Consider the following 62042-nt stretch of genomic DNA (forward strand, 5'->3'; position numbering starts at 1 on the left):
ACCATTGGAACAAACTATTAAGGGAAGTGATGGATTCTCCGTCTCTTGATGTCTTCATCTCAAGACTGATGCCTTTCTGGAAGGCATGCTTTAGGCAAACACCAGTTATGCTTTAGTGAAGACACAGATTATTGGGCTCTGGTGAAATGTAGTGGCCCAGGCTCTATATGTCAGACTAGATCTAATAGTCCTTTTCTGGCCTTAAACTTTGTGAATCTAAACTCCTGCTGGGAATGCATGTAATTCTGCAGCCACAGGAAATGCTGAAAGCAGCCTGTGTGTGACTGAGTGTGGTGGCCTGGCCGAGGAACTGGCTTTGTCAGTGACAGCAGGTACCTTACCAAGGGGCAGGTAGGAGTCCTACTGCGTGTGCCTGGCCCGGGCAGGCGGTGTCAGGAGCGCCTTGGCCGGGGAGTCTGGCATTGCCCACAGCGCAGCTCCCAGGTTTCCAGGCGAGCGCACATCTGCAGGAGAGTTCCCAAGCGCCGCCCCCGCCTCGCCGTGCGCCGGCTACGACCCCTTCCTCGGCCCGATCCAGCGCCGCCCCCGAAACCAAGCCCGCCCCTGGCAGGGAGGGGGGCTCTCGCCCCAGCAGCCCCCTCCTCATGAATATGCAAATGACAGTATAATGGCCAGCCAATGGCGTGCGGGCTGGTCACATGGTGCCGCCGGAGGCTGAGGGGAGAGAAGTTGGGTCTCAGTGAAGCCAGGCAGCTCAGGCGGCGGCCACGGGCTGCGAGCGCTCGGGCTGCAGGCGGCGGGGGAGGCTGAGCCGCTCCCCCCGCGGAGCGCCCGGCCGGCCGGGGCGCTGCCGGGACCATGCCGATCCTCCTCTTCCTCATAGACACCTCGGCCTCCATGAACCAGCGGGCGCACCTGGGCACCAGCTACCTGGACATCGCCAAGGGCGCCGTGGAGCTCTTCATGAAGGTGAGTGCGGGCCGGGCGGGTCGCCTGCCCCGCGCCCGCCCGCTGGCTAACGCCGCCTCTCTGCTCTCTCCACAGCTGCGGGCCCGGGACCCGGCCAGCCGCGGGGACAGGTACATGCTGGTCACCTTCGACGAGCCGCCCTACTGCATCAAGGTAACGCCCGCCCCCGCGCGCCCGGCCCGGGGGGCGCAGCCGCCGGCGGCAGCAGCCCGTGAAGATGGCGGACATTTTGCTTTTGTATGGAGGAGCGAGGCTGGCGGAGGGCGCTGCTGAGATGGAGGAGGGGGAGGAGCGTGATTCGCCGCCCCGGCGTGGGGCGGGGTCGGCCCGCTGCTGCGCCGCGCGGCTCCGCCCCCGCCTCGCCGCCGCCCAGCGCCTCTCCTCGGCCCGACCCCTCAGCAGCCCTGCTGGACCCCGGGGCGGTGGGGGTCCCGCCCCTGCGGACCGGTCCCAGGGGGTCCCTATCCCTCTCTCGCCGGGGAGACCGGGGTGGTGGGGGTCTCGTCCGTCCCTCCCCCCTCATGCGCCAAGGCCCTATAGACCAGGACAGTGTGGTTCTTGTCTGTGCCTCCCCTTACTGGGACCCTATAGACGGGGACACCTGGACCCCGCCTCTGCACCAGGATCCCGCGGAACAGGACAGTGTAGGTCCTTTTCCACCCCCGATAGACCAGGACAGTGTGTGCCCTGCCTCCCCATCCCCTTGGTGCCACTACTCCTCCCTAAGCACTAGGACCCCATAGACCAGGCTAGGGTGGGTCATGTTCCCCTTACCCCAAGCACTGGGATCCAGGGCAGTGCGAGTTCTTGCCACACCTTGGCTGCTGCTACACAAGGATTGGAGGAAGGGGCTTCTGAAGCTTTTTCTCCTCTCCCCCATGATCCCTGTCCCCTTCCTCTGCTGCCCTGCTTTCCCCTCCTTTAGCTGAGTTTGCTTCTGCCTCCAATTCAGCTGCTGTTGCTAGCGAAGCCTAGACTAGAGTGTGCATCTCTACCCCATTGCAGTGCTTTGTGCACAAGGATTAGGGCAAAAGACTTCCCCCGCTCTCTGCAGCAGCCTGGAAGCAGTCCTTTTCCCTGTACACATGCGGCTTGTATTGCAGCACAAAGACTGGGGCAACTGACTATCTCTTCCCCACACTTGCTGCTGCCTTTCTATGCCTCACCTTGGTGTGTCTCCCTCATTAGTGACTGAAGCAACAGACTGAGCCTGTCTCTTCCTCTTCCTCCTCCCACACCTACTGCTTAAAGGTGCAGCTCAGGAATCGAAGCGAGACAATGTGGTGCTGCATTGCCATGTGTTGTGACTTACAGCTGTTTAATGTGGGTGTAAAACATTACCATTCTGCTTTGATAGTACTACTCTGCACAGGTGTATGTGATTACACACGGCAGTGCTGAATTTGGCCCAGTGTGTCTTTCTCTTCCCCCATTTTTGTTATTTCTCAGGATTGAGGCAAGTAGTCTGTCTTTCCATGGCTGCTGCATCCCAAGAACGTGTCAAAAATATAGGCCACCTTAGCGATATTTCTGTTTGCTTCTCAGACCATGACTTTCAAGCAGCTGAGATGTCCAAATGAATGTAATTTTAAATGTCTCATTAAAACACACCACAAAACTCTTCACTGTTAGAGAGGTTTTGAATACTTGTAAAATGTATCCATTGAATGGCTCTGGGCATAGGTATTCCATTACCGTTCTTTTCTGTTTTAACATGTCAGTAATTACCAATAGTTATCATCTGATTGGCATTAGCCCAGCACAAAGTATGCAGATGTCCACATAACAAACGCCACCGTTGTTGGCAGTCCCAGCAAAGAAGCTAAGAATGGATGGTCTCTGCAGGTGATGGCCAAAGCATGTTGGTGGGACATGGGTATGCTTGTGCTGATGCTGTGCGCGTTGTACAGCTTCTGTGGGAAGAGAAATTTATTATCTGGGGCCATGCATCTTCCACCTTTAACCAGCACTAAATTCACACACTTGAAATGCAGTCTGCTCTCTGAAATGCTGATAACACTTGCATAAGTCAGTATTTATTTTGTGTTTAGTACTCCACACCTTTCCTTCCCCGTCTCATTTTGTTGTCTCTGCGTTCATGAAGATCCATCTTGAGCTCTGGGTTAAAATCCCCTAATTTCTGGCAAAGAAATGTTAGCTGGCATTCTAGTCTGACAACACTGGAAGGTTTTCTGCAGCGCAGTGTGAAATATATTTCCCTCCTCTTCTCCACTCAGGACTAAATACAGCAAGCCTAGTCTTTGTCATGGCAGTCTTAGCTGTGAGAACACACTTCCCTGTTTTTGTTGTGTTGCACACAACATGATGTAATGAAAACATTTATGGTTTTCCATTGTCAATGCATCTACTTGTAACTCTGCAATAAGAATATAAGAACATAAGAACATAAGAAAGGCCGTACTGGGTCAGACCAAAGGTCCATCTAGCCCAGTATCTGTCTACCGACAGTGGCCAATGCCAGGTGCCCCAGAGGGAGTGAACCTAACACGCAGTGATCAAGTGATCTCTCTCCTGCCATCCATCTCCATCCTCTGACGAACAGAGGCTAGGGACACCATTCTTACCCATCCTGGCTAATAGCCATTTATGGACTTAGCGACCATGAATTTATCCAGTCCCCTTTTAAACAGTGTTATAGTCCTAGCCTTCACAACCTCCTCAGGTAAGGAGTTCCACAAGTTGACTGTGCGCTGCGTGAAGAAGAACTTCCTTTTATTTGTTTTAAACCTGCTGCCTATTAATTTCTTTTGGTGACCCCTAGTTCTTGTATTATGGGAATAAGTAAATAACTTTTCCTTATCCACTTTCTCAACATCACTCATGATTTTATATACCTCTATCATGTCCCCCCTTAGTCTTCTCTTTTCCAAACTGAAGAGTCCTAGCCTCTTTAATCTTTCCTCATATGGGACCCTCTCTAAACCCTTAATCATTTTAGTTGCTCTTTTCTGAACCTTTTCTAGTGCTAGAATATCTTTTTTGAGGTGAGGAGACCACATCTGTACACAGTATTCGAGATGTGGGCGAACCATGGATTTATATAAGGGCAATAATATATTCTCAGTCTTATTCTCTATCCCCTTTTTAATGATTCCTAACATCCTGTTTGCTTTTTTGACCGCCTCTGCACACTGCGTGGACATCTTTAGAGAACTATCCACGATGACGCCAAGATCTTTTTCCTGACTCGTTGTAGCTAAATTAGCCCCCATCATGTTGTATGTATAGTTGGGGTTATTTTTTCCAATGTGCATTACTTTACATTTATCCACATTAAATTTCATTTGCCATTTTGTTGCCCAATCACTTAGTTTTGTGAGATCTTTTTGAAGTTCTTCACAATCTGCTTTGGTCTTAACTATCTTGAGTAGTTTAGTATCATCTGCAAACTTTGCCACCTCACTGTTTACCCCTTTCTCCAGATCATTTATGAATAAATTGAATAGGATAGGTCCTAGGACTGACCCTTGGGGAACACCACTAGTTACCCCTCTCCATTCTGAGAATTTACCATTAATTCCTACCCTTTGTTCCCTGTCCTTTAACCAGTTCTCAATCCATGAAAGGACCTTCCCTTTTATCCCATGACAGCTTAATACTATATAGGCTATTATCACATGCCATGCAAGTCTCACTAAAGAAAATTCCTATATTTGGCGTATTGTACCAATGAGTAGTGCTATACTACATACTACTAATGTTGGTACATAGCAATTGAAATACATGGGAACTGATGTGTTTTGTCCATAGTGTTGTGTGGCGCACAGTGCATGGTTTAAAACAAAAATAACATAAATTGGGTACTTCATGTGAACAATAGTTACTTTCTGAAGCTTGGTAAGATATTTCTTTTCTTCTATCAAGAATAAGCAGGCTTAGCCTGCAAATATTTCTCATAATTCAGTAGTTTGCATATCATCAAAAGCATGTGGAACATGATCGTATCTTGTATTGTAAATATCATAGTATTTAAATGGGAAAGATCTAAGGACTTAGATCAAGTGTGTTTTCCTCTATCGCTAGTTCCAAAGTAGCCAAGCAGATTTGTATGTGTTACAAAACAAAAACTTTGCAAAGGAAATACTAATATCAAACTACAACAATAATGGTGGATATGCCAAGATCTTTTTTCTGGGTTGGGGAAGGAGAAAGTAAATTTAAGAATGAAAAAGTAAGCTTACAAAATATATTCCAATATCTGTGCAGCAGCAGATGATCTCCCTTGTCAATTGCTTTGCTCTCTTGTTTGTATCATTTATTGAGAGAGAATCACAATCTTGTTTCATTGGTTACTTTAGGAAATAGTTGTTTAGCCCTTTCCATCAACACCAGTTGAGTTGACCCCACCAGAAGACGGCAGAGGGACTATGGAAACAGTTCCTTTGGTTGCAGGGGGGCTGTCACTTCAGTGTAACTTATAGCCCTATAATTATTTTACTTAAAAGTACTTTAAATCAATGGCCTTGCTTGACCCCTGCTAAAAGAGGGTGCCCTACATAAAACTGCTGCCATGGTCTATAATGTTTATACTAGCGTAGGCTTGCTGGTAGGCAGAAGAGGTCACCTGCTGAAATCAGTGGAACTTACTCTCTTTTCCATACCCCATATGTTGTACTGAATGCAATGCATAGTAAAGATGATTAAATATGATCTAAAATAGATGTAGCTATCTGTAGGGTTAAATAAAGACCGACATCTTAAATTTTTTTAAATAATTTTTTTTGGTCTCCAGAGATGCATAAAACTGCACCTAAAATCTCTTTTGTCAATGGACTTTGTCCAGAGCCCACTGGAGTCTATGGAAAAACGCCTCTGACTTCCTTGGGCTTTGGATCAGGTCCTTTGTTAGGTTTTCTCTTGGTAGATGGCAAGTTATTTATTTTAAGAACAACCTAGGATGCTTTATTTTTAGTACTTCCAAAATTATGTTTTAAGAAAAGCACTAATTTCCAGATTTAAAAACCTCTGAGATGCAAAGTGAGTTTGCTGATATGCTACTAGACAGAGGCTGGTAGCTATCCAGAGACAATAGTGCAAGTTACTTTAATTCTGATTTACTATGTCATGTCCAGGATTTGCTTACACTTAATTTGAGGTATTGCAGGAATCTCTCACTCCCCACATACTCTTAATTCCCATTTGAGAGAATGGCATGTTTGTTTGTGGTTCCTACCTGTGGATCTCCCCGTTGTCCTAAGCAGGCACAACTGATTGAAGCAGTCATTTTAATTGGTTTTGCCTTGCTGTTACTGATCTGGCAGTGCTATGTGGAGAAGCAAAAATCTCTTCTGGAAGAGGTTGAGGAGAGAAATTTCCTCCTGCACCCCCAGCAACTGTTACTCTTGCCATTTTCCCTGATGGCATAGAGAAGCGAGTTGACTATTGATGTAAAGCTAACCAAAGATGGCTACAGATGGAGATCTCAGGATCCCACAGAACCTACAAGTTGTTATCCAGTCTTGCAATCCCTGGGCATATGTATAGACTTGTTTTGTTTCCTTTTTTAGGAAGACTGGTCCACTCTTAATTTATTTGCTGCTTTTTCCCTAATAATAAAAAATCTCATTTTGTCAATCGCTCATCCTACAGTTTGTGAAACAGTCCCAAATTACTTTTGCAGCCTATGCTGTGGGTAAATATTCAGTCTCACAATGAAGTACTAATACAGTCTTATCCAGACTAACTGGTTTTATGAACTTTCTTACGCACTTGTGACTGATATGATTTCAGCAGGGCAGGTGACCGTGAGAGGGCCTTCCCTTGGCTCTTGGTGGTGTTCTATATGGCATTTTCCCAGAAATGGTGATTCTTGTTTCAACATGAACTTCTCCATAAATGACCTGCTCACAAGTCCGAGTATTGGGACAACTTACAATTGATTAATTTACTTCAGGGACTAGGGTTAGGAGTTCTGTATTCCTGTTTGTATTGTCACGTATTGTATTGACGTCAGTTGGTGATCCAACAGGTTGGGCCAGTAGTTGGTTTTCTGAGACCTAGTGCAGTAATATGTAAATGTGATTTCGGAGCTGTTGTTAAACTACACCGCTATCGTGATATAATGCGACCCAATATAACATGAATTCCGATCTAACGCGGTAAAGCAGCGCTCCGGGGTGGCGGGCCTGCACGCTCCGGCGGATCAAAGCAAATTCGATATAACGCGGTTTCACCTATAACGCGATAAGATTTTTTTGGCTCCCGAGGACAGCGTTATATCGGGGTAGAGGTGTAACTCGGAGTTCTAACTGCAGTACATATTAATGGAGTTTACTGCCATACAAAACTCTTCAACACAATGTGTTCAATTAACATTTCTATATAAACGCCTACTGTATAAACGCATGAAATATGGGGGAGTTATGTAAGAAAAAGAAATGGGGGTCAAGGTGAGAATTGTTGGGAAGGCATGGGAACGTACAGAAAAGTGGATAAGTAGTGGGGAAAGAGCTGTGAAGCTCCCTGTAGGTGACCGCATGGAGCTTGAATCTGATGTACTAAAAAATGGGGATGTATATGTGGATAGTTGAAGGGTAGGGAACAGAATGAGAGGGAAGGAAGATGACTTCAACTGTGTTTTGAATGGACTGGATGTGGCAGTGTGGGTCTTGGAGGCTAGAAAGGAGTAGTGTGCAATAGTCATGGCTGGGGATCAGTGCATAGACAAGAATTTGAGACATCTTGATGGACAGAAAAGGAAGGATCTTGGAAATGTATAGGAAGATTTGACAAGACTTGCTAGCCCAGAGCTCTGACTAGCGCTGGTTGCTCCCCTTTCTCTCCCGCTCTGACTGCATGCCTTGTCACGTTTAGATGAGCGCTCCAGTCTTGGAGGATGGGGACTTCTATGACTAGACTTTCTGGGTTTCTCACTGGGTAACCGCTTCTGACTCTCTGAAACCATTACATGAGGGTCTGTGACCTTTGTCAAGGTTGGCTGTGTTTGTTGGCTGGAGGTGGTAGAAATTTCTGGAAGGCTCCTATGTAAGTGTCCACTGAAGGGTACTGAAATAATGCCTAGCAGCTCGGTTACTTTTTAGGGAGGCTGGTGAGGCTTGGGATTAGTTTCACTATTGTCAGTAGTCTGTCTTTTGATATGAAGTCTATACTTAATGGTGTCAAACAAATCAGACTTTCTCTTGGTTCATCATGAAATGGTTGCTCCGTGAAGGCAGTGGGCACTACCGTGGCCTACGTGGCTCTCTGTGACAGAGAGTAACTGAGTGTACTCTGGTGCAGACCTGGGGTCTCTTCGTATAATTTCGGTGGCGGAGAATTCAGAGTTCCAGATGTTGGGTCAAAGAACTCGCTCTGCTTGGGTCTTGAGGTGGAGAGTAGCAAGAAAGCTGTTCCGGATGGCAGGTGCTGTGTTGTATAAAGGCTCTCATGTTGGTAATGGCCAACTCATGGAGAGTCGAAGGAGGCTTGTGCGGAGGACAACAGAGAGAGAATCCGTTTGGGTAGGCTGTAGCAAATCTGTAGGCTTTTAATTTGGGGTAACTTGAACAGGGTCTTGCACTGAATGGGGTTGTATGAGGCTGGAAGTGAAATAGTTATGTTTTTCTGTACATGTAAGAAATCTGGCAGAAGCATTCTGCTCAGGTGGGCATCTGGAGCTCTGATTTAGAGCCATGGAGAAAGGAATTCCAGTAGTCTAAAGTAAGAGGAGATGAAGGATGGTGACTTCAGCAGAGTTGAAGTTGAGGCAGTGGTGTAAATGGGCAGTATTGTGGAGGTGGTTCTAGGCAGATCACCAGTCACAAGATACGGGAAGAGGAGAGTTCTGGGTCAAAGATGAGGCTGAAGTGAAGGTGAGTTGAGGGAAATGGAGTTCTGAGTTGGGGGTGAGAAGAGGAATTTCTGTTCCTCTTGGGCAAGAGGAACATTTCTTTCTCTTAATTTGTAGCTGAAGTAATGTGAGAGGTCTTCAAAATTATCTAGTCAAGAGGCAGGTCAGATTGGTGGGCAGAAGGAATCACTTAAATATTAATACATAATTTAAGTATTGTTATAAGGTTGTATAAAAGGGACAATGTAGAAACATGAGTTTTGATTTGTTCCATTTCCAAAAGTTGCCTTGTGCACACTACTTAAATGCCTTAAAATTATCTTCCATCATGTGTAAAGTCTTCAGCCAGCTCCCAGAAAACAAAGTCCTAAGTTCAGTGAAGAATCTTGTTCTAACCAGTTTATGTTGGGCTTCCATTATCCTGGTATTCTTTTACATAGTCTTTTTTCCTGAGTGGTGACTTTGAGCATGAACAAATAAATTACAGTAGGTAGTTTAAAACTAACAAATGTTCTTATTCTGTTTTGTTCTCTTAAATTCATTTGCTTAACAGAAGTAATTTAGTTTGAAGGGAGATTGGGGCAAATCCCTTATGACTATTACCCTCTGAGAACAAAATAGGTTTGGAATCCACTTACTGTTACTTGCTTGGGAATAATTTGTCTGCTAGCTGTAATAATTCCCCCACAGTTAGCTGCTCCGTCTCCAAGTGTAATATTCAGGATTTTTTTTGGTAGCTTGATTCAGTAGTCCCAAAGAAAGGTGACCAGAGGACGCACTACTTGATTCTATTTTTAGTTGGACAATCTTGGGATTGGGCAAGTAAGATTAAAGCAAAATAAAATGGTGGGTGTTTTTGTTGGGGGGCAAGGCAGACTTGTGCATGCCGAGGCCCCCAATGGATGCATTTTAAAATCTAAAACTAAACTGAGTACTATTTCACTTGAACTTTGGGGGGATTATGAAATTAGCCCTCTAGTGGAAATACCATGGAATAGTGACAGCTTTCAATTTAAATGGATACTACTTGATTTTTTTTTTTTTTTTAAATTTTCTGGTGGAGCACTCTTTTTAAAAGTGTATACCTGTTGCTGGGTGGGCCTATGGTCAATAGCAAACATGCTCAGGCTCTTCTCCCTCCCTATTTTCGATGCACGTTCCTTCCTGCTATCTTCTCTTTCAACTGTGGTTTCTACTAAACATCGTCTTGTAGAACCTGGGGAAGCGGTACAAATGTCAACAATGGCAAATTAGTGATACACAGTGCAGACAAATGCACAAAAAAACTGAAAAAGCAGAGGTTTTTTTTTTCTTTAGTTTACAGTAAGGGTAAGAATTACTTCTAGCAATATTAGACCACTTTCAGATGGAAATATGAGGGTTTTTTAATTGATGGAGCTCTCTAAATTCCAGTTTATTCAGAAAGAATATGAAGCACTGCGTTCTGATAAGGAATTGAATTCTAAATGGAGAGAGCAGTGTAGAAATGACTCCATATCCAGTCAGATGTCAAAAGTCTTCTTATTCATCTAACTGGAAACCAGTTAGATGACTTGTTTTCACTGGCTGCTTATAACCAATGAAAAGGAGAGGCAGTGTGGATTGCCACACTAAGCTTATTTAAAGCATCTAAGCCGCTCATTGTCTACTGGAATTTGCAAATGAAGGCCCTGATCCTGCATATGCTTACGTGAGACACTGATGGTATGAAATGGTAGGATTCTTTGGAGAAGTTAGATTGACACTAACCCCTATCGCTAATAGTCACTATGGCCATTTAGTTTTTGTCTTTTTACTTGGCTCTCTATTTTATCTTGAGCAGGTCCATAGACACATCCGATGGCTTTAAGGGCTTACTAGATAAAAGCAGAAATGTTTGCACTAAGAGGCTTAACTAATTTCAAATGCTAATGTGACTTTTTATAACAAGTTTAAGTTGTAAAATCATAATACATATTTCTGCCTAAGACAGTCTGCAAATAAGTGGAAAAGCTTCTCTGTTGTGAATAGGGAGTTGTCTCCAAGTTTCTTTGCCAAATGCTCTTTGTTTCTTGTGTACTACGTGCTGTTTTTTCATCAAAATACCAAGGCAAAATCCACAAGAATGACAAAACTATGATCTAGGCTTCATAGCGTGGCTTTATAATCTATATAAAAATGTACATAATAGTTTAGATTGTAAACTCCTTGGGGCAGGAACTCTCTTCTTAAACTATATGATGTACCATTATGTTGATTTCTGAAAATATGAATGTGTGTATGTATTAGCTTTTGCAATAATGAATACTATAAGATTGTAAATACTCTTCCTTTATTCTTAATTGCTTATAATGTGTTTATTCTCATTTTGGGTTTTGAAAATGTTTCTCCCTAAGGAGAATAGTCTACTTACTTTGAACCCAATGGTACATAAATGATATTCTGAACTTACTGTAACAAGAATACACAGAAGGCTGCCTGTGTTTGCATACTATGAAAATACCATTAATGTGAAAAGCTGCTTCTCTGATCAACTTCAGTTTCATGACTTGCGTGGATCTGTATTCATGGGTAAAAGTAGTGCATGTCTAGTGACTTAATTGTCTAGAATATTCTGGTTTCAGCTTTAACTTTGGAGCCATAATACATACACAAAAATGGCTGTTTAGTTGTAAGAGTCTGATTTACAGATTAGTTAGCGAGAGCTCCACTATCCAATGATTCAGTGTCTTCATGTAATACTTACCAAATTCGCAGTCCATTTTGGTCAATTTCGCAGTCCTAGGATTTTAAAAATCGTAAATTTCATGATTTCAGCTATTTAAATCTGAAATTTTATGGTGGTGTAATTGTAGGGGCCCTGACCCAAAAAAGAAGTTGTTGGGGGGTTGCAAGGTTATTGTAAGGGGGATTGCGGTACTGCTGTTCTTACTTCTGCGCTGCTGCAGGTGGTGGCATTGTCTTCAGAGCTGGGTAGCTGGAGAGTAGCGTCTGCTAGCTGGGAGCCCAGCTTTGAAGGCAGAGCCGCCGCCAGCAGCAGTGCAAAAGTAAGGATGGCATGGTATAGTATTGCCACCCTTACTTCTGCACTGCTGCTGGTGGGGCGCTGCCTGCAGTGATGGATGTCCGGCCAACAGCCGCCATTCTCTGGCTGCTCAGCTCCGAAGGCAGCACAGAAGTAAGGGTGGCAATAGCATGATTCCCCTAAAATAATCTTGTGACGCTTCCCTCGTGGCTTCCCCCCCCCCCTTCCCCCGCAACTCCCTTTTGGGTCAGGACCCTCAATTTGAGAAATGCTGGACTCTTCCTCTTCCCTCCGTGAATTCTGTACAGTATAGGGTAAAAGCTCACAAAAGACCAGATTTCACAGTCCGTGATGTGTTTTTCATGGCTGTGAATTTGGTAGGGCCCTAGCAATACTGTACAACTTGATCAACTTCTTCAGTAACTTGCATTAGGAAAACAAGGGTATGGGGGGAGGAGGAATGCCACCATTTTAAACCAACTTTATTTTAACTTACATTTAAAACTAACTGTTTGATACTAATGTGGACTGTGGGTTTGGGAACTTGCTACTGTTCTCTCTCCCTGCCCCCTAATTTCTCTGTCTTATTAATGTGTTCTCTAGTCAAATATTGTGATATATCCACCACAGTGTACAGCTATTTCCAGAATCTATAACATCACCGTATAGTGCTATGTATAGAGCAGCTATTAACAATACCACTTAACTATATGCCAACTGTCATTTTAATATATAATCTCTGTTATTGTTACACTGAAAACCTTGAGTAGAATTTGAATACCTAAAACTACACTCTATCAAATTCAGTTTTCGTGGATTCTGCTTAATATTTGGTGGAGACTCTAAACATAAAGATGAAAAGGATCATATGGGGGGCTGTTCTAAACACAAGCAACAAGTCAAGCTAGGGACAAGGTTTTAGTGAAACGCTTGGTTCATGTCTAGAATATACATTTTAAGTGGTGTCCTTGTAATCACATTCTGTGTGCAATTTAGAATCTGTAACTGCCTGATACTTGTATTGATCTATCCATTTCTCCCCAGTTCCCTGTAGAGATTGAGGTACTTGCATTTTCTGTGTAAGGCATGGGTATTAAGAAGATATGTCTCTGGGATCAGTAGTTTTAGTTTGAATTTCAAACTGAGCATCTACATTTTTCTTTCAAATATTGATTTTTAAATTTGTTTTTGAATTGGCCACAAAACAAGGTATTAAAATGTGGTACATTGCTGTTTAGCTAAAAAAAAACACTAACCAGAGAGTATTGAAGTGAGCAGATTCTTATTCAGTTGCGTTGTGCTTCTCTGCTTTTAATGCTGTGCTTAGCTCTCTAATGTGAACTTTTTACAAGAAGTGATATTAACAATTCTATTCGTGAATAGGGTGTAAAGCAAGTACACCTCTACCCCTATATAACGCTGTCCTCGGGAGCCAAAAATCTTACCGCGTTATAGGTGAAACCGCATTATATCGAACTTGCTTTGATCCGCCGGCGCGCGCAGCCCCTCTTCCCCCCCCCCCCCCGGAGCGCTGCTTTACCGCGTTGTATCCAAATTTGTGTTATATCGGGGTAGAGGTGTACCTTCCTTATGCTTGCTGTTAAAGATAAAGGGACTTGAAGTTAATTTTAGCAACTTTTTCAGAGGTGCTATTAAGCTTCAAACAAACCATGTATAAAGATTGCAGTGTTTGTTCTTTTAAAAATTGTGTTGCCTAATGACTTTTTTAGGTTTTTAGTATAAGCAAAGGGCTACAGTTTAACAATATTATTGTTGGTTTTGGAACTGACCAACATTTATCTCGGTATTATAGTGGGGTAGTAGCACCTGTGTAGTTAAGGTGAGACTCTTACTGTTTAACAGCTGACTTTTCTAAGTGCTGTGAAGTCCACATGCTTACCTGGATTAACTTGACAATTTCTGTGCCTCATGAGGATCTGGGGTAGGTTAGTGGTCCATATTTGAGGTTATTTGAGCAAAGGGTTCCTGAGATACAGCTATCTCACCCCCCAAAAATCTTCAAAATTGTTTCTTATAACATGTTTTTGCACAGGGATAAAGTTAGTGGTGCAAGTTGGGGTCAGTTGGGCAAGAGATTCTCAGTTATGGTCCGTCACATTATGAACAGCTTTTAATTTTCAAAATTCTGTAAAGTCCACATGCATAGGGAGATTATTTTGAAAATTGGTTTTCCGTAACAGGGGCTGAGGTGGACTTTGAAAGAGGAGGGGAGGAGAATACCTACTGAGTTCATACGTCTGCAATCTTATGCTATAGAGGGTTGTGCAAAGCACCTTCCCCCTACACCGGACCCTAAAGTGGAGTATGGGGCTCTCCTCCATTTCCTCTTGATGCCTCCAGCTGGTAGATATGCTACTTGCAGCCCATCAGTTACCACCTACTTTCCTTCGTCCCTCTAGTCCTGCTTGGGGAATGGAGGGGCCAGGAGAAGTGTAGAGCTGCTTCCTGAGTGGCAATGAGGTGGTCCCAGGAGGCTTCCTGGTGTGTCTCAATCATGTAACCCTGACTGTCACCGCTTCCTCCAAAAAAAGGGGGGGGGGAGGCGGGGCAAATTCACTGCCCAAAAACTCAGTACACTTGACATTCTGGAAGCGTACAAGGCACTGTTGGTTAACCTTGACTTAGAGTTAAAGATTTTGGTCCTTGAATGTTATTTGCACTGTTGGGAGTGTATTTTACTTATTGAAGTTTATAATCCAGAAGTACCTACTATTTCTAAACTATGGTGTCCATATAATCCATCTTCATAAGTTACTACATGAAACACATAGCTGGTTTAAATACAGAATTAAAGTAGATACTGTAAAATCTCATACTACTTCAAAACCATACTGATATGGTCACTTGTTTACTGAGTGGAACAAATTCTGGATAGTTTTGTGTTCCTTGTTTAAATACTGATACATTTTGAAATGGTGGGTTATGATGACCTCTTTGTGTTTATATTCTTTCATTTATTTAAGCATATGTGATGGCCTTGATGTTGCTGCAGCAAAAAAAAAAAAAAATGGTGCTTTTGATCATAGCCATCTAAATGTCTAAAATATTGCAGATTAAACCCTGGATATCAGTTATTTAAAAATACAGCTATTAAACAGGTAACAAGACCTGTCTTGCTGGCAGTTTGCTCTTTGATGGTATTGATTATTTTACTTGCCTCAGAGCTACATTTGAATATAATATTTTCATACATACCTATATTATAAAAAAACCTGGGCAGTCATATGGTATCTCTGTTCTGCTTTCCTTGGTGCAGACAACGTTGTTCTACTCGGAATGCCTGCAGTTTACATTAAGCTGTGATTCAAGCTTGCATTTTACAGTTTGATCTGATGATCAGAAGCATTTTATTAGCAGATTTATGGGTGTCAATCAATACATTTGAGGATTAACTTTAATGCAGGGAAACAAATGTTTAGATGAATTAGAAAAACAAGTTGCGAAGAAATCATTAGGATTTGGCTAATACAACTTGTATTTCAGTATTGCATAAGAGGTGGCTTTTACAAATAGATCAGCACATTTAACTCCTCCTAATGGAAATTAAAATTTTACATATTTTGTACCTTTAGCTCAATGCCATAGATCCCTCTGAAAAGGACCATGTGTACTGCTGTTTTTACACACAAGAGCAGGGTTTAGGTGGCTGTAGTAGCCAGAGCTGGTTGTACGTTGTGTGACTTTTGAAATGTCATGGAAAAACAATAAAACAGAATTAAGAAAAACAATCAGCATGAAAAAAGAGCTTATTGACAGGCTATCAATCACAGCAAACAGTATTTATGCACTCAGTGTTAAGCACTGCTTTTGATCTTGTTCTCTTCACCTATTCAAGAAAGAATGACTTGAAAAAGAAAATTTATAACCATAATTTTGTAGATAGGAAACTGAATCAGTCTTTCCACAGACAGCGCATTTTTTTTAAAAATTGAAATTATTTAAAGAGTTTCCATCTCCATTTCTGGAGGAAGGAGGGTGGTGGTGAGGCAGAATTTTCCACAGTGGAAAAATTCAAGCTAAGTTCTTGGGTTCTGTATCACATGAGTCAAAGAATATAAAGATTGTATGGGGGGAGTTTGAAAATGAAGGGAGTTGCTGCTGAGAGGGAAGGAAAGGACAGGTGTCTGGGACTTCCTCTTTGGTACAATCCCTGGTGTGTCGAACTGGGTCGTTGCCTCTCTCTGAGAATGCTCTCAAATTTGGGTGGGTTGAAAGGGCAATGTGCTGAGAAGTTTTTTAAGACCTATTCAAGTGGTTAATGCTTCTCTTGTCTGTTTTGGAACAGAAGGGAGAAGAGATCTTGCAATTCTTAATACTAATAGAAATGTTCTCAATAAAAGAATGTTGCTTTCAATTATTGAAAGCACCATAGGAATGTAACGATTGCTAAATATTTTTATTAGGGCTGTCAAGCAATTAAAAAAATTAATCAAATACCATTTAAATGTTTTTGGATATTTTCTACATTTTCAAATATATTGATTTATATTACAACACAGAATACAAAGTCTACAGTGCTCACTTTATATTTATTTTTTGTTTACAAGTATTTGCACTGTAAAAAAACAAATATTTTTCTGGTGACGTAAATAAGATGAAGGCAGCATTATCTCCTGTAAATGTAAACAAACTTGTTTGTCTTAGCGATTGCCTGAACAAGAAGTAGGACTGAGTGGACTTGTAGGCTCTGAAGTTTTACATTGTTTTGTTTTTGAGTGCAGTTATGTAACAAAAAAAATCTACGTTTGTAAGTTGCACTTTCACGACAGAAATTGCACTTCAGTACTTGTCTGAGGTGAACTGAAAAATACTATTTCTTTTATCATTTTTTACAGTGCATATATTTGTAATAAAAAATAATATACACTTTGATTTCAATTACAACACCGAGTACAATATATATGAAAATGTAGGAAAACATCCAAAATATTTAATACATTTCAGTTGGTAGTCTATTGTTTAACAGTGCGATTAAAACTGCAATTAATTGCGAGTAATCGCAGTTAACTCAAAAAAATTTATGGGCCGCCCTAATTTTTATTTAAATCCTCTACTATGTTGGAATTAAAAGCAATAACGTGCTATTGGATGGGAATCCAAAGCTGAAACTGACGGGATAGTGAAATTTAAATCAAAGTCGAATGCCTAACAAAAAACAAGACCTCAGGAGTAGTGAAAAGTAGAATGTTAAAACTGAAATAATTCCTGTATCTACTAGGCTATAAGTAGCATAGGTAAACTATTTATTTGTTTATCTTGACTTTCTCTAAGGCAATTTTTAGAGCCAATGACTATTCTGCAGACCTTTTTATTGTGTGTGAATACTTTGTGGAGTTTAGAGCAAATTATTTCAATCTGTGAATTTACTACACTTTTGATGCATTAAAATTTAAACATTGTGCAGTGCTTCCAGATGGTATATAGCAGGGGTAGGCAAGCTATGGCATGTGTGCCGAAGGCGGCACGCGAGCTGATTTTCATTGGCACTCACACTGCCTGGGTCCTGGCCACTGGTCTGGGGGGCTCTGCATTTTAATTTAATTTTAAATTAAGCTTCTTAAACATTTTAAAAAACCTTATTTACTTTACATACAACAATAGTTTAGTTCTATATTATAGACTTATAGAAAGAGACTTTCTAAAAATGTTAAAATGTATTACTGGCACACGAAACCTTAAATCAGAGTGAATAAATGAAGACTCGACACACCACTTCTGAAAGGTTGCCGACCCCTGGTATATAGTCTCAGAGAAGGAGTATAAGCACATGTCTCGAGAGGTGCTTCTCCAAGACTGGTTTAGTAATGAAGATCACTACAAGCCTGCCAGTATTTTTGGGAAGCCCTTAGCCATTTCTCTTTGGCCAGATATATAACTTAAAAACTTACCTAATGTGCTTAAACTGAAAAGGAACTCTCTTGCTGCTTTTGAAAGTCAATTTTAAGAGACAATTCAAAGACACACTAGATCGCTATCTAAACTGTTTTGTTCTTAGGAATGGTGGGTGGGTTTAGGTTTCAGTGTTTGGGGCTCAAATTGCTTGTTCACCATTAGCATGGCAGTTTGGTGAGTGCCGCTCTCCTGGCTGTTGAGTTTTCCAAATGCTGGCCTGTCTGAAGCACAGAGGCAGAGTAAAAAAGATGACATAAGAACAGCCATACTGGGTCAGACCAAAGGTCCATCAAGCCTAGTATCCTGTCCTCTGACAGTGGCCAATGGCAGGTGCCCCAAAGGGAATGAGCGGACAGGTTATCATAAAGTGATCCATGCCCTGTCCCCCAATCCCAGCTTCTGGCAAACAGAGGCTAGGGACACCATTCCTGTCCATCCTGGCTAATAGCCATTTATGGACCTATCTAGCTCCCTTTTGAACCCCGTTATAGTATTGGCCTTCACAATACCCTCTGGCAAGGAGTTCCAGAGGTTGACAGTGCTTTGCCTGAAAAAATAGTTTCTTGTGTTTGTTTTAAACCTGCTACCTATTAATTTCATTTGGTGGCCCCTTGTTCTTGTATTATGAGAAGGAGTAAATAACATTTCCTTATTTACTTTCTCTATACCACTCATGACTTTATAGACCTCTATCATATCCCCCCTTAGTTGCCTCTTTTCCAAGCTGAAGAGTCCCAGTCTTATTAATCTCTCCTCATATGGAAGCCATTCTATACCCCTAATCATTTTTGTTGCCTTTTTTGAACCTTTTCCAATTCCAATACATCTTTTTTGAGATGGGGTGACCATATCTGCATGCAGTATTCAAGGTGTGGGCATACCATGGATTTATATAGAGGCAATATGATATTTTCTGTCTTACTAGCTATCCCTTTCTTGATGGTTCCCAACATTCTGTTGGCTTTTTTGACTGCCGCTGCACATTGAGTGGATGATTTCAGAGAACTATCCACAATGACTCCAAGATCTCTTTCTTGAGTAGTAACAGCTAATTTAGACCCCATTATTGTATATTTATAGTTAGGATTATGTTTTCCCATGTGCATTACTTTGCATTTATCAACATTAAATTTCATCTGCCATTTTGTTACCCAGTCACCCCATTTTGTGAGATCCTTTTGTAGCTCTTCACAGTTAAGTCCCAGGCAGACTATCTTGAGTAGTTTTGTATCATCTGCAAATTTTGCCACCTCACTGTTTATCCCTTTTCCAGATCGTTTATGAATATGTTAAATAGGACTGGGCCTAGTACAGATCCCTGGGGACACCACTATTTACCTCTCTCCATTCTGAAAATTGACCATTTATTCCTACCCTTCGTTTCCTATCTTTTAACCAGTTATCAATCCATGAGAGAACCTTCCCTCTTATCCCAGGAGTGCCTACTTTGCTGAAGAGCCTTTGGTGAGGGACCTTGTCAAAGGCTTTCTGAAAATCTAAATACACTATATCCACTGGATCTCCTTTGTCCACATGCTTGTTGACCCCCCCCTCAGAGAATTCTAGTAGATGGGTGAGGCATGATTTCCATTTACAAAAACCATGTTGACTATTTCCCAACAAATTATGTTCATCTATGTGTCTGACAATTTTGTTCTTTACGATAGTTTCAACCAATTTGCCCGATACTGAAGTGAGGCTTACTGGCCTGTAGTTGCCAGGGTCACCTCTGGAGCCCTGTTTAAAAATTGGCGTCACATTAGCTATCCTCCCAGTCATTTGGTACAGAAGCTGATTTAAATGATAGGTTACAGATGACAGTTAGTAGTCCTGCAATTTCACATTTGAGTTCCTTCAGAACTCTTGAGTGAATACTGTCAGGTCCTGGAGACTTATTACTGTTTAGTTTATCAGTTTGTTCCAAAACCTCCTCTAATGACACCTCAATTTGGGACAGTTCCTCAGATCTGTCACCCAAAAAGAATGGCTCAGGTTTGGGAATCTCCCTCACATCCCCTAACATGACAGGATGTTTGGCACCCCAAAATTAAATTGCCTGCTAACTTGAAGGAGGTCTTTGTGTAGTGTCAAAGAACTGATTTTAGAAATAGTCTCTAAATTGAGAGAGTAGGACTGGATCCTAAGCAATCCAGTGGAAGGTAGAATATACAGTGTAGTTTTATCATGCAATTCTGTGATCCAGTGTTTGTGCTTTCTCATATCTTTGGGCTGGTCTAGACCTAAAACTTAAGTTACCCTAGCTACCTTGCTCAGAGTGTGAAAAAAGATGCAGTTGAACATTTAAGGTTGTTTTCTTTCATTAAAAATAAATGTATATGCTGTTTCATGTATTTAAATTCCAGTTACCATTCTTTAATGCAGCGTGACACAAATCATGAGCAAAAAGTTAGTAATCTAGTAAAAAAGCATGTCATTCACCATTTTCCAACCTACTAAAATGTACAATTAACAAGAATCTGAAAATATTGAGTTACATAATTATTTAAATAAATGTATATAGTTAGTGTACCCTGCCAGGTGGCAAAAAGATAGACCAGATCTAGTGTAAAGGCTCTATTTAGTTGTAAATCAACATGTTTTAATGGTTATATCAACCGATGGAAGTGCACCTTTCGTTAGAAAATCACTGAAGCGTACAAATGGTGGGAAAATTGATTTAAATCAGTCCATCCTGCTCTGTACATATCTAAAATCCAGGGACTTTGTCTGCTTATTATTCTCTTGCATTTTGATACTCTCGCATGAGGATGGTGCTTTTTGTCCAAACTGAAAGTGAACGGCTAGGAAAACCACCTGGTGGTGGTGGTGGTGGTTTGTTTTTATTCAGACATTTGTTTTGAAGATCCCCCAAGCCTCTCAACTGAATTCTACACCAGATACCTTAATTTTCCCAGCTATTAAAACTATTTATTTAAACTTAACTGACTCTTTAATTTCTGATCTTTCCTGTACTGCTTAGTTCTGCCACTTTATTTTTATTCACTTAGGTGGTGGACCCTTTCTCTTTGCTTGGCAATTCGCTTCAGCTTTTGTCTGGAAGGAAACAGGATAGTTGTGCAGAGCCACCAGATGTCTTTGATTGAAGAGTTGTATTTCACAAGACAAATTTCAGGATTCCAGAGGATGATATTTGAAAGTTCTGTTTAGTGCCACAGAGGGCTGATTGACATCCCTTTTGCCCAATCATGGGTTGGGGCAGCAGGTGTGTGATTCTCACAAATGCCCAGAAAAGCAAGTACAGTATAAGTACCTCATTAGACCTTCATATTCACCAGAAGGTCATCCCATTAAAATTCAATTCTGTTCAGTTTTTCCTCTAAACTCTCAAGTAATGGCAAATTGACACTTCAGTTTATTTGCCAAGATGTAGTCTACTCAGTGTTAACAAATTCTGTGTATAAAAATGATCCACTAGGAATTTGATACTTGAAGACCTGAAAAAACGGAAGTCTCACAACTGGAATTTATGTATAAGGAATCCAAAATATAACTGCTCTATGGCTTTGACTTTATTCTTGTCCATTTGCATACATAGCCTCTTTAACTCTCCTTGTTTCAATGCTTGCATCTCCAACTCCCTTTCATTCTATAGTATTCCTACCAGCAGATGAAAATAACTATTCCCTCACAGTAGCATTTTCCAAGGCAGCAATTTATAACCCTAACCACTTTGGAAAGGCTGCTGCTGACACAAGAGGACAGAAATGATTTGCTGAATAATTCTGCAGGATTCTTTTAACGGTGTATTGAGGGGGAGGAAGAGCAAGAATATAGAAATCCTCAAACCCAGGTCCAGTTTCAACTCCTGGAGTACTCTGAATACCCCTGTCATTTTTCAGCGTTACATTCTTAGGTCAAAGTCACCAAGAGAACCATATTACAGAAGTGATTTTTGTACTATTCACTTGGATATTTTTTTAATGTCCTCCAAGCAAGCCTTGCACTAATTGACAAAAACGCTACTTTTACTTCCACAGGCATTTATTTAAACAAGGTGTGGCGTTAGGGAAATCCTGTATTCCCTGCCCCCTGCTCTCACATGGAATAGCCCTATAGAATCGCTCATTACAAAAAAGAAATATACAAGACATTCAGTTAATATACTGGAGGAAATCCAGGTATGCACTCAAGATCATTTGAAAGTTAAGACATGAAAGAATTATGCTTCCATAAGTGTGTATTCTGTCACTTTCCCAATCTATATGTTAAAGGAGATCAGGAACCCCTTCCATGTATAACACCATTCTTCAGAAAACACGTCTTGAGTTGGGGCTGGGACCTGGTTTACTACCAAGAAATGTAGCTCATTTGGCAGGCGCTCCTACCAAATGACGTTTAGCAGTTGTACTGAAGAGTTAGGAGGATTCAGAGGTCCTTTGTGATTGTTCAGTTAAGTCAAAAGAACTGGAGCTGGCCCAAAAAACCCACTGCCAAGTTTCAGGGTGAAAAAAACCTGTTTAGAGGCAACAAAATGAGGGATTTTGAAAGATGGGGATTCTTCTAGCTGGTTATAGACTATCTTGAAATATCCGTGGGGCAGATTTTGGAATGCAAGAGGGCTGTCTGCATTGCTGAGGTTGGGAACCTGTACCCAGTCCATACTCTCCCTCCACTTCTGGGGCACTGAATGATGGCTCTCAAGATACCAAGGAGTTCAGAATAGGTCTGAAAGCTCTTAGCCTTGGTCTTTCTCTGAGCTTTTTGCTGTCCTACCACTCAAAAAACAACCTTCGTTTGAAGAGATTAGAGAAGATGCATAGACCCTGCCCCACTCATAGGGCTTCTAATCTAGCATTTTAAAGCACACAATCAGGTGTCCTGCCACTGGAGATTTCTGCTTCAAAGAACAGCAGGTGGGATAATAATATCTGTTGGGGAGTTGCCTGACACTTTTTAAGATCATTTGCAACACTTATCTTGCCTCAGAAGATAAACACCTTTGGGAGGCCCTGAAGTCTGGAAATGAGTCTGTCTTCAGCCTGAAAGGATGAAATCTCAGTTGCAGTCAGCTCTGTACCAAAAACTGCTTCTTTCAAGAGCTCTGGTACCTAGCTCTGGCTGCTTTTTTTAAGACCCCCCCCCCCACAATCTAATAGTTTGTCAATGCATCTGTCCAATAATCGACCATGGAACATGTAAGTTGGAGGGTGGCTGGGTAGAGTTGAGGGGCAGGGAAGTTTGTTACCAAAATCAGTGATGCAAGTTTCAGAGACTCCCCCAGGCTGCAGTGCCTGGCATATTCGGGAGGGGAAGAATCTGTTTCATAACAGCAGCTTGTTTTGGGGGAATGGGGGGGGGGGGGGGGAGTCCCAAACTTCATTTTTTTTTAAAACAATTTTTTAAATATATATTTAAGGGGTAAAACAAGTGAGGTTTTTAGGCTTCTATCTCTTTTTAAAAACAAACAAAAAAACAACCCAAACTAATCAGACTTTTGTATACCCCAACTTCACGTGGCTTCTGTTTTATTTTAGAAAAGAAAAGACCAAACACCTTCCACTACATGTGGGTTTTTAAATTTGGTTTTAAAATGAAAGCTGGCACTTGTGCACAGTGTGAGACTGACTCCTGCGGATAACTTTTCTCTGCAGAAGGGGTACCTCACAGGCTGGTAAGCTTCCCGGTGTTGGCCTGCTAATGTGCCACAGTTTCTGTTCTGGAGAACTACTGTTAACCATGCCACAGTAGCCAAGGCTCTTTCTCTGTTCAATTCTAACCCTCTTTGAGACTCAGGGCTTTAGCCGTGGTGTGGACAACTGGATGGAAGTCTAACTCGTTTCATATAGGCCAATCAAATAGCCATTTTATGATATCAATTCTTGGATACTACCAAGCTGACCTGGATTCAAATTGCTGACTAAATAGAAATAAAGAATTGCCCTCAGTATAATCTCCTGAGTAATCTAGATTCCTTCCATTTCCTTCACCCCATTTTCCCAATAGGGGTCTGGAATAATATTTTTATTTGGATTTTAAGATATATTCAGGGCAAGGAGAATGTTATGTCCATTCATTTAGGGCCATGTATGCTGTCACCTCTTTAAAAATAACTTACACAACATGCGGGACGTAGTTTTAATAATATAACTCACTCACTCCGATGCAACATAGAATTACTCTAAAGCAGTAGTTCTCAAACTTTTCACATTACTGTACCCCTTTCAGGAGACTGATTTGTCTTGCATACCACAAGTTTCACTTCACTTACAAACTTGCTTACAAAATCAGACAAAAAAATACAAAGGTGTTCTAGCACAATATTACTGAAAAATTGCTTACTTTCTCATTTTTAATTACTTTATCTATAATTGTAAAATAAATTGCGACCCCCGCCCCCAGGTTGAGAAACACTAATATAGTATATAGAGCCGTATAAACAAGTCATTGTATGAAATTTTAGTTTGTACTGACTGCTAGTGCTCTTCATGTTGCCTGTTGTAAAATTAGGCTAATATCTAGAGGAGTTGATGTACCCCCGGAAGATCTCTGTCCCTCAGTGGTATACGTACCCCTGGTTCAGAGCCACTTCTCTAAAGAAATTAGTGACTTTATTTTAATTTACATATAGCATCTTTCATCTAAATAGATCTTGCATTTAAAGCTAAGGAAGAAACTTAATTCTTTACTCTTCCTGTTGTGGCTGGAGATAGAACAGATAAGGATCTGAGAACATGGTTACTGCTTATAAAAACATTTGCTCTTTTCTCCAAAGTGCTCTACAAACAGATACCCAAACTAGACATCACTTCATTGAAAGCAGCAGGAAGTGAAGAATATTTCATTGAACCTGCAGTAAGGACTTAAGACTGAGGGCTGGGCCACACTAAGCCCCCAGTTCGAACTAAGATACGCAACTTCAGCTACGTGAATAACGTAGCTGAAGTCGAAGTATCTTAGTTCGAACTTAAAGGTACTTACCGCGGGTCCACACGCGGCAGGCAGGCTCCCCCGTCGACTCCGCCTACTCCTCTCGCGGAGCAGGATTACCGGCGTCGACGGCGAGCACTTCCGGGATCGATTTATCGCGTCTAGACAAGACGCGATAAATTGATCCCAGAAGATCGATTCCTTGCTGCCGAACCAGCGGGTAAGTATAGATGTACCCAGAGTGTAAATGCCCTTGTTGGAGTTTGGCACCTACTTTGCTGAAAGAGGATAGATGGCCAGGACTTCAGTGTTAAGTTTCATTTAAGATTTTAACTATTTCTTGCCTTAGTCCTTATCACCAAGATTTCCCAGTCCTTACAGCTCTTCTCCCAGACCTTTTACAGTCCTCTTCAGCGGAGTCTTCCTGCCACAGTCAGCACTTGCAGCTATCTCCCACTCTGGCCTCCTAACTGATAGCTTCAGAGATTTCCCGCCCCCTTCAGGTACTCCCCTGCCGAAAGAGACCGGAAGCCTTCTATGCAAATTCCTGAAGAACACATGACTAGGAGCAGGTATATGGCCTACAACCACAGCTTGGAGTTTCAAAGGGCAGTAACAGGTGCAATGGGACACAAGCATGCCTTCCAAGGCCCAGCGCTCTGTTAGGTGGGCATTAGCGAAACTAACAAGAATTGAGTTAGTTTTACTCTGCTGCTGCTCAGGTAAGTTCTGAGCAGCAGTAAAGGCAGGGATTGGCACTATTCAGTGTAGAGGACTCAAAACTAAGGCTTGGGGGTAAGGGGTGGAATAACACTTGCACATGCACACACCTGTCTTCTTGCAGCGGCCAGGTAACTGAGGGAGTGAACTGTAAATATTGGAGAGATGTTCTGTACTCCCCATTGCAGCAGTCAGGAGTCTCTGGGGTGCAGAGGACAAGACAGAATGTCCCTTCTCCTTTCCAGCAGTGGGGGAGGGATTGGGACCGTGCAACTATCAGTCTTCAACTAGTAAGTGTCTGTCTGCTAAAGAGACAGAAGGGTTCTGGGCAACAACCTGGTAGGAATCTGAGCCAGCTTCCAGCAGCAAGGAAGAGGTGGCAGAAGAAAGAAGAGTTAGAATTACGAGGTAGGATGCAGAGAAACCGGGGTAGGAGAAAAGTGTGTTTTTACAAATATATAATATGGGTGTGGAGGAAGAGAGTTGAGGAAAGCATAAAAGAAGCATGATCTGTATATGAACATAAATGGAGTGAAGCCAGGAGGGAAAGGAAGTACAAGAAAAGTGAGAAATATAGTGAGTCACATTTGTGAAACTTCTCTAAGTTGGCTGATTATACAGTTTTTAAAAGTCCTCAATTAATGGTACACAGCTGTCTAACATCTTTCTAGTTCTGGGGCGGGGGTGGGCACTGAACTGGGAGCAAGAATGTGGCGGCACTGGTATCTTTCGCTGGCTATTAGGCCTAGCCCTTGAGCACGTATTGCATGTTTTTCTGGGTAAGGCTGGTTGGGGGAGGCGTTGCAGAGCACCACAAGAGTAGCCCGTGCTCTCCCTGCAGCTCCTTCATTCACCACCATGCCTTAGGTATTCATGTTTGATTTCTAAATGCCATTCATTGGACACACTTTTAAAATCAAATGTTCTCATTCTCATGGAAGTACCCAAATAGTTCCATTAGTCACTTGCGCTTTGCTGCATCTTTCATAAGAAGAGCTAAATAGACATAGTCATTGTTTCAAAAACTTAATACTGTGTGTAGCTTGTCAGTCTTCTACTATGTACTTCGTGTTCTGTACACATTGCAGTTATGTGGGAAGATACTTGTGTGGCTCCTCTGATTTTTTTGTTTGTTTGTTTCAAATGTATGCATCATACAAGCACAACAGCATCTACCTGCTAATGAGAAATGTAATCTGCCTCTGAGACGAAAGGTGATAATCATACCCTGCAATTGATGTTTGCCGGATCACTACTAAAATGACCAATAAACTGTCTTTTGTCTCTCTCTATATTACTACATAACAGGCTGGATGGAAGGAAAATCATGCAACATTCATGAATGAACTGAAAAACCTGCAAGCTTCAGGACTGACTACCCTCGGGCAGGCTCTCAGATCCTCGTTTGACTTGTTAAATCTCAATAGATTAGTATCTGGAATAGACAATTATGGACAGGTAACAAATGTTTGTTCTTTCTTCACATTGTATCAAACACTCTTTATAACAATTGCTGCTTTGTGGATATTGTTAAATATCTGGAGCAGGGGGGTTGATGGAGTATGAGTAAAATGAGGGGGCTGCTTTGAACTGGTTATAGTAAAATGGTCAGGTTCTTTTTAATAAGAACATAAGAATGACCGTACTGGGTCAGAACAATTGCCCATCTAGCCCAGAATCCTGTCTGCCAACAGTAATCAATGCCAGATGCTTCAGAGGGAATGAACAGAACAGGTAATCATTGAGTGATCTATCCCCTGTCGTCCACGCCCAGCTTCTGGCAAACAGAAGCTAGGGCCATTCAGAGCATGGAATTGCATCCTTAACCATCCTGGCTAATAGCCATTGATGGGCCTATTCTCCATGAACGAATATAGTTATTTTTTGAACCCTGTTATAGTTGTGGCCTTCACAACATCCATTGTCAACGAATTCCACAGGTTGACTGTGCATTGTGTGAAGAAGTACTTCCTTTTGTTTGTTTTAAACCTGTTGCCTATTCATTTTATAGGTTGACCCCTAGTTCTTGTGTTATGTACTATCAATCTTCATAAATTACAAATAGATTATATAAGTATAGATTTAATTTTTAAAACTCTAGTTCTCATATCACACACTAAGCCATGTGGAAAGATGTTGTGTATATTTATGTTCAGTCCATATTGTGTGTGCATGCACATATACCTGGAATCTTAAAATTGTAGGCATTTATCAACTAACTATTTCAAACTCTGTCTTATGTTTGCCTTCTCAGTATGATATTTTAATGAACTATGTAATCATCTGTTTAAAAAAAAAAAAAAAAGCCCAGTTTGAAAGATGTTTAATTTTCCCCACTGTTAAGTGTCCTGAATGTATTTGACAGTATACTGATATTTTTTATTTTCTCCTGCAAGGAGAGCCAGCTAGAATATAGATGTACCGCTGTTATGTAGTGTCATGGGGGTCTACTCCTAACACTCACCTTTTGCTTAAGTGATAGGAACCTGTGACTTTATGGGCCGGGGGTCTGAGTTCTACACTTGTGGTCAGTCTGAAGTTCTGAGTGGCTTTGATGTGCAGTATCGTGTCAGTTGTGGAATTCTACATGTCCACAGATTTAACACCATCTCAAGCTTTTATAAGGATTGTTTGGCATTTTAAGTTCTTAAAGGCAGATACCGTGTTTTATGTGCTGTAAATTGATGAGTACATTTACAGAGCAATACAAGTTTAACTGAAGTATGGAATTTTAAATATTATTTGTTACTGTTTTACATGTTTTTATTCTTTCTCTAGGGGAGGAACCCGTTCTTTTTAGAGCCATCTATTTTAATTACCATCACAGATGGAAACAAATTGACACATACTGCTGGTGTTCAAGAGGAGGTAAGACTCTTGTATTTGTTTTACTTTTTAAAATGGCTATAGGGGAACACTAACTTTCTTTGGGGAGTCTTGTTAACAGTTAAAAGTATCTCAGCTTTAAAATCTGTAAACTTGCATCTTGGCAGTGTGCTAAAAGAATTATGAATTAGATTTATTTTGGTGGTAATTCAGCTTCATTCTGCAGACCACTTTTTAAGAAAGGTGGACCAGTTTCTCTCCCAATGCCCCACTGTTTAGTTCCATAGCCACTGGGAGTTCACAGACTACAGTTTGAGAGCACTGATTAATAGAGAAGAAAACTGGTCCTTCAGTTTATCCATTATTTTGATGATTAGTTTGGGTACATGTCTTCAAATGACCATCTGATCCCTTAAAGCTTTCTTCAAATCTTTCTTTATTAGCTTCATCTTCCTTTGAATTCTCCTCTACCTGGAAGTGAACTAACCAAAGAACCATTTCGTTGGGATCAAAGGCTGTTTGCCCTAGTGCTGCGTTTGCCAGGAGCTTCTTCTGTTGAACCAGAGCAACTCGGGAGCGTACCCACTGATGAATCTGCAATCACACAGATGTGTGAAGTGACAGGAGGTAGTTGGATGTTGTTTTGCTTTGGTTTCAATGTGGAATTTGTCTTGCTCTCTAAGTTGTCTTAATGAGATGCTCTTGGGGGATGGAGGGAGAGAAGTAATTTTGCATCTAATTTTTCTCACCTTGGATACTGACTTTATCCTGGCCAGTTCAACATGTTAGCATAGCACTGTTGCGTCTGGGTTTCTACCTTGCAATAGTATTTTAAAATTAAAAAATACTGGCTCTTTTAAATCTGACAGCTTTTCACTTTTTTTCACATTAAGCTTTGTAATCCCTTCCCCTTTCTTTATAAAAGGCTGGTCTTCTTCTTTGAAAAGTGACTAAAAATGAAACCATCTCACTCATCAGATCTATTCCTTATGTATTCAGTAAAACCTGCTTCCTTTAATAACTAATGTTTACTTCATTAACCCTCTGGTGCTAACACAGCTAAAAGGAGTGAATTACACAAGAATGAACAGAAGGATCATCAACAGCATTGAGCTGTGCAAACCCATTGCCTCCAATGGGTCTGCACTATTGTCACTGAAGGCTTTTTTGGCCTGCAAAGCCTATGTTGTTGGTGATAATGCACAGGATGGAAGAGACCAACTTGGCTTTCACAGTCTGTATTGTTTGCACTGTGGAAGTATTGTGCCATGTCTGTTGATGATTTGAGTTTGTCACTAAAGCAGCAACTCTGCAGTGGTGATTCCACGTAAAGTTGAAAGAGCCTCGACATATAATATAACTTTTATTTTTATAATAAATAAACAGTATCCTCCCTTACTTATACAATTAAGGTTTGCTGTGACTTATTTTCAGACTTTAACTGCATTGCTCTTCTTTTACTTATAGGTCGCTCCTATTGTGTGCGGACACAAAGAATGTTGAACCAGTGTTTAGAATCTCTAGTTCAAAAAGTTCAGAGTGGTGTTGTTATTAACTTTGAAAAATCAGGAGCAGACCCAGCTCCCATTGGAGAAGGTACAGTAACTATTCACTTTCATCTCTGTAGCTGTAATCTATGTACAAGTGTTTTTGTTTTGTTGCATTGTAAGCTCAGTGTAGATCCTTGATGTGTATGGTATCTGAGATTTTTCCTTAAACTATCTTGTCTTAGGAATGAAATGCCTTTATTGCTTGCTATTTTGGTGACTAAGGAACCACAGCTAAAAAGACAGAAAATGTCCAACATTTCTACTTATTCCTGTTTTAAGTAGTGGTTGCAGTGTAGTTGTAACTGTCAGTCCCAGGATACTAGAGAGACAAGGTGGGTGAGGTAATATCTTTACCTTGACCAACATTTGTTGGTGAGAGAGACAAGTTTATGAGCCACACAGAGCTGAAGAAGAGCTTGGTACCACATACAACAAGCTTGAAAGCTTTTGTCTCTCATCAACAGAAGTAAGTAGTAGAGGCATTAATAACTGTACTGTGTTGAAATAATTGGAAAGCATCCTGGATGCATTATTCACACCAGTCTTGTGAATGCTGTGTATATTTTCAAAGCAGTATAGGGTGACAATATTGTTGTTTTTAAATACCTCAAAATCTATTGTAAGAACTTCTTCTTTTTTTAAAATAAATTTGAGCTGTGTGTGAATTTTATTTGGGCGTGTCTTCACTAGACTTTACCAGAGTTAAGTCACCTTCAAGTAACTTGAGGTCTTCAGCACATTTGTAAAGGCTAATGTGGATTTACTTCCTCCTCCCCCCCACACACCCCCATTTTGCTTTAACCTTGAGCTCAGCCTAGGGTAAAGAGCAACCGGTATCCTGAAGCTAACGTTTGGGAGTGTACATGCTAACCTTTTGAAACACATGAACTAGTTAGAGTTAATTGCCAGTCAGTGAACTTGAGGTCAAAATGTCTGGTGTTGACAAACCCTTGGTGCTCTCAGGCTGTCTCTGCGCTGGAAGGAAGGTGCATTTTAACATATGTTGCATATGTGAAAAATACACCTTTGTTTTACCTACTGTAGACAAGGCCTTTGAAAGCAACTGCAAAAGACACCTGTTAGATTTACAGTTCTTGAAGATTACCACCGTGGATCACCATTAAGGATTCTTACAGCAACAGAATTTAATCAGTCTTGGAGATACTGCCTCTTTGAAATCTAGTAATTTGTGGGGGGAGGTGTAGAGAGGGCTTTCAGGTACTGCACCTGCCAACTTTTGTGGCTTTACCTTTCACATTTTTCCCCCTCTTAATTGCGTCTCTCTCCCCACATTCGGTAGGGTGAACCTCAGAAACAGAAGAAACTGACTATATATGGGGGAAACAGTAAAACTGACTGTATACATGTGCTGTCAAATGCACAAAATGAATGGGGGAAAAGAAAATGTAATTCTATTCATTTTTAGGTGCTACAGTGGACTTTTAAAAAAAAAATACTTCAGACGTGGTTTTAAATTGATAAACTGTAAAGGTGTCTGTTTTTTAACGTTTTTGGCATTGTGCTGCTTGAAACTGATCACCCTGTGATGGATCAAAACTTTTCTTTCCTAACTGCAAGTGAAAAATTATGTGCCAGGACAGGAGAGAGAGTGTGGGGGAAAAAATACATTTGTTGATCATGGGGCAATTTGTTCAGACTTGCAGAACTCGACACGTAAAATTAAGAAGAGAAAACTGATCCCTTGGCACGTAGGGAAAGAGTCTTCCTAAACAACTTACATACACAGAAAATCATACACTTAAAAGCAAACTTGAAGACACTTAGAGTATGCAAGTAGAACGAAAAAAATCAAGTGTGTGTATTGCTTTTGGGGGGTCCTTTAGACATTCTACCATGATCATCTATCACCCTTACTTTCATTCTGAGCCACCTTTTCTTCCCTCCTGCCTTTTTCTCCTGTTTGCCTGCCTGCTTGCTTTCCTCATAACGCCTTTTCATCTACTTGGGAGAATGTTTTAGACTTACCCCCAGCATCCTGTGCAGTCCAAGTTGGCACTAAGCAAAGTCCCTGACATCTGCTGGTCTGGACACTGGAGTCGCAAGGTTGCTCTTGTATGGAAAAGCAACTGAATGAACTTGATTGTTTGGGGGGGGTTCTTTTATCCAAAGCTATAAAATAGTAGAGTGTACATATCAGCATAGCACAAAGTGTCGAGAGAGTTCAGACTTGGCGTGCGTCAAGGAAGCAAATAAGTTCAATCCTAAACCAAGAGCAGCAGAAGTTTCTGGGGTGGGGAAATGTAGCAGTGTTAGTGCTCTTCAAATTGTTGTACTGCACGCTACAAAAAATGGAGAAATGAATTGATTTGTAACAGAAGGGCATGTTCTGTAATACCAGTCAACCATTTCTGAAGCAAAGCAAAGCAAATCAAAAGCGTATACCTGTGACAAATGCTGGAAACTAGACTGGCAAGCTTAGCAATGCACCTGTACCTTGTCGAGCCATGTTCCAAAACCACATCTAGGTTTTGTGAAATAATCTGAGTTTATTTGAACTGTTTCAGTTTTAATAAAAAAAAAAAAGGGGGGAATGTATGTGAGGTAATAGGACATAATGCGTTAACTGATACAAAACCCTTAAACTTGCATTTCTGTGGAGGAGGAGGAGGAGTGAAATGACTTACTAATAAGGCGTTAGGAACTTAACAGACTGCTGAAAATTGAGACTGAATCTATTGCCTTAGGGTACGTTTTACACCTCTAAAAATTTTGTCTTTCCCTGGAGAAGTTTTCCCATTTAATTTCAACTAATACTAACACTATTTCCTGTACACTATATCACTTTCAGTGAGACTATAAAATGTCAGTGATCTGTTTTTGTTGCCAGGACAGTGTTAGAGATTCTAGACTTGTATATTGTATCATTTTTAAAGCCAGTACTTAATAAACTTCATTTTGTGTAGTCTGCTGAGCAAGCAGGGCTGCACTTAGTTGAATTGCTGTGTAACTGGAGCAGGACTGTAGAATGTGGGCAAACATGTTCTTAAAGTGACTTTAAATTATGCCATTTTACATGCTGATGTAGGTGTTCAGCACACACAATTGGTGTCTTTGAAACAAATGGAATGGGACATTGGTTGTTAATAGAACTTCCTGGGAAACAAATGCATGCCATGTAGCTTTTTATTTTTCATTTTATTTTTTTTTGCTTTGTTTAAATTTTAGATGGACTTGTTGATTCATCCAGGCCCATCAATTCATTTGCTTCTCAACCGTGGCATAGTTGTCATAAACTCATTTATGTACGACCTAACCCTAAAACTGGTGTTCCTGTTGGGCATTGGCCAATTCCAGAGTCATTTTGGCCTGATCAGAATTCACCAACTCTGGTAAGTAAAACGAACTAAAGAAAAGGATTCCACATCTCCTGATCTGATAGAGAGCTCTTAAATGAACAGTAAATTAGTCTCTTACCCCAGGCTTGCTTATGGTCTGGCTTTCGCTACAAAATGAATTGACTCTCCGTGATGCTGATTGGTGAAGACAAGTCTAGAAATTGCATCTCACATCACTTCTGGAGTTGGAAAGTTTATTGCAATAAATTTTTCATTCACTAAACTAGTTCTTTTAATAGTTCTTAAATATTGCATCAATCAGGCTTTAATTCAATATCTTTACATTTTGCGACAGTGGAAATGACGTTTTCAAAATATTGAGTCAAAATTATACTTTGAACTAAATTATTTAAAGCGTTTAAAAAAATGGGGCTAGAAAATAGAGCCATGGAGTCTTAAACTATCTCAACAAGGGAGGTTAGAAGATGTGCATTTTTGATGTTCCTTCTTGTGGAATCACTCTTCCTGGTACGTAGCAGCACTCCATGGATATGATTCTTCTCTTCCTAGCAGGGAAAGTTGCGGTTGGGAAGGAAGCAAATAATTGCATCCTCTAGATAATTGTGGGAACATGCAGCATGTGCTTGCTTTTTTCTGAAACATTCAGTCATTTTGTTGGTTATTGGCTTGACCTAGCAGCCTTTTTTTCATAGATATATCACTTCTAAGTGGGCACGTTATGTTTCTGCACTTGTGCTATTTGCTCAAGGTACTAGTTTTTCCTGGCGGGGAGGAATCGCTCACTAGGGAACATTTTGAGCAATCGTATTGGCCAAGTGGCTACGCTCTCAAACACGGATTTCTGTGAACAGCAGGCGAGAGAAAGACTTCAAATTTTCTTTAAATCATGTATTTGTGCGCTTTGTGGATTGACTGGGATTTAGGACTTGAAATATTTAAAAATTTTTAATATTAACTACATTTCCCCCCCTTGTGGGTTAGGAGGGAATTGTGTGACAGTGTTGTTCAATAACTTGTGAATGATTTTGTTAATAGTCCATTATCTTGATTCATCTGGATCACATGGTAGGAACTTATCCTTCTGCTATTGTCAAAACTCGATGATTAACTTGTTTGTTTTTTAAGTGTTGAAGGCTAGTGGGGAATAAAGGGTGTGTATGGGAGGGGTTGCATTACTGCATGTCAACTGTTTTGTTTACTGAACGATTTTATTCATCTGCGTTTAGTAATACAGCTTGACTTGATTTATTTAAAAGAATGTAGTATCAAAAGTGGAACACTCTTAAAATATTACCTTAGATTGGAGCGGTATTAAATAGAAAAAAGCAAAATTCTGGGTGGCAGGTACTAGCATTAAAGAATTAACCTGATTATCTTTAACATCAGGCAGTTGGTGGACTCTAAGTCATGAATCTTTTCTTCCTCCTCTTAGCCGCCACGCACAGCTCATCCTGTTGTGAGGTTCTCCTGTGTAGATTGTGAGCCAATGGTAATAGACAAGCTTCCTTTTGACAAATATGAACTTGAACCTTCGCCCTTAACGCAGTACATCTTGGAACGAAAGTCTCCCCATGCCTGCTGGCAGGTATTTGCCTTTATTTGATGATTATAAATTTAATGGGACTCCCCAGGCAGTGCTATGTTAATCTGTGTAAACCTGCAAGAAGGCAAGAGGTATGTCTGATGTTACACTGTTCTGCTGAGTTGAGGAAATATGTAAAGATGCCGATCTCCTCAATTCTGACTAGATTTTTCAAGCCTTTGAAAAGGTGATGCTACTTCAGACTTCATCAATTCATTTAGTTCTGTTTTGAAGTCATAGCATTTCAGTGGCAAATATGTCCCCCAGGTTCCACACTCAGATGAAATGTAACTTGCCATTTGCGTGTTGGAAAAGGAAGAGATTATTGATTTCTATTAGAACTCTTAGATGTTATTTAAGTGACATAAATTCTAATGTACTGTATGGTAAGTAGCGGTTTTAACTTCTCCCATCCAATTCACACCTCATGCTTAACGCACTGGATTGGTCCTGTGGAAGCCTTGATGCTATTCCTGGCTTTGTCACAGGCTTCTTCTGCGTGGCCTGGGGCAAGTCACTTAGGCCTGGTCTACATTTAGGGCTTGTCTACACTTACAGTGCTGCAGCGGTACAACTGCCTGGGTGCAGCTGTGCTACTTAGTGAAGAGGCTACCTACGCCAACGGGAGAGCGGTTCCCATCAGCGTGCTGCTCCGTCTCCCCGAGATGCAGTAGCTCTCCCATTGACATAGCACTGTCTACACTAGGATCTTACGTTGGTATAACTACATCACTCAGGAGTGTGGATTTTTGGGATCATTTTATTACCTAGAAAGAATCCAGAAAGAATTTGGAAACCGCATGGAAGTGCAGAGAGATGTTAACATCTCCTAACTTACAAATAAATGGTAAAAGTAATTTGGAAGTGTAACCAACAATAAAACAAATCACACTGTTGCCTAGAAAAAAAGTGAGGGAATGCAGTCAATTTACAATCCAGTGAATTCCAAATAATGGCTTTAAAGCATGCTTGGATATCTTATCTGCCCCTCGGTCCCCCTGACAAATGTTGTGAATGAATCTTTCTAGTTTATTTAAACAGCTTTTCTTGTCCCAGTTCGTGTTTGTGTCTGTTTCTCGAACTTAGTACTCCACTCCATTGTTACAAGTTTAACCTCTAGAATATTGGCATCCTCCAAATTTAAAGAAGTGCATATCTTAATAATCAGTCTTCTGAGGATTAATGCTGTGTTTAACTTTCATGTTTACAAATTGGCAATATCTCCTTAGTTTGAGAGTGTGTGTCAATGTATTGAAGAATGAAAAATCAGGCTTGTTCTCAATTGTGCATATGTTTTAGGGAGATAACTTTATAAATCAAATTATTAGAAAAATCTACCTGCAACAGAGATCAGGTATAGCCTGTTAAACAGTGTCCGGCAATGGAGTATCCATCACTTCCCTTGAGAGCCATTAAATATAGTGTCAACAAATCACTAGAAAATATGCTCTGGAGAGCAATCCCACCCTGACGGGATGGACTAAATGACTAAGTATCTTTGCATCTCTGATGTGTATATAATTTACAAGTCTAAGGGCTTGTCTACATTACCGGCTGGATCAACGGATAGCAATCGATCCAGCGGGGGTCAAGTTATCGCGTCTAGACGCAATAAATCGACCACCGAGCGCTCTCCCGTCGACTCCGGTACTCCACCAGGGCGAGAGGCACAGACGGAGTCGACGGGGGAGCATCAGCCATTGATTTACCACGGTGAAGACGCCGCGGTAAGTGGATCTAAGTACGTCAACTTCAGCTATGTTATTCACGTAGCTCAAGTTGCGTAACTTAGATCGATTTCACCTTCTCTCTCTCTCTCTCTTCTCTTCCCCCTTCCCCCTAGTGTAGACCAGGCCTAAGTGCATGTCCAGTTTTATGTATACAGGTAAAATCAAACTCAGCAATTTTCTACAGTTTTCCCCTTCTCCCCTTTAAAAAGAGTAAAAAATCAGATGGCACTTATTCTGATAAATGTGCAACTTTTTAGAATGTTTTGTTTTAAATATAACAATGTTTCTTGTGTTCTTTATCAGGTATTTGTGAGTAACAGTGGAAAATACAGTGAACTTGGCCATCCATTTGGGTATTTAAAAGCAAGCACTACTTTAACCTGTGTAAACCTCTTTGTGATGCCTTACAACTATCCTGCTTTACTTCCTCTGCTAGGTAGGTAATACAGTACATCGGACAGCTTAACAGCATAAAAATAAGGATGGCTAATGTGCTGCCTAAATTTATCGGTTAAAATAATGGAGATCAGAGAGTATAGAATGTTGCAAACTCTTAAATATAATTTGGGAGGAGAGGATTTTCATACCCCCTCTCCTTTTTTTTTTTCTCTCCAGCAGAGGAGGAGAGCTACCTGCTTCCAGTGCATGTTTGATGCTGTTCACCTCCTAGACACGTAGCCTCTTCCTTAACCTGGAGTAAGCTTCAACCTCCATTCTTTTCCCTCATGTAGGATGTGGTATCTCCATTTTTTTGCAGTTGCTCTTGTGGCATCCTACTTTTGGCTGGCAGGTCAGGTGCAGGCCTTTTTAGGGGAGTTGGGGAGAGAGAAGTCAACTACTGCAATTGAGAGTAGCAACCAGCAAGCAGGTCTAGAGCAACGAAGCAGCCAGCATTTCCCCTCGAGGACCAAATGTTTCCTTTTCATGATGAGCTTGCTTTCCACAGGCGAGATGATACGAGAGAAGTGGTGCATGAATAGGCCCTGTAATCGCTATAGTGTAAAGACTTTGGTTCCCATGGCAAAATGCTAATGGCCGAGGGAATTGCTTCCCAGGTGCTATTATTTCTTTTATTTATAGAGCCAGTGTGGTTTAAAAATTATACAAAATAACCGTGAAGATTTAGGATCAGGAAATATTGAACTTTAAAACATTATTTCTCATATTCTATGGAACAGTCACATACATTATTCTGGCAAGAAAAAGGTGCAAGAATGTTTGTTTATAATACACCTTATCACCTCACCATAATCCACCAGCAAATCAGCACTTCTCTTAGTTGAAAACATTAACTCATGGCTTGTATGTCAGCCTGATAATGATTCCAACGCCTAGGACTTGGCGTTCAGTCTAAAAGCGCCTGCTTTCTGGGAGCTGGTTGCTACCAAATCAGATGAACTGCCACTTCTATTGCAGATCTGCTAGTCCAGCAGAGGCCATTGGTGGATACAAATAAATTTGGTGTAGTCATTTTGATCTGCCACTTCTTCCCCCACCCTATTTTCAGAGGTGAAGAGTCTTCCCATTTTATGTGGCAAACAGGAATGTAAGAGGTGCCTCTGCAACATGTGCAGTGCTGTTCTGCTGCTCACTACCTCAAGCACGTGATGTACCTTGTCTGTAAAATTAAACTGCATGGTGCTGTTTTAAATGACAGGGCGGGGCTTTTCAAATGCATGAGTTGTAAACAGGATGTTTACCATGGAGCTACAGTGATGACACATCCAGTGCATGTCTCTTGAGCTGTTTCTTATCACTGTTTTGAACACTTCCATCCATGGAATGGGAGGCTTGGCGAAATTAGGTCCAGTGACAGTTCTGCATGAACCTAAAACGAAGGCTTTTTTGCTGAATTTATATCCTCAGATCAATGGGAGAAATTGCCAAGTACTTAACCAACTGACAGTACACTCTTAAATATTTCCAAAGACACTTGTAAAGATACTTGACATCTTTGATATGTGGGTTTTTTGTATTTAAAAAAAGAGCAAGAAGACTGGTTTGATTGCATAAACTAGTCTTTCCTTTTTCTGATCAGCAGGGGTTTGATGTTCTATAGGGGAGAAGGAAGAGTAACTTACTTTGGTCACCCATGACTTGTCTTGTTGCTCTAAGAGCTATTTTAATGTTTCCTGTGTCCACCATTCTATTGGAAGAGCTCTGCATCTGGGGAATGAGACAAACATTGATGCTCTGGGTGGAATGCAGATAAACTTTCCCCCTCCCCTTTTTTCCATGGCTGTGGGGGGAAAAGTTGTACAGTACAAGAAGATAAACTTTATCTGAACCACCCTATCTAATTTATTGCCCCCCCGGTCTGTCAAGAAGTTTTCAAGACCTTGTGTGTTTTAAGTGTTGCTAGTTGCTTACAAGACCATTCTTTCTTGCATTCGTTTATTCCCACTGTTCCATTGGTGGGTAAGGGAAGGTTTTAATTTGACATCCTGGAACAAGTATTGCATGAGGAAGCCTGTGAATACCAGTGTTAAGAACGCTAAAGAAAATGGAAGATTTTGCCAAGTTGGTGAAGTGAATTGCTGGGACCAATGACTAGAAGATGTAAAATCATACCACAGCTAGAGACATGACAACTTATCTTTTTTTGCTTCCTCAGGAGCAGAAATGTGGATTCTGTATCTGGCCCCCAGCTTAGAGTGTGCATGCTTCAGTTGCACCTGACGATAGGCAATATAGGGACTTATTCATGGCAAGGGATGTTTGTCTCAATTTTAAGACATGGACTCAGGAATCTGAAGCTTTGCAGGGAACCACTGGGTGCAATTGAAAGGTGTGGCCATTCATGGGAGAGTGGAGCCAAACAGTCCAGTGTGATGGTCTGATCTGAGCAAGTTAATAGTATTGGTGTCTGGCTGACAAAACTCTGGTCTGTTGTTCAGAAGAGGATGCCCTTGCTCTTACAAAGCCAAAGAGTGACCATGTGGGATGTACTAAGTGCATCTGGCACATGCATACTCTACCTCCTGCTTGTACTGAATGACAGAGAATCATGGTGTTCTAACTTGGCAGGCTGTCCACTCTGAAGACCAGAAGAACACCAGAATAGCAAGCGCAATCCTTGTCTGTTGCTTCTCCAAGTTTCTCCTGGCAATAAAATACAAAAATCTGCCTCTGAAGGTACTTCTGCTCCTGGATAGATCTCTGGTGTACCATGATATTACATGTATTGGGCCCAGGGACGGAATTGTCATGTTTTCTGATCCATCAGAATTTTAATCCGATGACTGACCTATGCTTAGCAACTGTTTCTCTTGGTAATTTCTTACTCCAGTTTCTAAATGTCTTCTCCTAACAAAGAAACAACACCACTGAAATGGAATCATCAAGGCCATTGCACTTACAGATCTCGTCCCATGTCTGCAGAAGAGCAGGCTAATTGAAAAGCCAAAGCCATAAAGCATAAATGAAGCCAGGGATTTAAAATTCGACTGCAGCAAAGATCAAGTATATTGATGAAATCTAGGTTGTTAGCTTGGCTGAGCAATTTACACAACTCTTTCCTGGCTGATCCTAGTCACCGAGGCACTAATGTGGAGGGCGAGCTTTGATGAGAGAACAGGGCCATGGATATTCTTCGAAGAGTCATTGGAGGTGATGGAGAAATAGCAGATAATAAAATATGCCAGAAGGAAATCAATTCAACCCCCATGATGGTGCTTACACGCACTCGAAACGGAGCGGTTTGAAAAATGTAGGTTTTCTGTGGAGAGCCTGTGACTTGGACCAGCTCAAATGATGCTCCCACAGACTTCTTGAGAGATTGCAAGAGGTGATTTTATATTTGAAAATCCAAAAGCTGCCCCTTTCTCCCCCTGTGAGCTAAATGAACTGTTCTGGCATAGTAGCACAGAGCCAAATACTGCTTTTACATTAGTGGGAATAGGGAGTACTCTGATAGATTATTCCATCCTTACATAACAATGCCCTTGATTGGACCGTCTGTGGGGATGGGCATGCCATGACTTTTGGATGTAAAATCACGAGCCTCTACTGCATAAACTAAAGCAATAGTTCTCAAAGCCGGTGCGCCGCTTGTTCAGGGAAAGCCCCTGGCAGGCCGGGCCGGTTTGTTTACCTGCCACGTCCGCAGGTTCAGCCGATCGCGGATCCCACTGGCGGGAAAGGCGGCCAGCACATCCCTCGGCCCGCGCCGCTTCCCGCAGCCCCCATTGGCCTGGAGCGTCGAACCGCGGCCAGTGGGATCCGCGATCGGCCGAACCTGCGGACGTGGCAGGTAAACAAACCGGCCCGGCCTGCCAGGGGCTTTCCCTGAACAAACAGCATACCGGCTTTGAGAACCACTGAACTAAAGGACCATGTTCATTCGCTCGAAGGCAGTAGAAGGCTCATAAATGTCTATACGTAGATTAGTCGCTAGAGGGGAACAAAGTCTCACTTTCACAGGTGTAATTGAACAGAACGTAACACAGTAATAAAGGATGCAGTGTTTTTCCTTTTACCTTAATCTGTTAAAACATTTTTATATTGACTTCAGATTATGCAAACTTGCTGTCACACAGGCTGCCCAGATCATTGGGATCCTACTGTGTAACTAAAACTGTTGACTTTTTTTGCCGCCTTCTTGAGTTAGTAACCGATCAGGAGGCTGGTTTACTTCTAACACGGAATTTTAAAATTCTCTAATTTTTGTACCTTGTCTAAACCTAGTAAAGAAAACAGACTGGTCAGTTTCATCTATGTTTGCAGTCAGTCCCTAGTCACACTTGGGTCTCTTGAATTATTATAGTATTAGCTTGCAAACGGGTGAACCCATCCTAAGGTTCTACGCCCCTCTTGTACAATATTCAGTGCCTTCAGCTCCCACTGACTGCAGAAAACAGAGAGTATTCAGCATCCTGCAGGTTCTGGCCCACTGTCTGCAGGAGAATAGCTGAAGACAAATTTGATGCATCTTTAAAACAAATATGATGAATAGGGTTGGCTTAAAATCTTTTTGTTGATAATAAATCTTAAATTTTGGCCCTGAAGTGCTTGAGAGTATCCTTTTGTGAAAGGAACAGTATAACTGAATTGATGTGAAGTTTCTTTACATAGAGACTGGCATACTGCCCTGGCCAAGCACCATGGCAAAGTACATTTCAGAGGCTTAAAAGCTGTAACTACTGGCTTGAAATATGAGCATATAGAAATTCAGATAATTTCACACCGGTGTTGCAAAATTGTCATGAATTTTTAGCAGCCCAGAGCTTACTCCTCCCCTTATCACAATTATGAACAAACTAATTATATTGGAACTCTTCTTGCCTTAAATTGGTCTAAGATAAAGGCCAAAACAATTAATTTATCCCAGATGTTGGAACTTTCTCTTGTAACTCATTTACCCTGCCCTGTCCTTCCTTGAAATAATGAGGGGACAGGAGGGATAGAGACCAACTCTTAAGTCCTGCCTGAAACTGGTAGCCATTTTCTTTCTTATTTGGAGGGTAGGAATTGTTACAGTGGCTGTCTATTCTGCACTGTTGTTGGCAACCCTATCTGTGAGGCCCTGAGTGTAAACAGAATGAAGGTTCTGCAGCAACTCTTAAATGTCTGTGTCAAAGCTCTGTTTACATTTCACACAATCTTGTTGAAACAGCATTTTGAAACTTTGGTATCCAAACATCTAAATTCTCAGATTGCAACATGCTCTAGTATGGGTACTCTTAACTAGTTGGGCCAATGCATATTGTAAATATTAATCATACTATTTATGAATGGTTACACCATCAAGCTACATGTACTCTATATTCTTAAATATCCTCCTTTATAGGAAGGAACTAACCCAGTAATAAAATATATCATTGGCTTATTGTGGCCGATGTTTCACACTACAGCTTTGATGTCACAACACTAAACGCTTTTCAGTTTTTTGTCTCTTCATTGATTTAGCTGTGTGTGTGTGCGTATGCAATAAAATATATAGAGACGTCTGTACTGCAGATAGCAACTCCTGAAAGAATCACTTGTTTTCATAGCTTGCATACTACCAGGACATTGAGTTCATATAAATGAACGATATGGTTAAGTTTATTTGAAACATCAGAATATCACTATGAAATAATTAAGTACATGTAAACATTAACAGACTTCTTCACAATATAACACAAAAGGATTGTTTTGTATTTGCAATAAACCTCAGATATCCAAGCATAGGAAGTTCTCACAGCTCTAATTAGATAATACTGCCAATTATGAAGCGTGCTCAGATTAAAAGGGAACCTTAACTCCTCGGCAACACTCACCCCAATTGCTTCAGGCCAGAAAATAGAATAATTGGAGCAGCTGTAGTGGGGTATTTTTTTGTTTGACACAGAATTCATTTAGATTGGAAAATACCTGTAGTTAAGATGGGTTTGAATGTGAGAAGATTGAAACATCTGTTCCATTTATGCAGTACGCTGAGCAAGTAAAATCTGCCTCTTCAGCTAGATCTTCTTGAAGCTTCATCAAGGAGAAAACCCTTTCCCTGCCATGTCTTTTCTTCTTACAACCTCCTTCTGTATGTGTCCCTGTCCCCTGTAGCCCTGCCCAACCTCCTACTGGATGTCCGCTTCCCCATCTCCTCCAAACTCTCTAGCTTCCTTTCTGCCAGCGTTCTGCAGACCTGCTGAGCAGAGATTATGAAATCACAAGTTGATAATGCAGCATATGGACTAATCCAGAACAGCACAAGAATTTTGAACGCCGCATACCCGTCAATAGCAAATGTTTGGAGATTGTGATTACAAACTACAAGCTGTCCAGCAGTACAGCAAATAAATATGTCGTAGGGCTTTCTCCTGCTCCGATACGCAGCCACGAGTCCATATCTTTCAGTTGATCACAAGTCAAGATTGAACCTTTAGTATAGCTCAGATGCCTGAAAGCTTCTCGAAATATGAGAAACAGCCACAGTTCATGTGGATTGGTTTGATCTGTTACGGGGAATCCTTACTTTTATTGAGGACTTCTGATAAATGGTCTGAGGAAGGTAAAGCTGCTGTGATGCATATATTCTCTCCCTTCCTCCAGTTGATAGTTGTGTGCAGTATTTAAACGGTCCTGTTTAGTTTGCTTGTGAGATCATATAGGCAACCTCCACTGTAAGGCTGCTATAATAATATCCGGCATGGTTTCCGGTGTCAAAACTGTAGCTAGTATGGAGGATGCAAACCCTTTCAATCTAAGATTAAGGGCAATTGTTGTGGGGAAGCCCCCTGGGGAAAAAAACCCAGGAAAACTGATTTATTGCAGTGTTGTTCAAAAGTTAGTGTTGGGGCTATGTAATCAAATCTTGTTTTCTCTGTTGCAGATGACTTGTTTAAGGTTCACAAACTTAAGCCAAATCTGAAGTGGCGACAGGCTTTTGACAGCTACTTAAAAACAATGCCTCCTTACTATGTATTGGTATGTATTTTTTCATATTTTATGTGTAGAAATATTGGTGGCTGATCACTAGAATCTTACGTTCCGTTTTTCCTAAATTTTGAACCCTAACTATGAACTTTTAGTTAGTAACCCTTTTGTGTTTGTTTTATGTGTGTGTCAAGAATAGTACTTTTTTTTTATTCCCAAGCATGTTCTGTGCTACTAGCAACAGTAAACATTTTAAGATTAATTTTAAATCTCGAATACTAAATTGTGCCAATCTGAAAATGTACTTTAGATTGAATTTGCTTTGTCAAAAGTGAATTTTAGACTTTACCTTTGTAATTAAAGAGTGTGCAGATTATTGTTTACGGTTATTAATGTGTGTGAATTCCTAGTCCTCGGGAAAGTGATACCAACAGAACTGGCCCGACCAGACAGATGAGGGTGGGCACAACATAAGCTTTTGTACGTAGCTTGGGCAATGCACCTCTATGTGGACTTGCATCATCCCGGCTATTCTAGTACTGAGCCTTTGAGTGAAAATTGCCAGTGGTGCCATATTGCATGGTGTGCTGGTATAGTGGCATAAAGCCCACTGCAAGCTAGCTAGACCACCAAACTCATGACACATGTTACTTGAATAGACTTGAACGCTAGTTTCCAAAAGCGAAAAGCTAGAGCACTAAACCACGTGCCCTAATTTCCTATAATTTATTTTTTAAAACTTTTTTTTTTTTTTTTAAAGATTTATTCTCTTACTGTTGTGTATTTTGTTTTCCTTATAGCCATTAAAGAAAGCCCTAAGGATGATGGGAGCTCCAAATCTGATATCAGATAATTTAGATTGTGGACTTAGTTACAGTGTTATCTCTTACCTTAAAAAACTCAGCCAACAGGTAGTATTGATAAAACCTTTGCAATTAGAAGTGCATTGATTATTATTTAGTTTGTGTTCAGATTATAAATAAAATTAATCTCTATGGGGTTTTCCACTGTTGTATCATACTTTCTCTATAGTTATATGGATGAACCCCTAAACCATTTTGGAGCCAATCACTGTGGTAGTAGAGTGGGATGGGAAGGAGAGTTTTTTGTTTTGTTTTTTTCCAGCTACCTTTTAAAGCATCTGTTTGATTTCTACTCTAAAGACTGTTGCCAAGTAGACTTGGTATTTCTACTGCTAATATTCACTATGGCTAAAATAAGTTGCTTGTTCTTAGCCACTTTAAACTGTGCCTCCACTGGAGACTGAGGCAATAAGTATCTATTCTGGATGTGCATTACTAAAATATTTAAAGTTTGGCCATACAGAATAGCGCTCTTGCCTGAAAGTTGATATTAAAAGAAGAGTTTTACATGAGGCAGGGTCATCTGGCTTCCCCCCATTCAGCTCCCTTATCTTCCCATCAGACGGGTGGGTGTGACACAGAACACTAAGCAAAGCAAATCTGTACCTTCAGTTCTTTCTTGAAAGTTCAGCATGGAGAACACACTTTCCCTGTGATGTCTTGCTCCCCAGTCCCCTTCTCTCTAAGGCCCTTTGTCTTCCCATGTTCCAATAGAGTGAGCTGTTACTCAACATCTTTTGGTATTATTCTAATAGTATCAGATTATTTAGAAATAGGTAATTTAAAAACCTATGGTCAGTGTTGGGGAAGTAATGCAGTTTTAAATATAACAAAAACCCCTCCACCTCAAAAAATGAATAGTTTCAAGCAGGCTTCTGACATGATTGAACCTTCACTAGATGTAAATACATCTGGTGGCTTTTTGATGAGTGTTTGTACAAATTCTTATGTATTTGGTATATAGGATCAGAATGGCTTGAGGACACTATGTAATGTTCACAGAAATCCACAACAGGTGACCGATAAAAACATGTGCATTATATAGATACTGGAATAAAGGCAGCTAATATCTGAAATTCTGTGTACTTGCTTTGTCCTTTAAAATTAGGGAAGAACTCTTAATGAATTATGACAGAACTGATCATAAAAAAGGAAGTTTCTTTGGGGGAACAAGTTGTTTTCTTGTAAATATGAAAGTAGATGCATTTGTACTCTTGGAAAAAGTAAAAAATGCTTACTCTACGCACCTAAGTAAGATCACCCATTATCCAATAAAATCACATTGTAAATTTCTGTTTAAAGAGCAGAAGTAATTTGCTTTTCTTTACTGACTAACTTTTAGTAAGGAAGCAAATTGCATGCAAATTTTTACTTTATTTTTTCAGTCTTGTTGTCCCTGTATAGTGAACTTTACTTAAAATAAGTTGTCAAGCAACCCCAAAAGTCTGAAACCATATAGTTTTTGTGGCGGGATAACCCTGCTATCTTAAATACTAGTATCACAGTGTGTTCTGACTTCAACTCAGATTTTTCCCTTAAAGAAAAATGCCTCTGTGATTTTCTTCCTTTTTATTGCTGCTGGACTTTCAGCAAAACTAGTAGTGTTTGTAACCCCTATAATTCCGTAGCACTAGCTAAATGCAGAAATTTTCTGTTTTGGCATAGTGCAGCATGGTTGCCTAGAAACTGACTCTCCCTGGACATGTAATTCTCAATTCCTTGAGCAGTTGGGAGTCAAACTATAGCTCTGTTGACCTCTTAAAGTAATTGAGAGTTTTATACTTATACTTATTGATTGTTTCTCTAACACCATGCAATTCCGTTTTAGACAAAAATTGAGTCGGAGCGGATAATAGGTTCGGTGGGTAAGAAAGTTCCACAAGAGACTGGAATTAAAGTGAAAAATCACTCCAGTGGCCTCTCCCTGGTTCATAGCAGGGATTTTAAGCAGCTGCTGCAAGGGATCACTGGTGACTCTCCATTGAGACTGGCTGAAATGAATGTTAAAGAATTTGCTGGCTTCCATATAGGACTCTTAAACAAGGTAAACATTATACTGTGGGTGTGCATGACTATTGTCTCCTTCTGCTTGTCTCTCACATAATGTAATTGTTCTTAAAAGCTTCTTAATTCCTTTTACTATACACAGAAGTTACTGATACCACAGTTTAGGCATACATATGGATAGAAAAATAGATAACGTTTTTCTGCAGATGCTTTGTGGATCTGTTTGAAAGTGTAAGTGAACAAAGACTAATCATTTTAAAGTGACAGTCTTTGCAGAAAGATACATCTGGTAGTTCCGGAGTTTGCATGGTGGTTAGTTCAGTGGAGCTGAGAGCACTAGTACTGATGTGTCCTGTAGAGATCGCGCTTCATAATAATCTTTAAACATAGTTAAAATCCTCCATTGTACATTCTCTCTGTAGATGAAAATGGTTGGCTTAATTGAAATGTATATGCTTGGTTTAAAACTAGGATTTGAAGCCACAGGCATTCAGAAATGCTTATGATATTCCTCGTCGCAGTCTTCTAGATCAGCTAACTAGAATGAGAACCAATCTGCTGAAAACACACAAGCTTATCCTTGGACAGGATGAAGGTAAATAGCTACCTTTCTCTTGCTAACAGTGAACAACTGCACTGGGGTTATTCTGAAGTGAGTCGCTGTGCTCCAGACGTGTGTGTCTGTCTGCATTGTGTGCTGGGTCACTCGGATGCTGTTTAGAATGCCTGTCTTCTTTCTGGGGAGTGGATTCAAAAGGGGCTACTTCAGCTTTTACCCTGGAGGAGAATTCAATGCTTGCTTTAAATTTTAAACACAGGCTTCAGGGAGAGCTCTGTGGCAGAATTTTGTTTCTCTTTTGTGTTTTTGTGACAGTGCCTGAGGCTGGGATGGGCATGCTGTTTCCAATTTGCCTACAGCAGCCCTCCTTAAAGCTCGTGCTCACGGGCACTTCACAGTGGGGCCTGATAAGGATGAGGTTGGGATAAAAGTTGGTTGAATGATTTCTCTTCATCCCTTCTGTCCAAATCAAGTAATAAATGTAGCTCTTTGACATCCTTATCACTCCTAGTGCTCCATATCAGTCTTCAGCCCCATAGTGGCACATAAGAATACATAAGAACATAAGGGTTAACGCTAGTAATCTAAAATGTGTATGTTCTTTACATCATCTTGGTCTTTAAAATAGACTAAGTAACGCTATGCTCTTCCACTGCAGACTGCCTTCACAGTGTTCCTGTTGCTCAAATGGGAAATTACCAGGAATACCTGAAGATGATGCCTTCTCCCCTTCGGGAGATTGATCCAGACCAACCGAAAAGGCTTCATACATTTGGTAATCCTTTCAAACAGGATAAGAAGGTAGGAGGAGCAACATTCCTGCTTCATTTATAGTTATTTTTCACCAGTACATGATAGGGCAGGCTCCATAACATTTTCAGAGAGGTCAGTGGAGAGTGGAGTTATTCCTCCAACTTCAGAACCATTCTCATTCTCTAAGTACGTTGTCTGAGAGAATTGGATACAAAGGCTTGTGTTGCTTTTGTTGTAAGTGCTTTCCGTTCTAAGCTGCTCTGCATTTGAAATACTGCACCTTATATTAGACATGTCTGCATTGTGTTTTCGGATAGCTACAAGGAGTAGTAAAAGCCAGCTGAGTTGAGGAGGCTTACTCTAGATATATCAGTGGAAAATCTCTGTTTCAAATAGAACTTTCTGGTCTCTTTTCAGGGTATGATGATTGATGAAGCAGATGAATTTGTCGCTGGGCCTCAGAACAAAATTAAGCGTCCAGGAGACCCCAACACTCCAGCATCACTAAAGAGAAGACGCAGTATGTCGCCACTGTTGAGAAGACCACAGTCACCGCCTGTTATAACTAATCATGTTGGCGGGAAAGGACCACCCTCTGCTTCAGGATCACCATCTTATCCTAACCTCAAAGCCATCCCAGGTCACAAAGGTACGCTGAACTGCAGTTCAGAACCCTGCCTGGGTTACAGATGAAAGTACCAGTGCAAGAAACCATTGGCTACCTAAAGGAGTTTGTAAAAGGAGGAGAAGGGTTATGTCATCATTTTTACAAGTGTTTTAATTAATTTCAGTGAGAAGATTTTAATTTCTCCTCTGTTGGTCTAAACAAGTGGGCTATTATTAGAGCTGGTCAAAATCTTTTTGTTAAAGCAGTTTTGATGAAAAATAGTTTTTAATCAAAAACAAATTTTGGTGCAGGAAAATTTCTAATGGAAAATCAAACAACTTTTTTCAGTTAAATTTGGTTTAACTTTTTCATTTGGAAAAAAACAAAATTCATAGGAAACTTGGATGAAAACTAAACAAATGAAAAACTATATTTTTCTTCCTGCTTTATCGTTTCTGCTGAGCATGCTGAGACAGAAGAAAACTGCTTGCTGTCTTTCTAAAAGACATGCTCTTGTTTAGCCAGAAGTTATGAGCTTGATACAGGAATTATTGGGTGAAATTATATGGCCTATGTTTTATAGGAGGGCAGACTAGTTTATAATAGTCCCTGCTGGCCTTAAAATATATGAATGTTGGTGACATTCCAAGTATACTTAGATTGAGGAACCTCAGAATGGCCCGGTCTGTTCTTTTGACATCAGATGGCTACTAATTTGTTTATTCGGTGTTCCTTCTTTCCTGACATCTAAGATCTGAAGATGGAAAGTACAATTTAAAGTTTGATACCTTTGTAATGGTCCCAAGGTGCTATTGTGATGCATTAGCTTGCAGATCATTACTTAGTAGAGTAGATTTATTCTGAGGCATTGATTTGAGGAAAGACTAAAATTATATGTGCATGCTTGGCTAAATGACTCCTAAAGGGAAGGAGGAACAAATCACCAAGAAGAGTGTAAACAGCAAATAGGGGAAGAATACTTTTATGGAGATAAAATTGGGTGCTCTGGGCTGGGACCGAGGGGTTCAGAGGGTGGGAGGGGGATCAGGGCTGGGGCATGCTGGGGGCTCAGGGTCGGGGCGGCGCTTACCTGAAGCAGTGGCATGTCCCCCCTCCGGCTCCTATGCGGAGGCGTGGCCAGGCGGCTCTCTGTGCTGCATCATCTGCAGGCACCATCCTCGCAGCTCCCAGAAGCAGTGGCATACCCCCCCTATGGCTCCTGTGCGGAGGCACAGCACCGGCCATGTAGCTCTGCGCGCTGCCCCATCCGCAGATGCCACTCCTGCAGCTCCCATTGGCCACGATTCCCGGCCAATGGGAACTGCGGTGGGCAGCGTGCGGAGAACCACCTGGCTGCCCCTACACATAGGAGCTGGAGGGGGGACATGCCGCTGCTTCCAGGAGCCACGTGGCAAGCCCCCGACCCCGTTCCCCGGCTGGAGTACCGGAGCGGGACAAGCCCCTGACTCTGCTCCCCAGCGGGAGCTCGAGGGCCGGACACGGCCCACAGGCCGTAGTTTGCCCATGCCTGTGCTAGATGCTGTACAAACACAGAACCAAAAATGGTCCCTGCCCCAAAGAGCTTACAGTCTTGATGGAGGGGGGGAGGCACTTCTTGAGAGCAAGGAATAGAGAGATTATTTTATCTCTATATTTGGCACTGGTACAACCATTGCTGGAATATTGTCTCCAATTCTGGTGCCCACAATTCAAGAAGGATGTTGATAAATTGCAGAGGGTTCAGAGAAAAGCCATGAGAATGATTAAAGGATTAGAAAACATGCCTTATAGTGAAAGACTCAAAGAGCTCAATCTATTTCACTTAACAAAGAGACCATTAAGGGGTGACTTGATTTCAGTCTGTAAGTATCAATGGGCACCTCAATACTTAACAACGGGCACTTCAATCTAGCAGTGGCTGGAAGTTGAAGCTAGACAAATTCAGACTGGAAATAAGATGTACATTTTTAATGGGGAGAGTAATTAACCATTTATCAAGGGTCATCATGGATTCTCTATCACTGACCATTTTTAAATCAAGATTGGATGTTTTTCCAAAAGATCAGCTCTGGGAAATATTTTGAGGAAGTTCTCTTGTCCGTGTTACACAGGAGGTCAGACTAGATCAGCGTTTCTCACATGTGGCCACCAGGGGCTTTTCCTGTGGCCACAGCCTTCTGAGTGCTGATTGGGGGTGGGGGCGTGGCGCAAAGCAGCAGCCATCCCCTGGGGCTGCCAGGAAGGGTTGGGCCCTGCCCCCCTCTGGAGCAACAAACGACAGAGAAGCAGGCAGCTGGTGTGAGTTCCCCGTCACCCTGGCTCCCCACCTTCCCTTCCAAGCCTTCATTTGTCCTCTGATTTGCCAGGCCTGAGTAAGTCTGCTGTTAAAAGTGATATGTGTATGTTTGTTAATACCACTTTTCACTACCTCCCAGCTAGCTAACAGGTTGGCTGCTGTGAAAAGTGATATTAACAAACATACAAATATCACTTTTCACGGAAGCAGACTTACTAGCTAGGAAGTCCAAAAAAAAAAAAAAAAAAAAGGAGGGGGGGCGGGCAAAAGAAACAACAAAAAAAGACAACATACAAAGCACCTTACTTGTTTCTATTCAGTTTAGGTCTAGTAAAGAATAGACAACTGTACATTATTTTTATTATTGAGTCTGCAAAAAAAACCCTACATGAATAAATTACTATGATTTGGATATGTATATGTGCATATTTATTTGTTTTTCCCAAAGTTAATTAAGTATTTTAGGAAAAATTGTCATAGCGGCCACCAGCAAGAGTTGGTGGCCACATTCTGAGGCCACCAAAAAATTTGTTGAGAACCCCTGGACTAGATGATCACAAGGCCTTCTGGCCTTGGAATCTATGAACCCATGAGATGAGTAAGATGGTAGAATAGTCTCCCAAGGGGAGTGCTGGAAATTCCATCACTTCAGAGCAGTGGTCCCCAAGCTTTTTACCACCCCGTCCACGTGCTTCCACCCCCTCCCTGTGCCCCCAGCCACAGCTGGGAGCGGAGCTGGGATCTGGGGCCAGAGCAAAGCTGGTGGCAGAATGGAGCTGGGTGGTGCTCCCTCCCCGCCCCCTGTGGGGGCTGGCCTGGGCTGCACACACACCCCTCCTCTTCCCTCCCCCCAAAATAAAGTTCCTCTGTAACTCCCTAGGGGGCTGCTTCCCACAGTTCGGGAACCACTGCTTTCGAGTTAGGGCTTGTCTACCCAGCTACTTACGGGACTGCATCAAAGTTCACTACAGAACTTTTAGTGTATAAGTCTCAGGGTCCACGCAGCTGGCCAGTGTGCGGTACATTCACACCCTGTTTTCCTCACCCTTACTAGCCATGTAGACATTTCCGTCACAGTGCAGCATTGTCCCAGCATTGTCCTTTAAAAGACTAGGAGTTTAAGACTAGATGACCAAAGAGGTCCTTTCCATTTCTTGTTTTAAATGCTATCTCCTGTAGATGCTTTTAATGCTAGAGTTATGGACTAATTATGATGCATAATTTAACTTACAGATGCCAACAGCAGTGTAGTTCAAGATGCTAATGGAGGGAAGAAGGCTGAAAATTGTCAGTCACTGGACAAACAAATTGACGGATTGTCTACACAAATGGTTCCATCCGTCCCTGCTGCTACGGTAGATGATGATCTGTTACCGAATGACTTGGACTCTTTGCCTGATGAATTCAATTGCTTAAGTGAAGATGGACTGGATCATAAATCTGCTACCAATGCACTTGTTAGAGGACCTCTAAATTACAGCATGCCTGTTGATGACCAAAAAATGGTAGTGGAGTCAACTTCTGGGACTGTGCCAAACTCATTGCAAATAACACCTACTATGTTGGAAGGAAACAATGCTGATATCAAAATAAAAGTGATGAAGGAGGTTCGCAAGCCTGGAAGAAGTAAGTATCAAATGTCTATCTTAGTATGGCCTACTTAAAAAATACAATACATTACTTTAGATTACATACAATTTTATACCCTTAGATTTGGAATTGCTGCATATACGGTGACTTTTTGGGGTGTTTTCTTGGACTGTTGGATAAATGAATTGGGGTGTAAGGGTGGTGGTGGTGGAGAAAACACTTCCTAACATTGTTGGACGTTGACTGTAATTTAATGGGAGCAGAACACTTAAGGTGCAGCACCTTTAAAGCATACTATTTTATCTAGCACTAATAACGTTTTTGAAACTATATAATTCCACATCTAAGACATGCTTCAAGAAAAATGGACTGTTGGGTTATTTGAACATATGAAGTCTGATATTTTGTTGTGCTGTGCTGTGCTGTGCTACACTTGTGTATGCACGATGTACTTTTGCTGCAATACGTCCCATATCCTTCAATCTTCTGTCCCAAAGGGGAAGACATATGTAACTAGCACATGTTTTGGAATGTTCCATAATCGGAACCTTACAGTTGATGGTGAAGTGAAATGCTTTTTTTTTTTAATTAAACATGAAAAGACTTTAAGATCATTAATGGAGAACATGGATAGACTTAAAAAGAGGTGATTTGAGTCTTACAAATCTACTAGGACCTGAGTTCACAGTTCTGCTTCCAAAAAAAATTTAGTGATATCCCCAACATCAAAATCCTGTGAGGAAAAGCAACTCTATCCTCTGCTTTTGATGATTGTGGTTATGCCATCCTTGCAGGACAAAAACAGCTCCAGAGCTTACGTCTTGGAGGTAAAAACACTTGAATAGTATATTTGAAGTTAACAGTAGAACTTCACTGATCAGCATATCTTATGATTCACACACACTCATACTCTTCCCACTTCTCAAAGATTGAATAGCAGCATGCTGCTGTAGTTGACTAAGAATTAATTACTTCTCCAAATTATGCTACAGAACCTTTTACTAATATGTTGTGAATTATGATATAATACAGTAATCGAGGACTCTTTTTAATGCAGTATTTTTGGGTTCTGGTAATTGTTTGCTTACTAATTCCTCAAACTGAGGATTTTTCAATGGGTCTTTTTGTCACTTATGCAAATTGAGGTTTCTGCAACATAAAAAGTTACACACACTATTCTGTTAATGATGTAAGACCGTAAGCAACCTTCTGTTTTTAAAAGCATTTCAGTTCATCTTTAACATATAAAATAAATTGCACCTGAGTAGCTGAGTGAGGGTTTTCTTTGCTTCCTGTTTGGTAGAGGATGCCAGTCTAATCCTATTGTTCTCAAATCTGCATACGGTAAATGAGGGACTTAGATTAAAACCATATATTAATCTGTGATGAATCTTCTGCCAAAGCTGCTTGCTTTTCGAGTTGACGAAGTACTCATGAAAGTGAAAAGACCAGTAGCAATGGCTTAAACCAATCCTGGGTCAGGTTGGTAGAAATCTGTTTACTTGTGACTCTGCCAATGCACCCCGGTCCCAACGTGTCATTCCTCTGCTGTTCTAGTCCTGGATCTGTTAATCATGCCAACATGTGTAGCTTTGTAATATGGCTAAATAGTAGGGAAGATGAGAGCACTGCCTTTGGTTTCACTTCTGATCTAATCTAACTGCTACACAGTTCTGCCATGTGATCTTCGTGCAATGGCTAAAATAGCTTTCATAAATTTTGGTTAAGTGGCAAATGCTTCATAAATGGAGAACCTTCTGAAGGAAGAATCTTAACTTGCCTGCACAAGTCCAATCTTAAACATGCTCCCAGAGATGGCCTTCCCAGCGTAGAGTTGAGGCTCATTGACAGTTTGGCATATGTGCACAGTTTGTGGTGGATAAAGTGAGAACAGGCTAGTTGTACTGCAGAATCCTACTTTTTCCAGTGACCTTTAATAGAATTCAGCCTCCCAGGTGCAGCACTTGAAGTCAACCAGTACTTCAGTAGCTTTTAAATTCTTGCTATCAGCCGCTTTCTGCACACAAAATAGTGTTCTGTCTTTAGCCTTGCATATATTTTCAGACATAGCAGAAGTGCAAAATTATGAGCTTCATTTCTTCCCTTGGATGATGATCTTTATTGAAGCCACATTTGAAAGATTAGTTTCTTAAATCTGCACTCTTGACTGACACAACTATTTGGATTATTTTAGATTACGAAAAAATCTTCGCTCTTCTTGAGGAAGTGCAAGGACCTATGGAAATTCAGAAATATTTCATTGAATTTGCTATCAAGGAAGCAGCAAGGTTTGTATAGAGACTGCAAAGGAATATAAAACCCAGATTAATTTTTTTTTATTGCAATCTTGAACATGGCAGTAAAATCAAAACTTTTCCAATATTATTATCTTGTTTTTTTCCTATTCCAAAATATTGGTCATTTAATGAACTTTGTTATTAGCAAATAAGTAACTCCATAAGAAATATTGACAGATTGTCTTGATTTACCATAGCTCTGTAGTGTTGTAGATTTTTTTTAAAATGTAGAAATGGGTCTTTGAAGAGACAGGGTTTGAGTTTGGGCCCATCTCTAATTTAAAGTACTATAACTAAGTCAGAAATATACAATAGATCTCTGACTGAAGATGTAGAGAAGCTCTGGAAATGTGATTTGTATGTTGAATGGGTGACTAATATGAAAGTCACTTTATTTTGGAAGGAAAAAATTAATATGAGCTAAACCAACATTAAATTACTCCCCCCTCCCCCCCCCCCCTCTCTTTCTTAGGTTTAAAAAACGGGTCTTAATACAACACTTAGAGAGAATACTAGAGGAAATAGAGTTCAGCAGTCTGCCCAACAGAGTTAATCATGTCAACAGTAGATAACAGTGTACCGGCAAGACGCACACGGATCAGGGATGAGTTTGTTGTGCCACAGAAGAATGAAGGAAGACGTGGCTGATGCCCTCACCATCTTGGCAGTCAAGTGATTTTACTGTCAGAGTCTGAGAAGAAGCAGTGGAGCTTTAACTTTAAGAACCTCTGTCGGCAGAAGCTGGGCTGTAACCTTAAGGATTTGCTATGAAAGGTGTGGCTTTTTTCCTGTGGAGGGTGCTATTCGCTCAACAGGCTGAAGAAAATAACCATTGCTGCCCCTCCTGCAGGTGATGAGAATTTACTCATTTGAACATTGTCATTATAGACATTTACGTTCTGTAGGCAGCAGGTTGCATTAAAAATGGGGCCTGTCAAACACGCACACTGTCTGCACTCTTTGGAAAGATCCTGTGTGTTCAGAAAACCTCCCCAAAACACCCATGTGGTAATATTGCATGTTGCCACCACAGAGACAAGGGTCTTGTTCCCAGGAACTGATAGCCATGCCTATAAACGTGAGTTTCAGTGTAGATTGAATCAGAGTAAAGAAACTGCTATTCTGTGTTAATGAAAGCTAAAGACAGCCCTGTGACTGTTACCACGTGATGGTCACTAAACAATCTACCTCAGACTCTCTTCTGTTTTGTCTACAGACATTATGAAAGTGCACCTGAGGCTTCCCAGGTCCCCGACTTCAGTTCTCTTTCATCCTGTGAGGAGGACGGATATTCTTCAGGTGGCCTTGGCACACGCTGTGCTTTGGAAGCACTAAAAGGAAACGCTTTTAAAACGTGTATTTTAATGTTCATACAAAAGAGATTATTTTGAACAGTATTGTTACCAGATCACTAATTTGATATTTTAACTGTATAAAAAGAATTTTTGGAACACGTGTATATATATATAAAATAAACCGTTTATTAATTTTTAATAAGTGCATAATCTGACTGAGGAGTCTTTAGAAATAAGTGTTGGTTCCTCTGACTGGTACAACCAGAAAAATAGTAATGTTTCAGCAGATCATTGTGATTGAGCCGGTAAGAACCGAGTGCAAATATCACAGCAACACTATCCATAAATTCTTTTCCCCCTCAGTCACAGATCATGGAAATAGCTGCTGAATTTGTGCACTTCCCAACATTTGAATGAATTTGCTGTACAATCCAATTAGACTTAGCAAAACCTCTGTAGGAAAAATTGGCTTATCCAATGTAAGGTTGTGTCCTGGGACGTGTATTAAATGCATTAGGAAGTCCCCTGCTTATCCAAAACCTCACTTATCAAAATTAATATCTTCCCCCATTTCATTCATAAATGGCTGTGCTGTAAGTTGACTATCGAGTTTTAAAGAACAAATTTGGACAAAAGAACATCACTTTTTTCATGAATACAAAACAGATGGACCAAGACGACTGCAACACCTACAGTCAAGTAGGCTTAATAAAAAAGGAGAGAGAGAGAAAGTACCAATTATATGCCAAAAGTAGATGGCTTGTACGACAAAGGACCTGGTAAATATTTGGTTAATATTATAAAGTAGGAACCAAACCAACTTCAAGCAATCCCATCTACAATGGTTGTGTTTTTGAAGACGGGACTGAAGAAGAGATCATCTTAAGTATCCACAAGCTTTTATCTTGCAATAGAAGTATACTTTGGAATCTGGCCATCCAGGCAGAATGTGAAGGAAAATGGATTTCAGTTGGCAAGGCTATACTTGGCTACAAGCAAAGAATTCCCTTCCTCCCCCCTTAACAGAAATAGTCTTCCCTCATCTGCCTCCCCACTCTGAAAGATGCAAGTTTGCTGTTAGACCCTGCTAGAAAAATATCAACAATGAGACAAATCCACCAGCAGCAAGCCTTCACTATGGTATAAGATAATAAAGGGCTTATCTTCACACACACCTTGTGATAACAGTAACTGGATGTATGCTTAAATGCTGCCTCATGTCTCTCAAAATGGTGCAAGTGCATCTCTTCAGGATCTGTTACGGAAGGTTGTCTGTTTTCAGAAGACATTAGTTCCTAGTATCATGGTCAGAAATACAGTCAAGGTCCTGAATTTAAAATATCTGATCTGTCAAGCAAAATACCCATAGGGGTTAGTCATTAAGAGTAGCGAGCCTCCCTCTATGGCCCTTTAATTAAGATCATTAAACTGTTCTACCCATTTCAAAAGACAGCAACGTATATTTTTAATAAGACAAAGGGAAAGGCATCCAGAATATTGATTCATATTGCATAGTCTGTATTCAGAATTTGGTGTTTACCTTGACAAGAGGTGGCCACATTAAGCTAGTCTTTTTGCTTTTTAACTTTGTTCAGACTGATTTGGAATCTCCTGCCTGACCAAGTGAACAATATCTTTTGTTATTTCCGACTAGCTTAGTAAATTGTAAATAGCAGGGGGAGGGGATTTTTTTTTTTTTTTTTTTTTTTTTTTTTTTTTTAAACAAGTACAAGTTGATATGGATGGAAAGGTTAAAGGAGAAGAGTTCTTGTTAAAATCAGGTATGAACTTATCCAAGAAAGAAGTGAGACACACCTTCAAAAATAAACCCTGCTAATGAGAGTCTTGTAGACTAATGGTAAAGTAGGAGAAATCCAGTTCAACTAGGCATCCAAAATACACATGCCTCAGCTGTGTCATGAACTGAGTGTAACTCTAGGACAACCAGCTAGATAAATGCCAGAGTGTTTAGAGAAATAAAAGGCAGTGCTTATCTAAAAGCCCAGTCTGCTTGATGTCAGCCATGAAAATCCCACAGTGGGGGGAAAATATGTGGGGAACAACTTAAGACTCTGTAAGGATAAATAATGTTGCAGAGCACAGAAAGTAGATCCACAAGACAAATATAACCCCAAGCTTCACACTGTGTATTTGACTGCTGAATGCAATTGGGACTGTTAGAAAGGTCATTCTAGGCTCTGGCCATTCATTACAAGTCGAGTACATGGCTCCAAAAGCAGCAGCTGCATCCTAGAGAAACCAGTAATTTGTCTGCCTATGTAGACAGTGTCTCCGTGCAACATTATGATAGTCCCCAAAGAAAGGATCAGGACGTTGCCCGGGACTGCTAACCTATATATGTAGTAAGGAAATGGGCTTCTGAAATCCACAAGTGCTTCCTCAGGGTTTGTTTTTTTGTTTTTTGTTTTTTATAAAGCCCTTTGCTAGGTTGATGAATACTAAGGTTGCGCTGTTAAAGTGAAATGTGAAAGGTCTGCTAACTTTGCCACATTGTTAAATACACACACCTTGAAACACGATACAATTTGGCCAGATTGTGTAAGTGTATAGCTTACTGTTGCTAAGGGAGTATACCAATGGGCTGTTCAGTGTTTTGGAGCCTACTTTTCTTCATGTATCTTTTTGCATTCCCTGACGTTTTGCTTTAACGTACACTCTCAGTGGTACATTAACTTTTTTACATCCTTTAGCACCTTCAATTTTTTTCCCCACCCAGGGAGACCAGCAAAAATAGTGCATCCTCTCTTCTGCCCTTCTCTGCACCCTCCTCAAGTCTTGATTCAAAAATGGCTGATGGGGACTACCTCCATACTTAATAAATAATTCCCTGGAAAGCTTCAGTGCAGAAGAGGACTCTCTTTCAAAGTTAGGAACAAGTGAAAATGCATGGAAACCAATTGGTACATTTAACTGTAGCATTTGCTACCAGCCAACTCAGTGGCAGCACCTTCGGGAAATGTGCTTTGTAAATAGACTGTCCTTGTCGTGAAGAGCCCGCCAGCCCACCTCTACTGAAGATGACACACCGAACGCCAAAGGAAGGCCTGCAGATGGAGACCGGAAACAACGGGGTAGGCAGGCTTTGTAAAAGGAGGGAGTTGATGGAAATGTTCAGCACACTGATCTAGAACAATGTTAATTCAAGGCCTGTAGGAAAGGACTTCATTCTAACTGAAATGGAGAAAGGCAGCATTCTTGTCCTACGACATTGGCCCTCGGGCCAGGGATAGAGGGAGTTTCAAACCTGGATCCACTTTACTGCCTTTTACAATTTCATTACCTCTGTCCTTCATTGCAGGGAAGGAAGGAAGGATGTGATATTCCAAACGTTTTCAGATTAGCAATGCAGCCTTGATAAAGGGCAAATGCAATTGGTAATGGAAACTACCCTTTCCATTAGACTGTTGCCCAACCATATCTCTGCTTTTCCTTTTTCCCACTCAAATGAGATCACTTGTTTTATTTTTACCGTGAAACCTTCCACTGACAGCCTTTGTACTGATCTTCCTTCCCCTTCGTAGTAGGTACAACAGTGCTGCAACTCTTGTTTGGGTCTTTGAGTCAGGAAAAGCAGCTGTTCTAAAGCTTTTTCCAGCTTAAAGTGCTCTAGCATATTTAGAATGTTCTTTAAAAATAAAACATACCAGCTAATTCTTGGACCTAAATGTGTGAATGTGATGCCTGCAGCAGTGGGTAGTTTGGAAAAGCAGTGTATTCAGGACAGAGTTTTCATGGCCCTGTTAATGCTACCTTGTTATAACCTTGTTTTGAGAAAATGTTCACACATGGCGAAGGCACAAGATGGTTGTAGTGCCCCATGCTTATCAGCCAGTTGGGACCCTGCTGCAGACTTACCAGGATGGGCAACTTAAATTTTTTTTTAATTTTTATTTTTTTTTAAATAGCGATCTGTCTGCAATGGATTAGGAAACCATATAGGCAGACTGTTGTGAAGCACAACTCTGTCCAAATCATGTTTAGTTTTTAACGTTGCTGCTGGTGCTGCTTTATCCATAAACTTACGGCTAAGCCTAATCAAGAGCAGCTTGGTCTAGGGATGATCTGAGAAAGGAGTGGGGAGAGCATGGAAAACTGAGCAATCACATGTTTGACCCTCTCTTTAAAAACTACTGTGTGTTATCTTGGGCAAGTCACTTCACCGCTTGCTTGTCTGTGCCAGGAAATATTGGTAAAGTTCTCGCTGTTGCTACTACTGATTCAGTTCCAACAGGGATGGTAATGGCAGAAGCCCTAGTGAACAGACAAGGCTCTACGTGGCTGCTAGCATTTTAATTGTCATCTAACCTTGGTTATTGCAGGTCTGCTTAAAATCCCAGCATCCTCTGGCACCTTGCTAGTCCTCCCATAGCTAGAGCTGAAAGGTGGGAAGCTATTGCAAAATCAGAGGAATGTAGGGCGGGAAGGAACCTCAAGAGGTCAGCAGTCTAGCTGCCTGCGCTGAGGCAGGACCAAGGAAACCAGGACCATCACTGACAGATGTTTGTCCAAGCTGTTCCTAAAAACCTCCAAGGACGGGGATTTCATAACCTCCCTAGACAACACATGCCAGTGTTTAACCATCCTTTAGTTAGATTTTTTTCCTAATGTCTAATCTCAATCTTGTGCTGCCAACAGAGCCAATCGCTATTTGTCCTACACTGAGCAGACAGATAAGATTTGAAGACTTACAATGCCTCCATCAGTCTTCTCTTCTCTAGACTAAACATGCCTAATTCTTTCAACCTTCATAAACCTCTTATTTTCATTGCTCTCCTCTAGCCTCTCTCTCTCTCTCCAATTTGTTCACATCTTTCTGAATGTGTGCTGCCCCAAATTGGACACGCTACTCCAGCTCAGGCCTCGCCAGTGCCGAGTAGGGCAGAATGATTGCCTTCTGTGTCTTACCTCTGACACTCCTGTTAATAGATGTGGGGTTTGTGTTTTGCACATCACATAGTCGATCACAAATATAAGCCAACAATAACCTCCAGATCCTCTTCTGCAGTACTGCTGCCTGGATAACTATTCCCCATTGTGTAGTTGTGCGTTTGATTTTTCCTTAAGTGCATTATTTAGCACTTGTCTTTATTGAATTTCATCTTGTTAATTTCAGACCAATGCTCCAATTTATCAAGATCACTCTGGATTCTAATCCTGTCTTCCAAAGTGCTTGCGACCACTCCCAGCACGATGGTGTCTGCAGATTTTATAAGCATACTTTCCATTCCATCATCCAAGCTGTTAATGAAATTGAATAGTATTGGACCCAACACAGACCCCTGTGAGACCACACTTGATATATCCTCCCAGTTTGACAGCAAACCATTGATGATTACTCGTTGGGTACAGCCTTTCAATCAGTTGTGCAACTACCTTATAGTAATTGTATCTAGACCACATTTCCCTAGCTCACGTACAATGTTAAATGTAAAAGCATAAATAACCCACAGTATTCCATACACCCCCTGTGGGCAAGATAAGTTTAGTGAGAGCACCTTAACTTTGACACTAAGCAGTCAAAACAAAACGAAAAACGTGCACTGGCCTAGTGCATGCAATCATGTCTCCTCGAGCAGCTGGTCCCAGTGACTGCGCACCTTATTATCTCTGTTAAAGTTTTTTTTCTTTCCATGAATGCAAGCAACAGAAGCCAGTGGCTTTGGTGTTGAAAGTCCCAGGTTTGACTGACATTGACAAACACGAGTAAGGACTTCCCTCTCAACTCCAGGCCTAGCCCCTTTATGCAGCTGAACCTGCATAAACTTACTGGAAAAGCCACTTACCCAGGGGTGGAGTTTCCTGGCACAGGCACTGCCGTACCAGCCTTATGCAGAGCGTTGCAGGTTTTGGTATGAGGGGTGTGCTAGGGTGAGCTCAGAGGCATAGGCACATGATGGCTGGACCAGGGACTGCACTGGCCCCCAGAATTCAAGGGCACAGAAGAGATGTAAAACCTCCCTCTTCTCCTTAAGCCATGTGGCACACAATCATACTTACATTATTTGTATGTTTATGCACCTGAGATCACTCGTGCAAGGTTACAGTTTTAACACGGGGACGTTTCAGAGTAGCAGCTTATTTTAGAGAAGATTATTGAAACCATTTTTCTGATTTCACCATCTACTTCCAGG

At 41.1% G+C, this 62042-nt stretch overlaps 1 protein-coding gene across 6 annotated transcripts; it reads left to right on the forward strand.

Moving 5' to 3' along the window:
- Positions 1-819: 819 nt before the first annotated feature.
- Positions 820-55167, forward strand: LOC135883470 (integrator complex subunit 6-like). Of its 6 annotated transcripts, XM_065410597.1 has the most exons (19): positions 820-930; positions 1006-1083; positions 26574-26723; positions 28044-28133; positions 28535-28718; positions 29559-29687; positions 32828-32991; positions 34391-34543; positions 36574-36706; positions 43580-43674; positions 44424-44534; positions 45451-45501; positions 46315-46530; positions 46965-47088; positions 47711-47853; positions 48223-48454; positions 51942-52334; positions 54493-54586; positions 55068-55167. In XM_065410597.1, exons 1-19 carry the CDS (start codon positions 820-822, stop codon positions 55165-55167), a joined length of 2751 nt encoding a protein of 916 aa, XP_065266669.1. The 6 variants fall into 6 exon arrangements, with proteins under 6 accessions (XP_065266669.1, XP_065266670.1, XP_065266672.1 ...); XM_065410598.1 differs by lacking the exon at positions 45451-45501; XM_065410600.1 differs by lacking the exons at positions 44424-44534; positions 45451-45501 and having other exon boundaries at positions 48223-48458; positions 51952-52334.
- Positions 55168-62042: the final 6875 nt, after the last annotated feature.

This window comes from Emys orbicularis, chromosome 9 (assembly GCF_028017835.1).
Source record: "Emys orbicularis isolate rEmyOrb1 chromosome 9, rEmyOrb1.hap1, whole genome shotgun sequence".
Taxonomy (NCBI): domain Eukaryota; kingdom Metazoa; phylum Chordata; order Testudines; family Emydidae; genus Emys; species Emys orbicularis.

Excerpts from the sequence above, each read along its gene's own strand:
- LOC135883470 (XM_065410597.1), top strand. The coding sequence starts at position 820 with ATGCCGATCCTCCTCTTCCTCATAGACACCTCGGCCTCCATGAACCAG. Across the intron at positions 931-1,005 it reads CCGTGGAGCTCTTCATGAAG|CTGCGGGCCCGGGACCCGGC; the intron begins GTGAGTGCGGGC and ends CTCTCTCCACAG. Across the intron at positions 26,724-28,043 it reads GAATAGACAATTATGGACAG|GGGAGGAACCCGTTCTTTTT; the intron begins GTAACAAATGTT and ends TTCTTTCTCTAG.